The following is a 60,948-nucleotide window of genomic DNA, read 5'->3' as shown; positions in this document are numbered from 1 at the left end:
AACACGCAGTGCATTGCATCAACATCTATTTAAAAAAATCATGTTTCCATGTTTTCAAAGCCAGCAAGTCCCTTAGTGGAAAATTTGAGACAATTGATCATTTAATGGATCCTCAAATTGTGGGAGATAGGGACCCTGGGAGATTGTCTTACACATTTTTGGAGAAGACAGGTTTTGGTAAATGCTCGTGAAGTTCCCAGGCTATCTGGGACAACGTCATCAAATATGGCTGTTATATATTCATGCTGCTCACTTACATACTGTCTCTAGACTCCAGACCTGATGAGACGTCTTACAGTACATGACATCCTCAGACTACAATGAATTCCATGGACTGAGGATTGAGAGAACTTAATGTTCCCAGTCCGCTGTTTTGTTAAGTGTCCGTCAGTGGAAAGGCTGCCTGTATGTGACGCAATGTAGTCAGAAAGTGGCCAGATTGGTTGAAAGAGTTTAAGGGCTAAAAATAACAGAACACAAAAGCAGACAGTCCACCAGACCGAGGGTAATGCAATGTGTACATTTTCACTGGGCAGCAAACCCCTGTATGTATGCACCAATTTGTAAGTCGCTCTGGATAAGAGCGTCTGCTAAATGACTTAAATGTAAATGTAATGTACCAAGGACCAAAGGCTGTGCTTGAAGACACCAAGCTTCAAATGAAGCTTGTTCTGTAAGGACTGGGACACGCATGTCCCAGTCCCTACAGGTTGTCAGATGCAAAGCCAGGTAATGGGCTATTTATTTCTATACATTATTAGACAGATGAATTTAGCCATCAAAAGGTTTGTTGAATCACAAGATGAAAATAATAACTGTATGTGGCTATCTATGGACCACACCACATGGTTTCTCTCTTTATTTGTAGAATTGCATTTTAATTAATACAAAAAAACAAAAACAAAAAAGAAGCAAAAAAAATAACAGTATCAATAGGGAAGAAGGCAAGAGACACTTAAATAAGAAAAGTTCCATGTTGGGAAGGAGATGTGGGGTTGACGGGACAGGTTGGACTATGTACATGGTTTCTCACTGCAGGATTGACGGGCCCCACCAAGGGGCTCAAAGCAGCAGGTCGGAGACACTGAAACACCAGAGAGAAAGGCACTATCCAGAGAGAACAAACTAAACTAAACACACACAAAAAGCAAACACACCAGAAATCAAATGCTTAACATAAAAAGTGCTTTTGACACACCACAGACAGAGAAAAACAACATTGGTAAAGCTGATCTCTCAACTTTTAGCATAAAAGACACTTAATTTTCTCAAACTGTTTATCACGCCATCATGTGATTATCCAACTCATCTACTTGTTATGTGTGAGTCTAACAAGGAGGGGACTGTTAAAGTATGCATGTGTGTGTTTGAATATGTATGTACTATATGCATATTTTTCATACATCTCTCTATATAATTTTATATTGACACCATTACTAATTCAGCACTTCTCGGAAATCCCTTGCAGTTGTGTAGTTCAGTTCTCCGACCTTGCTTCCCTCATGTCAATGTCTATGGACTCAGTCAGCTACATTCACGGCCCAAGAGTAAAATGGCTGCAATAAATACATTGGCTTCAAAAGGTGGCTGGCCTTTTCCAGGGTTTCATAATACAACAGCTCATGCAGCATACATGGCTCTACTCGCTGCTCAGCGTTAGCTTCCTGACACGATTGGTTTTGTTAAAAATAACAGATTATTCTCTCGTTTATCAGACAAGGAAATTATTTCACGTTTTAAATAGCATGCCATTTTATCTGAGAGCCCTCAAATAATCCAGGAAAAATTATACTGACAAATATACTGACAATTCAGCAAATCCCAGAGCTACTAGGTCTTATCCAGACTAACATTTTTTTAAAACATAATTTACAAATGGAAGAAACAATACAATTTGTGATGACTGGTAAAACACATACAAATATATAATATATATTCTTAAAAAATGGATTCTCTCTATACTGTAGGTGATTTATTTATACAGCCCTGGGCTGATGTACAATGCTCACATGCCAATGATCTTGAACTTGGTAACTTGCTGCAGATAACATCCGTATTTTTAAATTATTTTTTCAATCATTTTTTAAAATATTTGTACATGTATTTTTTATTTAAAACAGCGTTAGGATTTATTGGTATTTCATTTAGGTGATTAAAACATGCAGCAAAAAAGGAAAAGTAACGCAGAATGTGAAGAAGTAGAGGAGAGGACAGACGCAGCTGTGGGAGTCTAGGTATAGAATAATTCTCATTCTTCACTTTTGGTGCACTATGCTTAGTTTCTCTGTGTTTTTTTCCCTCAAAGACAGTTCAGTTCTGACTGAAACATTCACTATAGAGGTGAACATTCTCAGTGTTAAAAGTTGGCTTTGCTCAGCTGCCACCAACAAGGTGATGCCTTCGACAGAACTACTCCTCCGTTTTTAATTCCTTGTTGCATTCTCCCTCTCTGCTCCTGATGTCTTCTTGATGGATTGAGGGGGGGTATGGGGTGGTTGTTGATGTTTATTTACATGTTCCGGTTGACTGGTGTGACATAGTTGCGGGGGAACATGCCCGTCAGCCCGTGGCATCCTCCCTTCCACCAGTTAGGGTCAGAGTTGTCCAGGACCTGGATGAAGTCTCCGCGTCGGAAGCCCAGCTCGCCATCCTCCTGGGGGTCAAAGTCAAAGAGCGCCTGTACATATGTGGGATGCTGTGGGCAGGGAGAGAGAAAGAGAGCAAAACAAATCCATGAGTCCCAGACATATTAACACAGTCTTTCAAAAGGACAAAGCCTTGGTTCTTCCCCGATTGTGTTTTCTGAATCAAACGTGACTCGTTGGTGAACTGAGCCAATGCCATGACATCCAAAGGTTAGGCCGGCAGGATGAGGGATTGAGTCAGCAAAACTCTGGGGCCAATTTGTCTCCCTCAAAGCTATTATTTTACACTAATAACCTAGTTTGTCATTGTGACCATTAAGTCTCCTACAAAGCCACACTGGTAAAGAGCCAGAGATGAAGGTTAAAGGGGATGTGTTCTCACCTGGGGGACCTGCTCAATGTCACGCAGGAAGATCTGCTGGTTGCGGGATACAGAGGTGGAGCGGTGGTAGTCCACCAGCTCGTTGAGCGAGTTGAACTTCACCACCCACAGGAAGTACTTTCCTGCCCCATCACGCAGGACTTTGAAGTGCTGAACGTCATTTCCAAACCTGTGGAGACGGGGGACAGAGGAAGAGAACTATGGGTAGCTTGCCAGCAGCAGACAGTCAACAGACACAGAACTGCTGAAACAGGACAGAGAAGAGAGATCCCAACGGCCAAAGGAAATACATGTGGACATGTTCTCTTAGCAACACATTAGGAAGACAGACTGTCTCTATAACAGTGTGAGCACAGGTCATGACCCCATGGATGGTAACGCTGCAGTCAGATAAACAAGCCTCTTCCACAGCCATCAGGGGGATTAGTCTCTACTAAGACAAACTCCTTGTTCTGTACTCAGAGGGCAATAGACGGCTGGAGTCACATAGTGATCACTTTAATTATCTTGAATTGTCTATCTACTTTACATACAGACAGACACTACAGCACCATGACAGTGAGGACTGCTGAATTTAGCCTTTTTAAGTAAAGCAGAGTGGAAACAGACATGGGGAAATCAAAGAGTTTGCGTAAGTGTTGTGCAAGCTGGAAAGACAGAGCTGAAATCCTGCTGTAAAATAACTGTCAGTGAGCTGGAGTTAATGCTCAGACACCAGGGGGCAGCACAGAACACTGGGTAAAAAATAAAGTGCTAGTGCTGTAGTGTATTTAAACACAGGAAGAGAAAGAAGAGAAACATAGCAGATGTTTGTGTCTGTTACCCAATACATTGTACGGTGCAGAGCAGTCCCTCGCCCCAACATATGTAGAGCAGGTCTTCTAAACATTTAGTGTATGTGTGTGTTCACTTACTTGACAGAGAGGGAGAAGTCCCCTGGCGCACTCTCACTCTCTCGGATGAGGAAGGCCCCGTCGTGCCTCTGTTTGTTCAACATCTCCTCTGCTTTGGCACGGGGGATCTTGCCAAAGAACCACCTGGAGGGAGGGACAGCACCGCACCACACACACACACACACACACACACACACACACACACACACACACACACACACACACACACACACACACACACACACACACACACACACACACACACACACACACACACAGTCAGGGGAGAGAACACAGCTGGACCAGCATGAAACAAACCAATAGACATCTGCTCCCTCACGATCAGGGACGACACATGGTCATCTCCCACTGTTTACAGTCCTGAGAGATTATACAGAATTTCAAATAAAGCCTCTGCCCCAGTCAACCGATTAATACTGCAGGTAGGAGAACCAGAACCGTGGGCGTTGTGTACAGTGGGGGCACAGGGGTTGAGGAGTGGGGATTCCCTGCTGTGCTGATGAAGCAGAGCCGGTCTCACTCCCAGCAAGGTCTGTGATAGCAGCCCTGACTGGGCCAATGGCAGCTGTAGCAGCAGGAGGCAAAGAGAGAGCGAGAGAAATCGCTCTCCGGTTAATTATTAACCAGAGCAGCCAGAGAGATGACATCTTGGCTCCTTTGCATGAAAGTGAAAATCAATAATAAAATTACCAAGACCTAATCCTCTTTGCATTTGTGCCCTCTATCGGCTGCCCCCGCCTACAGTTCCCTGTCTGATAAAGGTGCCGGCAGAGTAATTTAAATCAGGCACGGAAAGAGCAGCCAGGCCATGTGGAACCAGACTGGTTGCGTCTCACACACACACACACACACACACACACACACACACACACACACACACACACACACACACACACACACACACACACACACACACACACACACACACACACACACACACACACACACACACACACACAGCAGATATAAATGCCAATCTAAAGCTATTTTGACTAACTTCAGCAGGCTCCCAAATGTGTTATTACTTACACCACTTCTACTAACAGCATGATCCAAAACTTCCATATTTCATGGTCTGGACTGTGAATACATATCGGGAGATGAAACGCAGAGGCACATTAACATCTAGCGTTGGCTGAAGCTACTGAACTGCATGTGGGTAGTTGCCATATGGCCAAAACAAAAGTGAACAAATGATTTATTCAAAAATGAAAGTAAAAAAATATATAGTTACAAAAAAGTATGTCTAAACAATTCAAAATGTTCTGTGGTCACTTTTTATTTTAAATTTATATCCAATTTAATGACACATTTCATGCATTAGTGCCTTGGAATTTGTCCTCTGGTGTGACATAAGTGATACTAATATGATGGTTTAATGATTCTCAAGTACACAAGAAAATGATTTTTACTAATTAGTTACTGTTTTTAAAATCAGTAATCATATTCTGTTGAAAAACATATTTATTTGTATATTGATGATAACCAAAATGTAACGGAGAGAAACTTGGTTAAGATTGTAATTTGACAAAAACCTAGATAAAAAGCAATTACTTTACTTGTGTACTATGATAATGTTACCTGCTTCGACAATTATTTTACAGTTTGTTCAAGAAAACCCCTTTTTTATTGGTGTAACCCCATAGAACATGATGTCCCACTGATGGACAATACACAACAGGCCGTCCAATGTTACGGTGAAAAAGTAATGAATGAAACTATGAAGTTTCTGACCGCTCTAAAATGCAACTTCTAAACATCAGTAACGGATCCTAATTAAAGTATTTAAAATGTACTCATTCCAATTACAGGACCTCAAAAAAGTCCTGCACTGCTATTTTTCATCACTACCTCCCCGAGTTGGGAGTGGGTCATTTGTGAGCCTGTTGCCTTCCTTGGATGTGGAAGCCATTTCTTAGGCTCCAGGACGGAATCTAAACCGGATTCCCCGTTATCCATGATCGCCATGGTATGCACAGAAAGTACCATCGGAAATTGATAAGGCACACATTCAAATTAGATGTCAGCACCACAAATGGCACGTCACCGGTCGAGATTAGAGAGTCACTAAAAGCCTTAGAGTACCCGCATGGATTTTAGGTCTGATAAATACACACATCCCCAACAATCAGCACTCGTTGGCATGTATTAGCTATAGAACAGTTATCCAAGTAACGTTGGAGCGAGCAAAGGAACTGATTTAAATGAGTCATTGGCAGTTTCACTGTACCGGCCGTGTGTACTAAGCCTTGCATGTCTTAATCTTTGAGAGGAATATGCTACTGGCAGGATCACTCAGGTAGACCCCCCACATGCAGCGAGGTACAGGGGCACAGTTATTCTCCCAAAGCTATGGGAGCCCGAAGCACCACTTGAGAGGTGTTCTGTTGGAGGGTTTTTGGAGTATATCGCAAAATGGTGGTTTAGACAAAGACAGATCAAGGGAATGAATGGTCTAATGCAGAGAGTGATAACCAGTAGTGGGAGCACCACAGCCAGTCCCCAATATCACTAGGGCCATATTAAAGAACCAGGCTTTCCCAAGCGGCAGAGACACAGATGCCGCCAGAGCAATGGTCACCTGCAGGGATTGAGAACCAGGCGTGGTTACAAAAGGATACTGCACAAATAGGTTAGGTACCACCAGAAATCTATACGCAAAATGTAGTGTTGGTCCTACTAAGCTGAAATAAAAGATCCCAGAAATATTCCAAATGCACAAAAGGTATGTTGTGCACAAATTTGTTAACATCCCTGTTAGTGAGCATTTCTACTTTGCCAAGATAATCCATCCACCTGACAGGTGTGGCATATCAATAAGCTGATCAAACAGCATTATCATTACACAGGTGCACCTTGTGCTTGGGACAGTAAATGGCCACTCTAAAATGTGCAGGTTTGTGCCACAGATGTCTTAAGTTGAGGGAACGTGCAATAGGCATGTTGACTGCAGGAATGTCCAACAGAGCTGTTGCCAGAGAATTTCATGTTAATTTCTCTACCATAAGTCCGCCCCCAAAGTCACTTTTGAGAATTTGTCAGTACGGTGGGGGGTTCAGTATGAGTTTAGACATTTCTAACATATACTGCTCTAATTTTTTTATTTTTTATTTTTAAATATAAAATGAAATATCTCTCAAATGAAGTTTGATAACTTTACTTACATGTTTCAAGAAGACAAAAATATTTGATAGGATATGTGAAAAGTACAGATTAAGCTTAATGGGTATCGAGTGTACTATGGGTGTTCCAAATAAGACCACTTCTTAAATAATACATTTGAATTAGATTAATATAATCTCTCCCAAAATTCTAAAAATAAACTGATCATTATTATTCATCATGAAAGAAGCACTCATAACAGGGGGATGTCGTATCCACAGAGATCAACCCGAATCAACTAATCATAGGCTTCAATCAAGACATGATAAATTGAATCATGTATGTTATTGCTTGGTTAGAACACAAACCTGAACCCACACCGGCCCTCTGTGGATAAGAAGTCATACAACAAAGACACACACAGCTTTCAATTAATTATCTGAAAGATGATTCACATTTGATGTACTGAAAAACACATTTCAGTACAAGATACGAATCCTATATATCCCACCTCGCGCAGCAGAGCTGTGCACACTGAGTGAAGCGCCAAAGCCATAGACATGTCGGTCTAATTTACTTGATAGTTAACTTTGTCCTCTGTCACGTCAATTACCCATGTACTGTATCCAAAATAAGGCAGGCTAGTTGGTGTGTGTGCGCACTTGGTGCCTAGTGCCACTCCGTCACAGCTAGTCTATAAAAAGGACAAAGGGCAAACTTCTGCCCCACTAATACTGCCATGGGATCAGACCACAACTGCCCCCTACACTAAGGCTACACCAAACTATACGGGGGAAGGACTAACAGCTGACCCACAGTCATTTAGTGCAAGCAGTAGATCAAGTGCAAGAGCTGAATGCTGCTACTGACATTGGATAAGGGATTGATGATTTAGGCTAGTTTCTCTTTCAGGTGTTCAAAGCACTTAAATAGTCAATCAATTGAGAACATCACATAGACACTGTATTCATTATGCAGTATCTATTCACTCTTTTTTATGAAGATGGCATTAACTGTGATGTAACAGCATGGTACATTACTTGACAAGGGCAACTAAGACCTGTACACAGCATCACAGCCCAGCGGAACAGCAAGACCTTTCCTTTCCCGTTTGATGTGGCTATGAGTGGCAACCCGGACAATTAAAACCAAGCTCTTGATGAGGAAGTGGTGCTGAGGGGTAAATTCCACCTCACAGAGAGGGATGACTCCACTCAGGGCTTCCATTACACAGAGAGACTGAGGGCAGGGACCTGACTTGTTTCTGCTGGCCATCTCTTCCCAATGATCACAGCCACACATTATACTCACACTCTGCCCACAGCAGCTGACCTGAGCTATGCTATCTCTCTGCTCATTAACACAAACTGTGATCAGACATGTATCACTATCCAAGTCCAGGCAATAATCATCAAGAAATTGGCCCTGGAGCAGTTGCTAACAGTTTATACCTGCACTACATATCTGCTTCCACTGCAGGCCAGATTGGGGGTGGGTGTGTGTGTGTGTCTGGGGGGGGGGGCAATCCACTGTACACAGACAGACAAAGCCTAGGCATGGCATAGCTCCTTGGGACAGAGACAAACAGACCCAGGCCCCTCCATACGTCAAAATCCCACCTGATAAAACCCCAGTGGCGATGAAATAAGGGTCAATATTAAATTAAGTCTAAGAGGCCCAGAGCGCACTAATACAGAGAGCGCTAATCTGGCACGGTGTGCTCCAGAGGTAATATCCTCTAAGAATCCTCACAGTGCTTCAATGAACACAGAGGGAGAAGATTCCACTGTGGTGGCACTGGCCATTTCAGCACAGTACTAGGAGTTGTCGGGACTGTTCTGTTCAATTCAGACAGTTGTTTCATAGTTCCAAATCAATGTGATACATTGAAGCTGTGGCCCAGCGTGACCTGGCAGTCATGATGAGTCCTGTTTGCCCATACCCCGAGTCAGCAACAATAAGCTGGAGAGGTGAGTCCTCCTGAGTCATATTAGGAGTCTGGGCCAGGTGGTTCATACTTACAGATGTGCTTTCATCTCTATGTAGTTCTTGGGGATGAAGCCGTCTTTCCCGTTCAATTCTGCTTTGTACCAGTTCTGGTCACACTCTTCATTTAATACCTAGAGAAGGGAAGAGAGTTAACAATATATCACATCTAGTAAAGAGTACTTCTCAGGTCACTGGGAAGGGGGGCTGAAACGGTTTTGTATCCACTAATGGGGCACAGCCATAAAAGACATACTGAGACATGTTTGTCTGTTGTGAGTACACTCATTTACCAAGCAAGCCAGCCTCCATGACAGCAGGCCAGCTGTGGGAGAACTCTTGTCGGAGAGACATACGGTGGTTTGCAGGTTTGGGAGCACTGGTGCATGAGTGTGTCTTAAGTTTGTGTGTGTGTGGCTGTTGTTGCTGAAAGACATGCACCTGTACACTGGTGCAGTTAGTAATGTAAAGCCTCTGGCTTGTGTACTCATAGTCAGATGTAAGAAACAGTCGTCATCAATTCTCACCAGGGTTCTGACTCACAGTAATATATTGACACGTCCCACTCAAAACAAAGATATTCCAACCACCATCTGCCTTCTGGCTTCAGTACAGCCTTTTCATTTCAGAAGAAATAGGAGTCATACTAGATATAGTCTAGAATACACAGGTATTTCAATGTGATATGCTGACCACAGGCTTCAGTGTTGGTACACACTTCATGGCCTCTGCTAGGTGTTGAAAAACCTTTAAACAAACCATACTTGACCATGTGTTCAAGAGAGGAACTAGGCCTAAATCTTTTTATCTGCAAAAAAAGTGTTGAGGAAATTGAGTGTGCAACATCCTTCCTGTGCACAGAGCACTGGTCGAGAGATAGAAAGGAAAGTGAAGCAGAGTGGGTGTGCCACCACTGTCACACCAGAGGGTTCTTAAAGCCTGCAAGGCTTTTTGGGCAACCTGATCAAATTCACATTGAAATGTGTGTTATAGATCTGTCATTCACATGGAAAGCAAGTCTAAGAAGCAGTTGATCTGTTCTATATGCGCTCTCTCTATGCTTCCCGTGCTTAAGTTGCGTTTTTTGCATCTTTTACGTTCGGTTTTGTACACCAACTTCAAACAGCTGACAAAACAATATTTTTGGTTATGGAAAATATATTTTACAGCGGTTTAGATGGTACAATGACTATCTACACTATACTTGCTTGTTTTGTCGCATAAACTTTAGGCAAACTATCAGAATTTTAGCAACCAGGAAAAGCTGGAGCGATTTCGACATATTGCATCCATCTTTAAACCTAACCTGAAAAACCCAAGGGGCGGTTGCATTGCGTGCAGAAACAAACTCTGTTGATTTACATAGATGGCTGACAGGTGAGGCAGTGATGATAAACTGAGTAACTCAACTAAAGCACCTGAATCCTTCGCAGATTGTGGTTTAGTGTTTAGTGTCTGCGGGTTCACATAACTTGGTCACACAGACCACATCAGAGTGTGTGAATTGGCCTGGAGGACCTGTGAGAAGAGGAGCTACAGATAGACTACAACCTTCAGTCACTCTTCAGTCACTCAACACCTCAACCACATCCAGCAACAAGATGGCTTCTTAAGCACCCCTCAAAACACAATACAGGCTCTGATCCAAAGCTATAAAATTATCTTCCAACTGCCAGATAACAGGGTTGCTCCGGGTGAGATTGATTTCTCCCTTTTCTCACACAGACATACAGTAATTTACACAGTAGGCGTGTAGTTCCCCTAGAGGGAAAGGCAGACAAGTACTGCACAGTTTAGTTGGCAGGCTGTGTTGTACAGCGAGTAGTGCAGCAGTACAGAGGGCTTCTGACCACAGAGTACTGATCTATGCTTCAACACAGCGGTTGGGAAACATCTCGATAATGCATACACAACAATGTAAATGCAGCTAGACATGTTCTCTCAGGTATCATTTTACATTGTTCACAAAAGAAAAGCTGCAGCTAGGGTAGAGAGGAAGGACCTACTCATGTCACAACATCTAACAGTCATAACTCTATCTAACCAGAAACTACAGATATGCTTCTTTTGCCGTCTTTTAATCCCGCCCCATCCTGTAAGAGTCAAGTTTTTCAGAAGAGCTCAGTCTTGTTCTACTTCGGTGTGTAGTGTTGATCTGAAGCCCACGCAAGCAACCAGTCCCCCTGGTGGTAAAAGACACCATGGCTTAGTGGAAAGAGGCAAGCAGGAGCCAACTGAAACAGGAGTCATGTAAGACTATGTGAAGGCATCCCAGGCCATCAGTGTCAGTAGTACAGTGTCAGTGGTGAGATTGACATTAGGCCTATACACACTTTCCACCACACCCTCCTACTTCTCAAAGCCCCGATGATGGGATGATGGGGTCTGGCTATTCCCCCCCCAGCTGGTCACTGGCCTCAGTGCTCTCTGACCTCTCTGCTCCAGCTAGCCTGCAGCACACCAGCTGTCACTGTAGAACCACAGCCACTAAGGCACAAGAGACAAAATTAAAGAGGGGGGGGGAGTGAGGAGTCCATGCCTGTGGCACTATGATAATGTGAGTGAATGTGAATAGGTTGTGAGGAGCACAGGGGGGAGACAGGCACAGTGATGGGAGAGTATGCCTGTGGCAGTGTGTGTTTCTCTCTGTGTGTGTGTGTGTTTCTCTCTCTCTCTCTCTCTGTGTGCGTGCGTGCGTGCGTGCGTGCGTGCGTGCGTGTGTGTGTGTGTGTGTGTGTGTGTTCTTACAATTGGTGGGGCAATGCAGGCAGGCAGCCTCTGGGAATGGCTGATTGCACATGTGTAGACGTGGCAGACATGCATGCGGCCTGGAACTCTGAACTCACTTTCTCTACATCTTATTACAAACACAAACACTACACTCCACCTTAGTCTCATCACCTACACAGTTCACGACTTAGCTATCTACCTCAAACATAACAGCTCACAGACACTCCCTCATGTTCTCTTGCAGATATTACAACAGGCTTGGATATCGTGATTTAAGGGGTAAGGCCATTTGCCCAATCTGCCAGGGCACCAAGGCCATTAACTTCTTGGTGACTGGGGGGTAGTATTAAGTAGCTTAGATGAATAAGGTGCCCAGAGTAAACTGCTTGCTACTCAGCCATAAAAGCTAGAATATGCATATTATTAGTATATTTGGATAGAAAACACTCTGAAGTTTCTAAAACTGTTTGAATGATGATCTGAGGTTTGTAGTTTTTCAACTCATTGCCATTCCAATACACAGTGTCTGTGGGGTCATTTTAGATGTCAACAGTCTTTAGAGCTTTGTTTGATGCTTCTACTGTGAAATGGGGGCGAATGAGAGGGGATTGAGCCAGGTGTCTGGCAGATTGCCACAAGCTTGTGACGCGCGGCCATTAGCTTGCGTTCCATTGCTTTTCTACAGACAAAGGAATTCTCTGGTTGGAACATTATTGAAGATTTATGATAAAAACATAGTAAAGATTGACTCTATACTTCGTTTGACATATTTCTACGACCTGTAATATAACTTTTTGAACTTTTCGTCCAACCTTTTGGGCTGGACTTGCACAAGCGTTTGGATTTGTTCACCAAACGCCCTAACAAAAGGAGGTATTTGGACATAAATTATGAACTTAATCGAACAAATCAAACATTGTGAAACTGGGATTCCTGGGAGTGCATTCTGATGAAGATCAAATGTAAGTGAATATTTATAATGCTATTTCGGACTAATGGTGATTCCACAACATGGGCGGATATCTCTTTGGCTGTTTTGGTCTCTGAGCGCCGTACTCAGATTATTGCATGGCATGCTTTTTGCGTAAAGTTTTTTTTAAATCTGAGACAGCAGTTGCATTAAGGAGAAGGTTATCTAAAGTTCCATGTGTAATAGTTGTATCTTTTATCAATGTTTATTATGAGTATTTCTGTAAATTGATGTGGCTCTGCAAAATCACTGCATGTTTTGGAACTACTGAACATAACACGCCAATGTAAAATGAGTTTTTTTTATATAAATATGCAATTTATCGAACAAAACATACATGTATTGTGTAACATGAAGTCCTATGAGTGTCATCTTATGAAGATCATCAAAGGTTAGTGATTCATTTTATCTATATTTCTGCTTTTTGTGACTCCTTTCTTTGGCTGGAAAAATGGTTGTGTTTTTCTGTGACTTGGCGGTGACCTAACATAATCGTTTGTGGTGCTTTTGCTGTAAAGCCTTTTTGAAATCAGACACTGTGGCTGGATTAACGAGAATGATATCTTTAATGGTGAAAATACTTGTATGCTTGAGGAATTTTAACTATGAGATTTTTGACGCCCTGCACTTTCACTGGCTATTGGCGGGGTGGGACGCTACCGTCCCGAATATCCCAGAGAGTTTAACCAAAATAGTCAATTAAATTGATTTGAAAACCAAAAAACAACTATTCTCCTAAGAAAAGCATAAGTGTATGCTCTTCGCTGGCCATGGCAGAACACTGACATTCCTGTCTTGCAGGAAATCACGCATAGAACAAGCGTATGGTTGGTGGCATTGTCATGCTGAAGGGTCATGTCAGGATGAGCCTGCAGGAAGGGTACCACATGAGGGAGGAGGATGTCTTCCCTCTAACACACAGCGTTGAGATTGCCAGTAATGACAACAAGCTCAGTCAGATGATGCTGTGACACACCGCCCCAGACCATGACGGACCCTCCACCGCCAAATTGATCCCGCTCCAGAGTACAGGCCTCGGTGTAACGCTCATTCCTTCGATGATAAAACGCAAATCCGACCATCACCTCTGGTGAGACAAAACTGTGACTCATCAGTGAAGAGCACTTTTTGCCAGTCTCGTCTGGTCCAGCGACAGTGGATGTGCCCATAGACGACGTTGTTGCTGGTGTTGTCTGGTGAGGATCTGCCTTACATCAAGCCCTCAGTCCAGCCTCTCTCAGCCTATTGGAGACCGTCTGAGCACTGATGGAGGGATTGTGTACCACCTGATGGTGGGATGTACCGATCCTGTGCAGGTGTTGTTACACGTGGTCTGCCACTGTGAGGATGATCAGTTGTCCGTCCTGTCTCCCTGTAGCTCTGTCTTCGGTATCTCACAGTACAGACATTGCAATTTATTGCAATGGCCACATAAGATCACAGAATGGGACCACCAAGTGCAGAGGAGCGTAAAAATAGTCTGTCCTTGGTTTTAACACTCACTGCCGAGTTCCAAACTGCCTCTGGAAGCAACGTCTGCACAATAACTGTTCGACGGGAGCTTCATGGCCAAGCAGCCGCACACAAGCCTAAGATTACCATGCGCAGTGCCAAGCGTCAGCTGGAGTGGTGTCAAGCTCACCACCATTGGACTCTGGAGCAGTGGAAACACATTCTCTGGAGTGATGAATCACACTTCACCACCTGGCAGTCCGACAGACGTAACTGGGTTTGGGGGATGCCAGGAGAACGCCACCTGCCCGAATGCATAGTGCCAACTGTGAAGTATGGTGGAGGAGGAATAATGGTCTGAGGCTGTTTCATGGTTCAGGCTAGGCTCCTTAGTTCCAGTGAAGGGAAATCATAATGCTACAGCATACAATGACATTCTACATGATTCTGTGCTTCCAACTGTGTGGCAACAGATTGGGGAAGGCCCTTTCCTGTTCCAGCTTGACAATATCCCAGTGCACAAAGCGAGGTCCATATAGAATTGGTTTGTCGAAATCAGTGAGGAAGAACTTGACTGGCCTGCCCTGACCTCAACCCCATTGAACACCTTTAAGATGAATTGGAACGGTGACTGCGAGCCTGGCCTCATCGCCCAACCTCACTAATGCACTTGTGGATGAATGGAAGCAAGTCCCTGCAGAAATATTCCAACATCTAGTGTAAAGCCTTCCCAGAAGAGTGGAGGCTGTTACAGCAGCAAAGGGGGGACCAACTCCATATTAATGGCCATGATTTTGGAATGAGATGTTCAACGAGCAGGTGTCCACATAGTGTACAGGTCCCGTAGTGTACTTGAGGCACTGTTCGTTCACATATGAGAGAAAGGCCTGTTGCTCACCACAACATCAACAACCTTGCAATCTGAGCGGAGGCAGTGAACATTTTGAAACTATTTAACCATAAATGTTTAAAACCCAGAAGTTTCGTCATCTTATGAGGCATGTCTTACCATGTTCTGATCATAGGAATGTTAAGGGGATTCTTTTAATAACACTTCCTCATATACCAGTGAAACCAGTATTTCTCTCAGGTTCAACTTTATTTTGTTGTCCAGCAGCCAAATTCACAATCTTAGTCATATTAACCCATGCCTCTTTCCCTCTTTCTACATTTCTGAAGGATATTTTAATCTCTGTCATATTCAACTGCTCGCATTTGCGGTGCACTTTTGAAAACGTTTTTTTCCCGCTAATTGCATTTTGGAACAGTTGCACTTATATCCTATTGCCGTGTGCGCATTGCTGCGCTTATAATGTGAAGAAATAGCCTAATAGTTTATCAACATTTTAAGAGAAACGTTCTGATCTGTTGCATCAGCCTCATTGCTTTTTAAAGTTTGATGTACAGTGGTTGTATTAATTTGGGATCTGATGTAACAACTGTCCCAGAGTATTTGGAATATTTAGCTCTCACACAGAAGGACAAGCTGACCAATAGAATAGGTACATTTTTGTACTATGGGGGATAGTAGATTGACATAGGCTAGTGATTTTGCTGTTTTTTACTCATCTTGTTGGCTGACGAAAAGTAAATGTGGACAGCTCTAAGGACACGTGTCGTTGCAACTATGATGTGTCGGTCTTCACTTGTATATTTTTACAGCTCTTGGGACATAATTATTGTTTGGATAACCTTATTTACTTTTATGTATTGGTTTTTATCTTATTATTTTTTTCTTCACTCTATGCGATGCAAAGAACACCGGAAGAATTATCACTGAATTATTAATCCCATAAAGGGATGGGTTGCCTATTTGCGATTTGACACGAAAATAAAATGTCATTCACTGCAACCTACTTCGGAGCTATGACACCTGTGAGAAGGACCAGATCGTGTGTCGGGCATTGAATAATAAGAATTGAAATATCTTAGAGTGCTATGTGAGTGAGAGGTGCTTCGGAGCACCGTGATTGACAGCCAAGGGAAGGGAATTAGAATTATATTCATCCCTTTGGCCACAAGGCATGGATTATTTTAGGGGAATTACGGCCATACATGGCCGTGAATTCCGCCGGGAAATGCAAGGCCTGTTATACATATCTAAACACTCACTGCTGATTCATGCATAGCATCATTTTAAATCTGTGGACTACCAGTGCCTTAGGGGTCCGGGTAAAAGTGTGATCTAATGGTGCGAGTGACTGAAGCTCATGTTTGTGGGTGATGGTGTGAAAGAGCTACAAGGGCCACTTTACCCTTGTGACCTGCTAAATCCAAGATGGCGTAGCAGTCAGACGTCTTTGTCTTTGTCCTGTCGTGTCCCTTGTATAGATCTATTTACATTACATATCTTTTAAAAATATTTTCCTAAACCTCAACTTCTAAATACTCTCCTGCAACCTGCCTCACCCAATGTGGTGTAGATCTGGGGGGTTTTTCTAAAATATTTCTATATACTTCATATCTGGAATCAAGAGCGTCTGCTAAATGACTTAAATGTAATGTAATGTAACTGAAACTTGCCAGCCAACCAACCTACCAGTTAGCAAACCACTGCTAGCGGTCATCAGCTAACCTTTAGCTCGGAAAGCTCTCGCCAGTTAGTACCAGAGCATAACGAACCTGTTTTTCTCTCCATATTTATTTCACCTTTATTTAAACCAGGTAGGCAAGTTGAGAACAAGTTCTCATTTACAATTGCGAACAGCCAAGCTAAAACAAAGGAGTTCGACACATACAACAACACCAAGTTACACGTGGAGTAAAACAAACATACAGTCAATAATATAAGTCTATATACAGTGGGGCAAAAAAGTATTTAGTCAGCCACCAATTGTGCAAGTTCTCCCACTTAAAAAGATGAGAGGCCTGTAATCATTCATCATCAACTATGATAGACAAAAAGAGAACAAAAATCCAGAAAATGACATTGTAGGATATTTAATGAATTTATTTGCAAATTATGGTGGAAAATAAGTATTTGGTCAATAACAAAAGTTTCTCAATACTTTGTTATATACCCTATGTTGGCAATGAGAGGTCAAACGTTTTCTGTAAGTCTTCACAAGGTTTTCACACACCGTTGCTGGTATTTTGGCCCATTCCTCCATGCAGATCTCCTCTAGAGCAGTGATGTTTTGGGGCTGTTGCTGGGCAACACGGACTTTCAACTCCCTCCAAAGATTTTAGATGGGGTTGAGGTCTGGAGACTGGCTATGCCACTCCTTCGTTGCCTGGGCGGTGTGTTTGGGATCATTGTCATGCTGATGGAAGGAGGTTTTTACTCAAAATCTCACGATACATGGCCCCATTCATTCTTTCCTTTACACGGATCAGTCGTCCTGGTCCCTTTGCAGAAAAACAGCCCCAAAGCATGATGTTCCCACCCCCATGATTCACAGTAGGTATGGTGTTCTTTGGATGCAACTCAGCATCCTTTGTCCTCCAAACACGACGAGTTGAGTTTTTACCAGAAAGTTATATTTTGGTTTCATCTGACCATATGACATTCTCCCAATCTTCTTCTGGATCATCCAAATGCTCTCTAGCAAACTTCAGACGGACCTGGACATGTACTGGCTTAAGCAGGGGGACACGTCTGGAACTGCAGGATTTGAGTCCCTGGCGGCATAGTGTGTTACTGATGGTAGGCTTTGTTACTTTGGTCCCAGCTCTCTGCAGGTCATTCACTAGGTCATTTTTGCTCACCGTTCTTGTGATCATTTTGACCCCACGGGGTGAGATCTTGCGTGGAGCCCCAGATCAAGGGAGATTATCAGTGCTCTTGTATGTCTTCCATTTCCTAATAATTGCTCCCACAGTTGATTTCTTCAAACCAAGCTGCTTACCTATTGCAGATTCAGTCTTCCCAGCCTGGTGCAGGTCAACATCTTTTTTCTGGTGTCCTTTGACAGCTCTTTGGTCTTGGCCATAGTGGAGTTTGGAGTGTGACTGTTTGAGGTTGTGGACAGGTGTCTTTCATACTGATAACAAGTTCAAACAGGTGCCATTAATACAGGTAACGAGTGGAGGACAGAGGAGCCTCTTAAAGAAGAAGTTACAGGTCTGTGAGAGCCAGAAATCTTGCTTGTTTGTAGGTGACCAAATACTTATTTTCCACCATAATTTGCAAATAAATTCATTAAAAATCCTACAATGTGATTTTCTGGATTTCTTTTCCTCATTTCGTCTGTCATAGTTGAAGTGTACCGATGATAAAAATTACAGGCCTCTCATCTTTTTAAGTGGGAGAACATGCACAATTGGTGGCTGACTAAATACTTTTTTGCCCCACTGTATATTCCATGTCAGATATATATTTTCCATTTTGTTATTAAAATGGAATGGAGTAGAACAGCAAACATACACATGGCCACTGCGCCTGCTACTCCTCTCCATTTCCATATGAAATAGCCATCGGGTGCTGTTCAGGGGACGGCAGGCCCACAACAATGGCCGGAGTTGAATGGAACAGCACTTCACCTTAGTGACTGTTCCCTCTGCTCTATACAATACATATCTGTTTATTTTATGTGATGATAAAAGGCTCATACAATACAAATATTTTTTTAAATGTTTTCTTTCACAGTGATAGCAACTCTGACTTGGAGCCCCCGGTGCCAAGCTGCCCGCTCTACCTCTGACGCCTATACTCCTGCCTCCAGTGGTGTTCATATGCCACAGTTCATTACTGCAGGCATGACTATGCCTCAGGGCCAAAAGGGCACAGCATGGAGGTGTCGTGTTCTGTGTCGCATGAACTGCACCACTTGTTCAGTTTGCCTCTGCTTTACATCAGAAAGAGACTGCTATGGGACATGGCAAAGGCAGCAAAATATTGTGTAGAGGACTTCCAAAGGGTGTACTGTTTTTTTAAATATATATTTTTTTGTGTGTGTTAGAATTGTTTTTTGATATGTTGTATATACACTGCTCAAAAGAATAAAGGGAACACTAAAATAACACATCCTAAATCTGAATGAATGAAATATTCTTATTAAATACCTTTTTCTTTACATAGTTGAATGTGCTGAGAACAAAAATCACGCAAAAATTATCAATGGAAATCAAATTTATCAACCCATGGAGGTCTGGATTTGGAGTCACATTCAAAATGAAAGTGGAAAACCACACTACAGGCTGATCCAACTTTGATGTAATGTCCTTAAAACAAGTCAAAATGAGGCTCAGTAGTGTGTGTGGCCTCCACGTGCCTGTATGACCTCCCTACAACGCCTGGGCATGCTCCTGATGAGGTGGCAGATGGTCTCCTGAGGGATCTCCTCCCAGACCTGGACTAAAGCATCCGCCAACTCCTGGACAGTCTGTGGTGCAACGTGGCGTTGGTGGATGGAGCGAGACATGATGTGCTCAATTGGATTCAGGTCTGGGGAAAAGGCGGGCCAGTCCATAGCATCAATGCTTGCTCTTGCAGGAACTGCTGACACACTCCAGCCACATGAGGTCCAGCATTGTCTTGCATTAGGAGGAACCCAGGGCCAACCGCACCAGCATATGGTCTCACAAGGGGTCTGAGGATCTCATCTCGGTACCTAATGGCAGTCAGGCTACCTCTGGCGAGCACATGGAAGGCTGTGCGGCCCCCCAAAGAAATGCCACCCCACACCATGACTGATCCACCGCCAAACCGGTCATGCTGGAGGATGTTGCAGGCAGCAGAATGTTCTCCACGGCGTCTCCAGACGGTCACATGTGCTCAGTGTGAACCTGCTTTCATCTGTGAAGAGCACAGGGCGCCAGTGGCGAATTTGCCAATCTTGATGTTCTCTGGCAAATGCCAAACGTCCTGCACGGTGTTGGGCTGTAAGCACAACCCCCACGTGTGGACATCGGGCCCTCATACCACCCTCATGGAGTCTGTTTCTGACCATTTGATTTTGCAGGGCTCTGGCAGTGCTCCTCCTTGCACAAAGGCGGAGGTAGCGGTCCTGCTGCTGGGTTGTTGCCCTCCTACGGCCTCCTCCACGTCTCCTGATGTACTGGCCTGTCTCCTGGTAGCGCCTCCATGCTCTGGACACTACGCTGACAGACACAGCAAACCTTCTTGCCACATCTCGCATTGATGTGCCATCCTGAATGAGCTGCACTACCTGAGTCACTTGTATGGGTTGTAGACTCCGTCTCATGCTACCACTAGAGTGAAAGCACCGCCAGCATTCAAAAGTGACCAAAACATCAGCCAGGAAGCATAGGAACTGAGAAGTGGTCTGTGGTCACCACCTGCAGAACCACTCCTTTATTGGGGTTCTTGCTAAATGCCTATAATTTCCACCTGTTGTCTATTCCATTTGCACAACAGCATGTGAAATTTATTGTCAATCAGTGTTGCTTCCTAAGTGGACAGTTTGATTTCACAGAAGTGTGATTGACTTGGAGTTACATTGTGTTGTTTAAGTATTCCCATTATTTGTTTGAGCAGTGTATATATATATATATCAAATCAAATTTTATTTGTCACATACACATGGTAAGCAGATGTTAATGCGAGTGTAGCGAAATGCTCGTGCTTCTAGTTCCGACAATGCAGTGATAACCAACAAGTAATCTAACTAACAATTCCAAAACTACTGTCTTATACACAGTGTAAGGGGATAAAGAATATGTACATAAGGATATATGAATGAGTGATGGTACAGGGCAGCATACAGTAGATGGTATCGAGTACAGTATATACATATGAGATGAGTATGTAGACAAAGTAAACAAAGTGGCATAGTTAAAGTGGCTAGTGATACATGTATTACATAAGGATGCAGTCGATGATATAGAGTACAGTATATACGTATGCATATGAGATGAATAATGTAGGGTAAGTAACATTATATAAGGTAGCATTGTTTAAAGTGGCTAGTGATATATTTACATCATTTCCCATCAATTCCCATTATTAAAGTGGCTGGATTTGGGTCAGTGTCAATGACAGTGTGTTGGCAGCAGCCACTCAATGTTAGTGGTGGCTGTTTAACAGTCTGATGGCCTTGAAATAGAAGCTGTTTTTCAGTCTCTCGGTCCCAGCTTTGATGCACCTGTACTGACCTCGCCTTCTGGATGATAGCGGGGTGAACAGGCAGTGGCTCGGGTGGTTGATGTCCTTGATGATCTTTATGGCCTTCCTGTAACATCGGGTGGTGTAGGTGTCCTGGAGGGCAGGTAGTTTGCCCCCGGTGATGCGTTGTGCGGAGCAGTTGCCGTACCAGGCGGTGATACAGCCCGCCAGGATGCTCTCGATTGTGCATCTGTAGAAGTTTGTGAGTGCTTTTGATGACAAGCCGAATTTCTTCAGCCTCCTGAGGTTGAAGAGGCGCTGCTGCGCCTTCTTCACGACGCTGTCAGTGTGAGTGGACCAATTCAGTTTGTCTGTGATGTGTATTCCGAGGAACTTAAAATTTGCTACCCTCTCCACTACTGTTCCATCGATGTGGATAGGGGGGTGTTCCCTCTGCTGTTTCCTGAAGTCCACAATCATCTCCTTAGTTTTGTTGACGTTGAGTGTGAGGTTATTTTCCTGACACCACACTCCGAGGGCCCTCACCTCCTCTCTGTAGGCCGTCTCGTCGTTGTTGGTAATCAAGCCTACCACTGTTGTGTCGTCCGCAAACTTGATGATTGAGTTGGAGCGTGCGTGGCCACGCAGTCGTGGGTGAACAGGGAGTACAGGAGAGGGCTCAGAACGCACCCTTGTGGGGCCCCCGTGTTGAGGATCAGCGGGGAGGAGATGTTGTTGCCTACCCTCACCACCTGGGGGCGGCCCGTCAGGAAGTCCAGTACCCAGTTGCACAGGGCGGGGTCGAGACCCAGGGTCTCGAGCTTGATGACGAGCTGGGAGGGTACTATGGTGTTGAATGCCGAGCTGTAGTCGATGAACAGCATTCTCACATAGGTATTCCTCTTGTCCAGGTGGGTTAGGGCAGTGTGCAGTGTGGTTGACATTGCGTCGTCTGTGGACCTATTTGGGCGGTAAGCAAATTGGAGTGGGTCTAGGGTGTCAGGTAGGGTGGAGGTGATATGGTCCTTGACTAGTATCTCAAAGCACTTCATGATGACGGAAGTGAGTGCTACGGGGCGGTAGTCGTTTAGCTCAGTTACCTTAGCTTTCTTGGGAACAGGAACAATGGTGGCCCTCTTGAAGCATGTGGGAACAGCAGACTGGTATAGGGATTGATTGAATATGTCCGTAAACACACCGGCCAGCTGGTCTGCGCATGCTCTGAAGCCACGGCTGGGGATGCCGTCTGGGCCTGCAGCCTTGCGAGGGTTAACACGTTTAAATGTCTTACTCACCTCGGCTGCAGTGAAGGAGAGACCGCATGTTTTCGTTGCAGTCCGTGTCAGTGGCACTGTATTGTCCTCAAAGCGGGCAAAAAAAGTTATTTAGTCTGCCTGGGAGCAAGACATCCTGGTCCGTGACTAGGCTGGGTTTCTTCTTGTAGTCCGTGATTGACTGTAGACCCTGCCACATGCCTCTTGTGTCTGAGCCGTTGAATTGAGATTCTACTTTGTCTCTGTACTGACGCTTAGCTTGTTTAATAGCCTTGCGGAGGGAATAGCTGCATTGTTTATATTCGGTCATGTTACCAGACACCTTGCCCTGATTAAAAGCAGTGGTTCGGGCTTTCAGTTTCACGCGAATGCTGCCATCAATCCACAGTTTCTGGTTAGGGAATGTTTTTATCGTTGCTATGGGAACGACATCTTCAACGCACGTTCTAATGAACTCGCACACCGAATCAGCGTATATTTTTATCTGACGCAATACGAAACATGTCCCAGTCCACGTGATGGAACCAGTCTTGGAGTGTGGAGTCAGCTTGGTCGGACCAGCGTTGGACAGACCTCAGCGTGGGAGCCTCTTTTTTAAGTTTCTGTCTGTAGGCAGGGATCAACAAAATGGAGTCGTGGTCAGATTTTCCGAAAGGGGGGCGGGGCAGGGCCTTATATGCGTCGCGGAAGTTAGAGTAACAATGATCCAAGGTTTTACCACCCCTGGTTGCGCAATCGATATGCTGATAAAATTTAGGGAGTCTTGTTTTCAGATTAGCTTTGTTAAAATCCCAGCTACAATGAATGCAGCCTCCGGATAAATGGTTTCCAGTTTGCAAAGAGTTAAATAAAGTTCGTTCAGAGCCATCGATGTGTCTGCTTGGGGGGGGGATATATACGGCTGTGATTATAATCGAAGAGAATTCTCTTGGTAGATAATGCGGTCTACATTTGATTGTGAGGAATTCTAAATCAGGTGAACAGAAGGATTTGAGTTCCTGTATGTTTCTTTCATCACACCATGTCTCGTTAGTCATGAGGCATACGCCCCCGCCACTCTTCTTACCAGAAAGATGTTTGTTTCTGTCGGCGCGATGCGTGGAGAAACCCGTTGGCTGCACCGCCCTGGATAGCGTCTTCCCAGTGAGCCATGTTTCGATGAAGCAGAGGACGTTACAGTCTCTGATGTCCCTCTGGAATGCTACCCTTGCTCGGATTTCATCAACCTTGTTGTCAAGAGACTGGACATTGGCAAGAAGAATGCTAGGTAGTGGTGCGCGATGTGCCCGTGTCCTGAGTCTGACCAGAAGACCGCTACGTTTCCCTCTTTTACGAAGTCGTTTTTTTTGGGGGTCGCTGCATGCGATCCATTCCGTTGACCTGTTTGTAAGGCAGAACACAGGATCCGCGTCGCGGAAAACATATTCTTGGTCGTACTGATGGTGAGTTGACGCTGATCTTATATTCAGTAGTTCTTCTCGACTGTATGTAATGAAACCTAAGATGACCTGGGGTACTAATGTAAGAAATAACACGTAAAAAAACAAAAAACTGCATAGTTTCCTAGGAACGCGAAGCGAGGCGGCCATCTCTGTCGGCGCCGGAAGTTACACACACAACAAGACGAGGACAAAGGACGTCTGACTGCTATGCCTTCATGGGTCATAAATTGGTTGCCACTATAAAACTTTTCTTCTTGGTCTCAAGTCAACCTTTAAACACAGATGGGTATGTTGGTAGAATACCGATATCACAGGGTTTTCATTGTGAATGGGAAAATATTAGTAAAATAAGTTATTTTTGTTTTGCTTTGTTCTGGTGAATGTACAAAGTTTGCATGTTGTCTTTATATTTGGTTAATTATACATGGGAACCTGAATTCAATTTCATTTTATGACGGTACCTTGAGCTGACATTTATTCTGGGCCTTTCCCCTGGGATATTCCAGCAAGGAAGCAGCCCTGTTTAGTTTATTTTCTTTAACCTTTAATTTAACCAGGTAAATCATTGAACACATTCTCTTTTACAATAATGACCTGACCAAGATAGCGCAGTAACTGTGCAGCAAAGCAGACAAAGCAGACATTCCACACAAAAACAAAAACAGAAAAAGATAATGCTAGACCTCATGTGGCTGGAGTGTGTCAGTAGTTCCTGCAAGAGGAAGGCATTGATGCTATGGACTGGCCCGCCCGTTCCCCAGACCTGAATCCAATTGAGCACATCATGTCTCGCTTCATCCACCAACGCCACGTTGCACCACAGACTGTCCAGGAGTTGGCGGATGCTTTAGTCCAGGTCTGGGAGGAGATCCCTCAGGAGACCATCCGCCACCTCATCAGGAGCATGCCCAGGCGTTGTAGGGAGGTCATACAGGCACGTGGAGGCCACACACACTACTGAGCCTCATTTTGACTTGTTTTAAGGACATTACATCAAAGTTGGATCAGCCTGTAGTGTGGTTTTCCACTTTAATTTTGAGTGAGACTCCAAATCCAGACCTCCATGGGTTGATAAATTTGATTTCCATTGATAATTTTTGCGTGATTTTTGTTCTCAGCACATTCAACTATGTAAAGAAAAAAGTATTTAATAAGAATATTTAATTCGTTCAGATCGAGGATGTGTTATTTTAGTGTTCCCTTTATTCTTTTGAGCAGTGTATATATTTACATATTTTCTTCGCATATCTTTTATATATTTTTTTTTCCTAAAAAATTTCAACTTTAAAACACTCTTGCCTCACCAATTTTTTATTTATTTTTGAAGTATTATTCACCTCAAATCTGAAATCCACAACAGAAGTTTACTGGCTAACGTTAGTGTTCAGCTAACCACGGTTGGTGGTCATCAGCTATCCTTTAGTTCAAAAAGCTATCGGCAGTTTTGTACAACGCAACTCACACCAGAGCATATCGGACCTATTTCTCTCCACATCCCTGGATTTCTACCGCAAGCTCTGGACATTTATACCTGGATCTTACAGCTAGCTAGCTTATATCCGAGTGACTATTGCTTACGTCGGTCCCGGAGCAAACATCAATCATTCCGGCGCTAGCCAGCTGAAGAGTTCCATCAGCCACTCCTGGGCTACAATCACCTATTCGGACCCGTTTTACTGCAGGCACGGAGCCCCACCGGGCCTTCATGACTGGACTTCCGACGTTATCTGCCCGAGGGAGTTATTCAAATGGCCCCTCCATCGCGACGTTACCTGAACGTCCATCTGTGGCCTGCTAATCGTTAGCTGTCTTATCGACTGCTATCTGAATAGGTCTATCGGACAATTTTCTTGGGTCACTATAACTATATCTATTTTGCCAATAGGATTGGTCCCCTCTACCACACAGAACACCACTAATCTACTGACCGAAACGCAAGAGGTGGCTAAAAACAGAACTCCATCCTCTGCCAGCTTGCTACCGATGGCCCGGCTAGCTGTCTGAATCGCCGTGACCCTAACCAACCTCACTACTCACTGGACCCTTATGATCACTCGGCTAAGCATGCCCCTTAATGTCAATATGCATTGTCCATTGCTGTTCTGGTTAGTGTTAATTGGCTTATTTCACTGTAGCGCCTCTAGCCCTGCTCATTATACCTTATCCAAACTCTCAGTTCCACCACCCACACATGCGATGACATCACGTGGTTTCAATGATGTTTCTAGAGACAATATATCTCTCATCATCACTCCATGCCTAGGTTTACCTCCAATGTATTCACATCCTACCATACCTTGGTCTGGACATTATACCTTGAAGCTATTTTATCGCCCCCAGAAACCTCCTTTTACTCTCTGTTCCGGACGTCCTAGACGACCAATTCTCATAGCTTTTAGCTGTACCCTTATCCTACTCCTCCTCTGTTCCTCTGGTGATGTAGATGTGAATCCAAGCCCTGCAGTGCCTAGCTCCACTCCTATACCCCAGGCGCTCTCTTTTGATGACTTCTGTAACAGTAATAGCCTTGGTTTCATGCATGTTCACATTAGAAGTCTCCTCCCTAAGTTTGTTTTATTCACTGCTTTAGCACACTCTGCCAACCCAGATGTCCTAGCCGTGTCTGAATCCTGGTTTAGGAAGACCACCAAAAACTCAAAAATCTCCATTCCTAACCACAACATTTTCAGACAAGATAGAACAGCTAACGGGGTCGGTGTTGCAATCTACTGCAGAGATAGCCTGCAGTTCTGTTCTACTATCCAGGTCTGTACCCAAACAATTATAACTTCTACTTTTAAAAATTAAACTCTCTAAAAACAAGTCTCTCACAGTTGCCGCCTGCTTATAGACCACCCTCTGCCCCCAGCTGTGCTCTGGACACCATATGTGAACTGATTTCCCCCCCATCTATCTTCAGAGCTCATGCTGCTAGGTGACCTAAACTGGAACATGCTTAAAACCCCAGCCATCCTACAATCTAAGCTTAATGCCCTCAATCTCACACAAATGATCAATGAACCTTCCAGGTTCCACCCCAAAGACGTAAACTCGGGCACCATCATAGATATCATCCTAACCAACTTTCCCTCTAAATACACCTCTGCTGTTTTCAACCAAGATCTCAGCAATCACTGCCTCATTGCCTGCATCCGTAATGGGTCAGTGGTCAAGCGACCTCCACTCATCACTGTCAAACGCTCCCTGAAACACTTTGGCGAGCAGGCCTTTCTAGTCAACCTGGCCCGGGTATTCTGGTAGGATATTGACCTCATCCCGTCACCATCTTAAATAAGTATGCCCCATTCAAGAAATGTAGAACCAGGAACAGATATAGCCCTTGGTTCTCTCCAGACCTGACTGCCCTTAACCAACACAAAAACATCCTGTGGCATTCTGCATTAGCATCGAACAACCTCAGTGATATGCAACTTTTCAGGGAAGTTAGAAACCAATATACACAAGCAGTTAGAAAAGCCAAGGCTAGCTTTTTCAAGCAGAAATTTGCTTCCTGCAACACAAACTCAAAAAAGTTCTGGGACACTGTAAAGTCCATGGAGAATAAGAACACCTCCCAGCTGCCCACTGCACTGAGGATAGGAAACACTGTCAACACCAATAAATCCACTATAATTGAGAATTTCAATAAGCATGTTTCTACGGCTGGCCATGCCTTCCACCTGGCTACCCCTACCCCGGCCAAATGCACTGTACCCCGCACAGCAACTCGCCCAAGCCTTCCCCATTTCTCCTTCTCCCAAATCCAGTCAGGGTGATGTTCTGAAAGAGCTCCAAAATCTGGACCCCTACAAATCAGCCAGGCCAGATCATTTTTAGAAAGAAAGGGTCCAGATTATCTGCCAAAATTGTTGCCACCCCTATTACTAGCCTGTTCAACCTCTCTTTCGTTACGTCTGAGATTCCCAAAGATTGGAAAGCAGCTGCGCTCATCCCCATCTTCAAAGGGGGGGACACTCTTGAAACAAACTGCTACAGACCTATATCTATCCTACCCTGCCTTTCTACAGTCTTCAAAAGCCAAGTCAACAAACAGATTACCGACCATTTCGAATCCCACCATACCTTCTCCACTATGCAATCTGGTTTCAGAGCTGGTCATGGGTGCACCTCTGCCACGCTCAAGGTCCTAAACGATATCTTAACCTCTATCGAAAAGAAACAATAATGTGCAGCCGTATTCATTAAAACCAAGGTTTTCGACCCTGTCAATCACCATATCCTCATCGGCAGACTCGATAGCCTTGGTTTCTCAAATGATTGCCTCGCCTGGTTCACCAACTACTTCTCTGATAGAGTTCAGTGTGTCAGATCAGAGGGCCTGTTGTCCGGGCCTCTGGCAGTCTTTATGGGGGTGCCACAGGGTTCAATTCTTGGACAGACTCTCTTCTCTGTATACATCAATGAGGTCGCTCTTGCTGCTGGTGAGTCTCTGATCCACCTCTACGCAGACGACACCATTCTGTATACTTCTGGCCCTTCTTTGGACCCCCAGACGAGCTTCAATAGCATACAACTCTCCTTCCGTGGCCTCCAACTGCTCTTAAATACAAGTAAAACTAAATGCATGCTCTTCAACCGATCGCTGCCCGCACCTGCCCGCCTGTCCAGCATCACTACTCTGGACGGTTCTGACTTAGAATATGTGGACAACTACAAATACCTAGGTGTCTGGTTAGACTGTAAACTCTCCAGACTCACATCAAACATCTCCAATCCAAAGTTAAATCTAGAGTTGGCTTCCCCTTAGCTCGCTGATCACCATAGTAGCACCCACCTGTAGCACACGCTCCAGCAGGTATATCTCTGGTCACCCCCAAAACCAATTCTTCCTTTGGCCGCCTCGCCTGCCAGTTCTCTGCTGCCAATGACTGGAACGAACTACAAAAATCTCAAACTGGAAACACTTATCTCCCTCACTAGCTTTAACCTCTTGCTCCTACCTGACACGCAGGCGTCACATCTAGACATCTGGAAATGCAAATGCGCTACGCTAAATGCTAATAGCACTCGTTAAAACTCAAACATTCATTAAAATACACATGCAGGGTACTGAATTAAAGCTACACTCGTTGTGAATCCAGGCAACAAGTCAGATTTTTAAAATGCTTTTCGGTGAAAGCAGGAGAAGCTATTATCTGATAGCATGTAACACCCCAAAAGACCCGCAGGGGACGTAAACAAAATAATTAGCATAGTCGGCGCTACACAAAACGCACAAATAAAATATAAAACCATTACCTTTGACCATCTTCTTTGTTGGCACTCCTAGATGTCCCATAAACATCACTATTGGGTCTTTTTTTCGATTAAATCGGTCCATATATAGCCTAGATATCGATCTATGAAGACTGTGTGATCAACAAAAAAAATAACGTTTTATAACGTAACGTCATTTTTTTTAATTAAAAAAGTTGACGATAAACATTTACATTTAAGTCATTTAGCAGACGCTCTTATCCAGAGCGACTTACAATAAACTTTCACAAAACACTTCGAAATACTTTTGTAATGCAACTTTAGGTATTAGTAAATGTTAATAAGCGATCAAATTGATCACGAGGCGGTGTATATTCTATAGCTGTACGTCTGGAAATGATGTCCGGGTAAATCTCAACCAAAATATCCGGTCGGAGACCAGAAGAACTGCGCTGCCTTGTGTCTGTTTGACCAAGAAACAAATCGTAGTCAAATGACAAGACTGTTGACATCGTGTGGAAGCTGTAGGTATTGCAACCTCGGCCCCATTTAATGTGGATCACGTTTAACAATGGGTTGAAGTGGCGCATGGATATATTTTCCCATTTTCAGTGATCAGATTTTCCTGCACTTTTCGATGAAACGCACGTTCTGTTATAGTCACAGCCGTGATTTAACCAGTTTTATAAACGTCTGAGTGTTTTCTATCCACACATACTAATCATATGCATATACTATATTCCTGACAAGGCGCTGAAATGTTGCGCGATTTTTAACAGAATGTTCGAAAAAGTAGGGGGTAGGAGTAACAGGTTAAGCACCAGCTGTCAGAGCAGCTCACAGATTACTGCACCTGTACATAGCCCATCTATAAGTTACCCTAAACAACTACCTCTTCCCCTACTGTATTTAATTAGCTCCTTTGCACCCCATTATTTTTATTTGTACTTTGCACATTCTTCCACTGCAAATCTACCATTCAAGTGTTTTACTTGCTATATTGTATTTACTTCGCCACCATGGCCTTTTTTTGCCTTTACCTCCCTTATCTCACCTCATTTGCTCACATCGTATATAGACTTATTTTTCTACTGTATTATTAACTGTATGTTTGTTTTACTCCATGTGTAACTCTGTGTTGTTCCATGTGTCGAACTGCTTTGCTTTATCTTGGCCAGGTCACAATTGTAAATGATAACTTGTTCTCAATTTGACTACCTGGTTAAATAAAGGTGAAATAAAAAATAAATAAATTGCAAACTCTCTCTTTATCACATTATGTTGTTAGCTACCAGTTGCAGAGGTTTGCTCAGCCCGCGTAAAGAGATTACACTTCTCCCTGGGGCTTGAAGAGGACTGTTTACTGAGATTATGACCAAGTTGCTTTTAAAGGCTGAAAACAGTCAATCTTCCATAAGTAGTTCCATGATAACATGAAACCACAAGGCAGTTCCTTTAAATGGTAAAGCCGTAAACCTAGTTGGCTTGTTTACCTCGCTTGGCTTAGTCTGCTTAACCAGTTTTGTTACTGTATCTCTTAACTGACAATGGCTATGAAGGACAATTATCTCACATCAAATTCAACTCGAGGTCTCGTGCAAGCGGTCTGATGACACTTTAAAAAAATATATATGCTGAAAGAGCTGCGGCTGAAGTGAAAAAGATTAAAACATTTGCTTTGTAGGCAGTTTCTTTCAGACAAGGCAACACCAGAATTGTGACTGTGCGTTGCTCTATCTTTAAGTGCAGCATTATGTAAATGCAATTCTGTGGGCGCTCTGCATTCCCTCCCTCTAAAGATGTTTATTTTATTTTTTAATCTGACTGAAACACAATAGATTCAGGAGTTTCTATTAGCGAGGCTAAGGTCCAGGGGATAATCTCCTCCACAGCTGCCACTGAGCAGAGCGGCTCCCCCTCACACACACCGCTTTCTCAGACCCCTGCTAAAATCCTGGTGGCCAAGCCTGAGACTCACAATGATGAACCATATGCACCCCTTGGTCTGACTGACTACCATCCCCAAAGCAGACTTCAATGACAACCCAACACAGATGAGTAGCTAACATAAACATGTGGAGCGGGTCTTCTTCTGATGTAAGCATAGCTTACAGACCCAGCTGGTTACCTGGTGTAGCCTAGCATGAGAGGAGGAGGAGGAGGAGGAGGAGGGGTGACTGATAGCCACACGTCTGTACTGTGGACTCAATCCAGAGACCATTTCTATGAATCAAGACTGCGGATTATGCTGGAGTGTGAAATTAAGGCCAGTAGATAAAGCGTGTTCCAACTATGGGCCTCCCAGGCCTGTTGTTTCTGATAATGGACTTCTGTCATGCATTTACAATTTAAAGAAAATGGAGATAAAAACCCACATGTTCATCCATCCAGCGATTAAGCAACGGCTGGTTCATTAACTTGTCTACTCACATTCAACCATTGTTCAGCTTTTTGAGAGACGGGAACAGAAGAACTAGGGTTATCTTTATCAGTTTACCCTGTCCTCAACACACACGGACAATTGAATCGTATCAATTAGGATCATGACAGATAAAACCGCAAACAAGGCCTCTGTTCATTATCTGACAATGCTGCATGTGTGTAGTGTATGAGCGCACGAGAGACAGTAACTGTATTCAAAATCTGTGAAAGTAACGTGACAAAGCAAATAGTTTGGCGTACATGGAATGCACCCATTGGAAGGCCTGGTATGTTGACACGTGCATCGAGTCCAACAGACTGGGGAAGGTCAAGAGCACACTGACCCTCCTTCCCCACAGCAAGGGAGCAGACACTCGCTCTGAGGAGGAGTGCTGATATGCACCAGAAAGAGAAGCTTACCCTGCCGCTAATGAAGCACTCCAACAATCCTGTAATTAACACAATGCTAAGGGCCATTACCACATGGGGAGACGCCCCACAGCCGCATTCCCCTAGTCAGCTCAAACTCAACTGAGGTGAATGGACCAATACATTACATCATGAAATCACTAGGGCTTTTTAAGTACCACTTCATAAACCAAGGCACCGGGGAAAGTAAAATTTGAAAGGGTCTCAAACAGGACTTTTAGTGACGCATATGTAGAGAGCAGAGATGAGGTTAATCCAAATTTCAATTCTTGTCTGTTGGATTAGAATTTCTTCATGTCTAGAATTAAAAAAGGACTAAATCTGGCACTGTACAGTGGCCAGCTGTTGTATGGAATTAGGGCTCAGCTCTGGTCAATGCCAGCTTTACCAACTGCTCATTGGTGGAATGGACTACGCATTATTACAATGGCAGTCGGGTCTGTCTACACGATAATCTAAAGATTGTGCAACATGCTCCCTGAAACAGATAAGCAAGGGGCATTTTGGCTACCATCATCAGCAGTGGAGGGTTAGCGAACAATTCAGACAACCCCATTACTGGTTGCGCTTGACATGTTCTGAAACACTGAGATTAGCCTAGTACTGGAAATTCAGCCATAACTCCACACTACTTCTGTGTAAGGAGAAAGGGCTCCAGTAGAATGTGCCACAGTGAAGCCAGTCAGGGAGGAGAGCAGCTGTACTCACACCCCCTGCCCAATCCCCATCCCCTGAGGAGGTTTTCTGGGGAATGGGGACAGCCAGGGATGGGAAGGACCAAAAATAAACAGCAGACCAAAAGAGGTTGACACTCGCTCCTCTCTTCACAGTAGAGCAGGAAGGGTGAATTGCATTAACAGGGAGGAGAAAGGGGTGGCAGAGGAGTCCTAATTAGGTATTTGACTCACTGCTACGCTACGAAGCCCTGCTCCTCTCAGGAGGAGAGGCATGATGGACCAGTTCAGAGGAATCACACTCCTTGTGATCAGCTCAAGAAAAGTCCTCCGGGTAAATAGAAAATGGGGGCATCTCTATTTTATGGCAGCATCCAGCCCCACACGACGTGTATGAAGAAATTTAGCAGTAGCCTATATTCCATGACCAGTTTGTTCCCATGTAAACAATATAAGCAGAGAGAATAACTTTGTGTGTGACAAAAATAAAACAAAAAGGGATAACAGAATAAGAAGATTCCACAAGTCTTTATGTTGGCTAGAATCATCCTTTATCGTACATACATAAAGAACCATTAGATGTGGTTTATCTGCAGCATGGAGGAGGCAGAGTGTCAGAGAGAGAGAGAGAGAGAGAAAGAGAGAGCGAGGTCTAACAGGGTGTTTATGTCCAGTAGCTGTGATCAAGGAGCATTGGGCCACCCTAATCCCTGCTTTAGAAGGGCGCTTTAACGAGCTTCACAGGCTGCCCACGATGGATTACCATGTTAGAGTGCATGCTGCAGCCGCCTCCCTCCCCACTCTCACTAGCAAACTCGCTCTCTCCATGTCTCTCTCCTTAGCCCAGCTTAGACGTCGGCTAGCAGCAGCAGCCTGGGTCTAGTGGTCAGCAGGCGCTCATGGTGATGAGCTCAGGGCCAGCCGCTAATGGGGTAGGGGACAGGCTAATGACATCTCTCAATAACAGCACAGTGGAGAGGAGGGGAGCGGGTGAAAGGATGACATGAGAGATAAGATATGAGAGAGAGTGGGAGGTTTATGGAGAGTGACTCAGTTTGTGTCCACCCTGCAATGCAGAGGACCCTGGGGCTCCATCCAACCCACAGGTGTCTGCCTGCCTCAATGCCCTCGCCCATAAACCCAGGCGCACTCAGGGAGCCTGTGACATCATCTGGTTAGATATTTATCAGTGACTCACATACACATGCACTCATCCAGCCATCAGGCCCAGTGATGCCTGACTAAAGCAATGGCCTGCTCTAATCCCAATTCCCCCATGAGAGCCACTAGCTGACTCTGGGCAGATAGCATTTACTGCTCTAACGAGCGCAGAGCCAGCAGACACTGTGGATGATGGAGAGACTAGGAAACAGGTAGCAAAGAGCCACTATGTTGACATGAAGAGCCCGATCTTGTCCTTTGGATCCTGGGCCAGCGTGGGTGGGCGCCAGGGTGAATCAGTGTCAAGCAAGCAGGCCCACTGCCGCTTGCTTTCCACAGAGAACATAGAGAAAGATGCAAAACAGTCAAAGCTCCATTTCAGTCCATTAGCACAGTAAGGCAATATCTGCCATATCCATTTCTGTCCAGTGACAACAGGGTGCAGGTGGTGTCATGGACAGAAAGCCTTCCACTGTGTTGCTAAGGGACACCATGTTCACTGTTCAATCAGTTCCTCCTCTTAACTTCTGTCTCCTAAACATGACTCACAGCCGTGATACACTTACGCAAGTCAGCCAGGTGCAGCATTAAAACTCCACATTACTGCCATGGCTTGTGTCATAGCACGTGTTCCAAGACAACTTCTAGAAAAGTTCCCTTGCTACCTAATAGGGTCACATTAGCGCTGTTCTGACAACAGAGGGGAGGGGGAGACATAGGCTTATTTAAGCCCCACTCTCATGGGACACCACACTTAATTAGAGAAACCCCATGACTCTCACTAGCTACACTTACAGCTACTGAAACACACAACGTGGCTGGTCCCTTAACACGGCAGGGGAACTTGGAAGGTTTCTTGCCGGGAGAATGGCAAAGCAGAGACACTCAGCTGAACCAAAAACGTCACAGTGAGCACCACGGCGGGGACTTAACCATTTTTTCCACTCCTGTGGACTTAAAAACAGCCCAATAATTTAACTGTAGGGTTTTGGGAATAAAAAATAGGAAATACAATTACTGGATCAGATTTGGTTTGAGTCAACTTGTCTGCTCAGAGGATTCCTGATGTATTAATCAGGCTCTGGTCAGAACTGGATTGGAGTGAGGGGAATGATCAGCATAAGGGGAGGGCACAGCCCTGTGGTAAATCTAATGGGAGATGGGATCGATAGCTGCGCAGAGTGCTAATAAGTGATAGGGGAGAGATTAATCGGAGGCTTAACTGGCTAAAAGCTTCAGAGCTCCCCCTTTGAGAGTAAAAGCCTGGATAGTGATATGTCAGAGCCAAAAATAATAAGAATCACAGCTGAGAAAAAAGAACAAACTGCAAATTAAAAAGAGAAAGGGGTTGAAAAGAGGGGTTGTGTAAACAAAATGTAATATGGGATCATGAAGTATGAATGAAATAGACTGAACAAAAATATAAACGCAACATGCAAAAATGTCAACGATTTTACAGTTATTATAAGGAAATCAGTTCATTGAAATCAATTCATTAATCTATGGATTTCACTTAAGTGGGAATACAGATGTATTTCTGACCAACAGGTGCATCTTTAAAAAAAGTTAGGGGTATGGATCAGAAAACCATTCAGTATCTGGTCTCACATACATTTACCTTGTGTAGTGCGACATCTCCTTTGCATAGAGTTGATCAGGCTGTTGATTGTGGCCTGTGGAATGTTGTCCCACTCCTCTTCAATGGCTGTGTGAAGTTGGCCGTGCATTATCATGCTGAATCAGGAGGTGATGGCGGCAGATAAATGGCACGACAATGGGCCTCAGGATCTCATCACGGTATCTCTGTGCATTCAAATTGCCATTGATAAAATGCAATTGTGTTAGTTGTCCGTAGCTTATGCCTGCCCATACCCTAACCCCACCAGCCACCACGGAGCATTGTTAACAACATTGACATCAGTAAACCGCTTGCCCACATGACACCATACACGCTGTGTGCCATGTACAGTAGGACCGGGATTACTCCGCGAAGAGCACACTTCTCCAGCGTGCCAGTGGCCATCGAAAGTGAGAATACAACGTCGAACTGCAGTCAGGTCAAATCAATGGTGAGGACGAATAGGGTGCAGATGAGCTTCCCTAAGACGGCTTCTGACAGTTTGTGCAGAAATTTTTCAGTTGTGTAAACCCACAGTTTCAGCTGTCCGGGTGACTGGTCTCAGACGATCCCACAGGTGAAGAACTGAGGATGTGGAGGTCCTGGGCTGGCGTGGTTACACGTGGTTGTGAGGCTGGTTGGGCGTACCGCTAAATTCTCTAAAACGACATTGGAGGCTGCTTATGGTAGATAAATTAACCTTAAATTATCTGGCAACAGCTCTGGTGGACATTCCTGCAGTCAGCACCTCAATTGCACGCTCCCTCAGAACTCAGAAGCATTGTGTTGTGTGACAAAACTGCACATTGTTTAGTGGCCTTTTGTCCTCAGCACAAAGTGCACCTGTGTAATGATCATGCTGTTTAATCAGTTTCTTGATATGCCACACCCTTCAGGTGGATGGGTGATGTTGGGCAAAAGAGAAATGCTCACTAACAGGGATGTAAACAGATGTGCGCACATAATTTGAGAGAAATACATGTGTGTTTATGGAACATTTCGGGGATATTTTATTTGAGCTCATGAAACATGGGACCAACACTTTAAATGCGTTTGCATTTCTGTTGTTCAGTAAAGCTAATCCAGCTAATCTTTGGTGATGAGTAAGAGACCCACATGCTGGTGTATTCTTACATGCCGTTTTGCACTTTGTAATCCAGTGCAGCATTGTAGGTGTGGGGTGTAGTGATCGACTGTGCTGCGGAGACAGGAAGCTGCTGGGGGTGGAAGAGGCTCCAAACAGGACGTGAGAGCTAAGCTGTGGTGAGAGCTACACTGCACACACATGCATGTACCAGTGCAAACTCAATCTGCATTCCAAGGTTCCCAGCACTCTGAAGTAGGAGGGACTGTCCCACTTTACTGTGGCACATACTCCTAAAACAGCACAGTTCTGATCAGTTTGCACGGTGAAAGATTAAAAAGGTGGATAGACTAGCTGGGACGATAAACCTGAAAAGTATCGAGACCGACCATACCCATCACAGGCATTTTGCTGACACTGTTCATTACGATAAGTAGCCTACACTAGAGAAATGTAAAATTTTAAATGAAATGTTTGCTTATATGGAGGGATTGTTAATGGGACAATTGATTGGTACAACCATCAAACTAGAAGTAGTAGTAGTAGTAGTTTAAAGGATCATTTTTAAAAGGTGCACATTAAACGTTATCAACTTCAATTTATCGTTATCACATGAATTCAGGCAATGTATCATGATATATATTTTTGTCCATATCGCTCAGCTCTAATATGGACCAATTAAGTCCATCCTTTGCCATTCACAGTGCCAAATGGGAGAGTGTTTGCTTAACACCAGTCTCCAGTTCAGCAGCAGAAGAAGAGGAGTAGCGAGGGGAAGAGAGGCAGGGTTAGGCAAGTAAGTAGGGCAAGTAAGTATTTTGTGCAAATGGGATATAGGATGACACACTTACTTTAAAATAACAACAACATAGCCTAATAAAAAGATGCAGCCATTTGCCGTTAGTGAAAAGAGAGAAAATCTAGGCTGTTCAAATACACATACTAACATATTGTATACTCCATAGTTAATGAGTATACACACACTAAATACTAATAATATTAGTTCATTTTAGTATACTGTAAACCAACGGTATCCTTTCAGTTGAGCATACTAGCGCATCGCCTGTCTACCGGAAGTTGATGCTGTTGCTATGCAACCGCTTGCTAGCAGAACAAATTACTAGCTAAAAAATGTTGTATCTCAAGTGCCAGAGTGCACTCTGGGCGTTTGTAAATCCAGAGTGTATCGTTCTCGGAGCATTCAGAGCACACACTGGACGCTCTGGCTGAGGAGAAGGGTGGATCCGGGCGTTCTGACCTCACAACGGCAGTCAAGCACCCAAGCTAACTGGCTAACGTTGGCTAGCTATTTCCAGACACAAATGAGAGAACACCTCACTCTGACCATTTTACTCGCCCAAGCAGAGCTGGTTAGGCTGTTTTCATGTTATCCATAGCGTTGGTGACTAACTGTGCTGCTGGCATCAATTTAATTACGCTTTTTTTTGCCAACGTCTACTGACACCGGCCATATATTCGAGGGGTGTTGAGCGTTCATAAATTAATCCGTTATTCTGCGCTCTGGAACACTCAGACGAGAGCGCTCTGAAATCGGAGTAGATAGACAAAATTAACCATGTCCATTGGGAACGCACAACTTTACCAATTACCTAAGAATGACGAAGAATCAAGTCAATAAACATTGGGTAGTTAGTTAAATTATAGGTCTTATACTGCTTGGCAAGTTTGATGTATAAATAACCAACTAACGTTAGGTAACTAGCTAACATACCGGTACATACTGCTGTAATGCTATGCGGTTCTTAAAGCAATGAATTTGTATCAGCGCTCGTCGGACTTCAGCTGCATTCTTTCTGCCATTTTCTTCAAATCTGAAAATGTTGTGAAGCCAATTCTGAAGAATTGCATTATGGGCCATAAAAGCACAGAAATAGTGTCCCCTGCTTGTATACTTCGTATTTGGGTGAATTTAGTACAACATCTGGGAACTTTTGGCATACTAACTATATCCATACCATGACCTATAAGCATACTACATACTAAATTTAAAGTCACAAATAGTACGGTTAGTATGAGCATTCGAACACAGCTCTAGTGTTTTATTTTCGTAATCTAAAATAATTTGACATAGGACTCATAACAGAATAAATTCCTCAACTTTTCTAGCCGTGATGGGTTCATATTCCTGAATTCAATAAACTACCATGTACATCACTCATTCAATTGAGCATAAGTGAATAGATAAGCCATGTATTTCAAGTTCTGCTGTACATTATCCCATAGGCAGCGCAGTTTATTGTCTACAGACAAATTGAACAGGTGAACAACAATTTGCCATTATATTATTTTTCAGAAACTGTCATCACAGTCCTTTTCTAAATACAGCATACCTTAACTTTCTGCCAACACAGTAAATAGACCGGTAGCTTATGTAAAATATTTGACAGTATGGGTAGGCTACAGTATTGCTGTACGATAGGAGCGTGACATCATAAACCTATTTAATCTCAGAGTCTATACCAAGGCAGGACATGGAAACAATTTATTGATAAACAAAATATTTAACAAGTCGTTATTTGTATAGAAGTGTGGGATGTAGCCAACATTTAAATTGATTCCAACATACAACCAATGTTTCAAAATATGCATACAGGCAGGATAGGATGTATGTCGTTTGAAGAAAAAAAGCAGCTGCAAAATATCAAAACATTCTGCCCACACATCTACAGAAATGTGATCGTAATTGCTGCTTCTTTTACACAACTGCCGTGGCCTAATTTGAAATAGTGACAAATTAAAATAAAGTGCGTTATTGTCACCATAAAAGGTGAATGGAGGGCCTTTTCCAGGCATAGTTTTATTGCTCGTAGACGGTGCAGTTTTATGACAGGTCTGATTTATAACTGAAACATGAGTATGTAAGGCATGAGTGGGGCCCCCCCGAGTGGCTCAGTGGTCTAAAGGCGCTGCATTGCAGTGCTAGCTTTGCCACTAGAGATTCTGAGTTCGAGTCCAGGCTCTGACCGGGAGACCCATGTGGTGGTGCACAATTGGCCCAGCGTCGCCCGGGTTAGGGGGGGGTTCGGCCGTCAGGGATGTCCTTGTCCCACTGCGCATTACCGACTCCTGTGGTGTGGCGGGCCGGGGGCACAGTGCACGCTGACACGGTTGCCAGGTGTACGGTGTTTCCTACAACACATTGGTGTGGCTGGCTTCCGGGTTAAGTGGGCATTGTCTCAAGAAGCAGTGCGGCTTGGCTGGGTCGTATTTCGGAGAACGCACGGCTCTCAATCTTCGCCTCTACCAAGTTAGTCCGGGAGTTGCAGAGATGAGACAATTGGATACCACGAAATTGGGGTGGAAAAGGGGTCAAAAAAAAAAATGTATAGAATGCAGCAAGTTTATCAATCTCAATATTTTTGTACACGCGCAGATTTGTCAGAAATGGGGCACGCAGAAATTTACACAATGTTTATAAATGAGGCTCCTATGTAATACACGATACAAGAAGTTACTCAAGTCACAAACCTAAACACTACTAGGCTATTCCCCTCTGGGTTTTTTTGTAATGGTGGATGAATTGAGATGGGTGAGTAAGAAAGAGTACAGTAAGCATAGCATTAAAACAATAAAATGACTTTAAAATCAGTAACATTTTTATTTCACATGACATACACTGACTGGACGCATCTGGCTCATGTAGCCTTAGCTTCTGTTGTGCTAGAAGAGCACAGTGATGAGGTATTCGCTGCCCTGCCATATGGCATGACTGACTTGATGTTTTTCCTATGGGCAGATAAAAAAGGAGATTTACAGCTCACTGCTTCTACAAAATGGCATTGGCCGCATTATAATGGCACTCTGGTTCTCAAATAGAGGGCTGTCTTTTGCTGTACAAATAGATCTGGAAAAAGCACTGGCTGCATTCATGCTTCTCAAAGGAGAACTAGCTAAGAGCATAAATAATAGGGGGCTTCAAGTTCCATTGTCAGAGGCAGAGGCCCCATCTTTTGATTCCAATCCCATAATGGCATGAGATAATACGCCTCCTTTCCAACTGAGATGTGAAATGACAACTGTCAAGCAGATCTCGTCATAGTGAGATTAGTTTATCATTCTAAACCCTAACCCAAAGGAGGATTTTTAGAAAACCCCCAAAACGAGTTCCTTCCCCTTTTTAACACTGATGCAAAATCACATGACACACTGTGAACCTAAGCCATTCCGCACAATGTGAGGAAAAAAATTAACCAGATATTTTTAGCTACATTTTAGTGTGTGCAAAGATGATTCTATTAACACTTCTCTAATTAGGTTAATATGTAAAGAGATGCTACACATTAGCATTGAGCAGAAATATCTAACAACTTTCAAAAGTATGTTTAATAAAAACAGGAAGGTAGGAGTTACAGCTGTTGTGTACACCATTAACTGATAAGCAGAAGAAAAAAACCATTGTGCACCACCACACACACAAAGATGTCTATATGAGGTACATTTTCTTCAATTATAGTTAGCCTGATATGGACAGTATAATTCAGGCCCAGACTACTATCAAGCGCCTGAGGAAACTCTTAGTAAGCTAAACAGAGCGGGAAAAAAGGGGTAGAAAAAAGCCATTTTTGTAGGAACATTTGTTGCTGTCAGAATGTGATTGTCCACTTAGTCTGTGCGTGTAGCAAATAGGAGGCATACATTCTGGTGTATAACTCAGTGTTGCAAATTAGAGAGGAGCCCTGGCTGGTCAATCAGCTGTGTGAGTCAGAGGTAGAGGCTGGGGAACAACGCAACCTGAATGCTCAACACAATGTGAAACCAACAGGACCATACACGTCCCCACTGTGGTCAGAATCATAGGCAGGTCACACGAGTGGCTATGACCACTCACTCACACAGAAAACCCTGAAAAAGCTGTGTGGACACTCCTGATCTGCAAACTGATATTTCAATTTCAGAATTTGTTCAAATTAGGTTATGGGTTAGGGTTTGGTTAATTAAGGAAAGGTTAAGTAAAAATAAAAAAGTTATTTTGCAGGTCATCAGTGTTCTTACAGTCTCTCTCAGAAAACACATGAAGGGCAACACATTGAAAGGGTAACATCAAAAAGAACACAAACAGGCTACATATACATTCACACACAAAACGCATGCACAGACTAATTTCCACCAAACTTTTCCACAGCTCAATCATGGTAAAACACTGACTTTTTGTCAGCTCTCGTGGAAATAGAACCAGTTTAAAGTCTTACTTCCCTCTTTTCGGGCAATGGAAAGAACCACCAAGAGCACCACGTAATTAGATAATAATGGCCTTCAGAAACCATGTAAAAAATCATGACCAGCTCTACTCCAAGAAATACAAATATCATGGGCTTTACTGAAATTTAATTATTCAACAAGACATTGCATTCTAGCGAGAGAAATCAGTAACGCAAACTAATAATCCAAAGTGACTGCTGTCATATTCACACACAGAACCTACTGACTGAATACTGAGGGAAAGAGGTTTAAAGATATGTTGACTTCACACAGTCAATCTTTTGAATCTGGACTATAGAATGATTTATATTTCTGAAAAAAAAGACATTGTCATGTTTATGAAACACAACCAAAGGCTTACACAGCAGCAGCAGCACGAGGCGATTAATGCATGTTACGTTCCAATCCCACCCCTTTCATCCCATCAATGGTGGAGCTTTAGATAACTAGTTATGTAAAGGGTCTTTTCTAAAAGCAGGCGGAAATTTTCCCTCTCGCTCTCATCCAACACTTCCCACACTGCCCCTACTCGGATGGTATCGCGCCGTCCCAACCTTCGCTCTCTCTCCCCCGCTACTCTCTCCTCTTCCATCCTATCATCTCTTCCCTCTGCTCAAACCTTCTCCAACCTATCTCCTGATTCTGCCTCCTCAACCCTCCTCTCCTCCCTTTCTGCATCCTTTGACTCTCTATGTCCCCTATCTTCCAGGCCGGCTCGGTCCTCCCCTCCCGCTCCGTGGCTCGACGACTCATTGCGAGCTCACAGAACAGGGCTCCGGGCAGCCGAGCGGAAATGGAGGAAAACTCGCCTCCCTGCGGACCTGGCATCCTTTCACTCCCTCCTCTCTACATTTTCCTTCTCTGTCTCTGCTGCTAAAGCCACTTTCTACCACTCTAAATTCCAAGCATCTGCCTCTAACCCTAGGAAGCTCTTTGCCACCTTCTCCTCCCTCCTGAATCCCCCCCCCCCTCCCTCTCTGCAGATGACTTCGTCAACCATTTTGAAAAGAAGGTCGACGACATCCGATCCTCGTTTGCTAAGTCAAACGACACCGCTGGTTCTGCTCACACTGCCCTAACCCTGTGCTCTGACCTCTTTCTCCCCTCTCTCTCCAGATGAAATCTCGCGTCTTGTGACGGCCGGCCGCCCAACAACCTGCCCGCTCGACCCTATCCCCTCTCTTCTCCAGACCATTTCCGGAGACCTTCTCCCTTACCTCACCTCGCTCATCAACTCATCCCTGACCGCTGGCTACGTCCCTTCCGTCTTCAAGAGAGCGAGAGTTGCACCCCTTTTGAAAAAACCTACACTCGATCCCTCCGATGTCAACAACTACAGACCAGTATCCCTTCTTTCTTTTCTCTCCAAAACTCTTGAACGTGCCGTCCTTGGTCAGCTCTCCCGCTATCTCTCTCAGAATGACCTTCTTGATCCAAATCAGTCAGGTTTCAAGACTAGTCATTCAACTGAGACTGCTCTTTTCTGTATCACGGAGGCGCTCCGCACTGCTAAAGCTAACTCTTTCTCCTCTGCTCTCATCCTTCTAGACCTATCGGCTGCCTTCGATACTGTGAACCATCAGATCCTCCTCTCCACCCTCTCCGAGTTGGGCATCTCCGGCGCGGCCCACGCTTGGATTGCGTCCTACCTGACAGGTCGCTCTGGCGTGGCGAGAATCTGTCTCCTCACCACGCGCTCTCACCACTGGTGTCCCCCAGGGCTCTGTTCTAGGCCCTCTCCTATTCTCGCTATACACCAAGTCACTTGGCTCTGTCATAACCTCACATGGTCTCTCCTATCATTGCTATGCAGACGACACACAATTAATCTTCTCCTTTTCCCCTTCTGATGACCAGGTGGCGAATCGCATCTCTGCATGTCTGGCAGACATATCAGTGTGGATGACGGATCACCACCTCAAGCTGAACCTCGGCAAGAAGGAGCTGCTCTTCCTCCCGGGAAGGACTGCCCGTTCCATGATCTCGCCATCACGGTTGACAACTCCATTGTGTCCTCCTCCCAGAGCGCTAAGAACCTTGGCGTGATCCTGGACAACACCCTGTCGTTCTCAACTAACATCAAGGCGGTGGCCCGTTCCTGTAGGTTCATGCTCTACAACATCCGCAGAGTACGACCCTGCCTCACACAGGAAGCGGCGCAGGTCCTAATCCAGGCACTTGCCATCTCCCGTCTGGATTACTGCAACTCGCTGTTGGCTGGGCTCCTGCCTGTGCCATTAAACCCCTACAACTCATCCAGAACGCCGCAGCCCGTCTGGTGTTCAACCTTCCCAAGTTCTCTCATGTCACCCCGCTCCTCCGCTCTCTCCACTGGCTTCCAGTTGAAGCTCGCATCCGCTACAAGACCATGGTGCTTGCCTACGGAGCTGTGAGGGGAACGGCACCTCAGTACCTCCAGGCTCTGATCAGGCCCTACACCCAAACAAGGGCACTGCGTTCATCCACCTCTGGCCTGCTCGCCTCCCTACCACTGAGGAAGTACAGTTCCCGCTCAGCCCAGTCAAAACTGTTCGCTGCTCTGGCTCCCCAATGGTGGAACACACTCCCTCACGACGCCAGGACAGCGGAGTCAATCACCACCTTCCGGAGACACCTGAAACCCCACCTCTTTAAGGAATACCTAGGATAGGATAAAGTAATCCTTCTCATCTCCCCCTTAAAAGATTGAGATGCACTATTGTAAAGTGGCTGTTCCACTGGATGTAATAAGGTGAATGCACCAATTTGTAAGTCGCTCTGGATAAGAGCGTCTGCTAAATGACTTAAATGGAAATGGAAATGGAAATGAGGGTGAAATAAATTGTTGTGTGGCACCAGCTAGTCGCTAAACATCTTCACAACTGTTTGGATTAAGAATCCTATTTAAACGTTAAGAGGCCTTCAGCTGATATCGCCGTGATTGACATACAGTTTATCAATCACTGACATATACAACCCTTTCTTTCATCAGCTACACCACCAGACTGTAAACACTGACATCACAGCACAGCTTCTGGTTTGAGAGGGCCAACTCACAATCTTGTTCAGACGACAGAGACTCTTACAGTCTAGACTTCAGCCACCCAGAGACTAACAGTGACACACCGAGAGAGAGGTGACACAGAGACAACACAAGGGCTCAACAGATGCTCCTGTGTGATGGAGGGGGGATAGAAAATAGAATACAAACACCACATCACTCCATGCTGGTGCACTTAAGGCGACTTTGAATAAACAATGCCTCAACACATGCCATCCTCTCATGAGAGAGACCCCTTGTCTCGAAAACAGAGATGCTTAGGCTAGGCACTAGCAGGCAGTCCTGGAGATAGATGTTGAGAGAAGCGTGCCACAGACACTGATACTCAATCTTGGATGGTTTTTGAATGCAATACCTTGCATGCAAACTAAACTGGGTGTAATAATTCAGTAGACAGAAGAAACAGATACTAAGCTTTAAAGAGGTGAAAGTTACACATTATCATGATAAATACCTTGGAATAGATTAATTTAGATATGTAGGCGTAGGCTAGAACTTTGTCATCAATCACAAGACACTGAAGCAGTATACTCTACAGTATGTGAACCTGACAATTTGCATAAAACACAGACTTAGAAACAGAACGGCTGAGCTACCTAGTTTCCTTTCCCATTTTAAAAATATCACACTGACAGCTTTGATATGATACCCTCAAATTAAACTGACTGACGCTCTATCACATATCAAAATGTCCAGACTGAATGGAAGCAGCAGTGTCTTGGCCAGCAAGTGCCAACTATTACAGACAAAACCAACCAACGACATAAAGCACCCACCAAATTATTATAATTATTATCCATTAAAACAGGCTATTGGGAGGAGTTGAGGTTAATATTCAAACGAGGCCTAGTTAATGTGTTAATTTCCTTTCTGTGCCATTGAAACATTCAGTTGTACAATAAGTAGACTATCTGAAGTGATTGTTCTGTACACAGAAATGATCACACTGTGGTTTGAGACGGAAAATGCCCATCTTGAGCACTAGCCATGTAGCAGGCCATTTAAAATGTGACCAAATCTACCTTGCAACTAGTGACTCTCAGACCTGCTAGTTTGGGAGCAAGCCAAACCTAAAAAGGAAAAATCCCACTCTGCTCAAATAGAAAGCGGTCAACCTCAAACGGTCACAATGCTATGGAGCGGCAGCTTGCCAAAAGGCAGAACACAACCCCTGGATTTCAAAATATTTGTTTATAATCTAGGATTCATCTTTTTAAGTCTAATAATCCAGTTATGCTCGGTACTCTTTGATGATTACCTTACCTCAGGTGAACAATTGGTCTGAAGAAAAACCCATGTTAGCAAATAGTGGTTGCTTCAAGCTGCCTTCAAGGTTTAGGCATATGGCAAAGACTGAAAACACAATCTTAGGCATTACCTTATGTGCATTTGCACATGCAGTAACTCTGCAATGGCATGTGCATTGCAGTCAATGAAAGTTATTCCTCACCAATACATGCCCCCCCCCCAAAAAAAACTTGCTAAACGAAAGCAGCTGAGAATAGTCCATCACATGGAAGCTGGTGCACTCGGCTTGATTTTGGGGTTTAGCCTACATGTTAAACATGCCACTGTGTGAGGTGCCAATGGGCATTACGGGTGATGGAGAGAGAATATGGGCATGTTCTGTCCTGTCCCACAGAAGAGTAATCTGGAGGGGAGAACGTTCAGACATACATCCTGCTATCAGTAGAGTGAGGAAAGGAGAGGGGGGGGGTTAAGAGTGATAGTTTGAGAAAGGGAGACTTGTCAAGTAAACTAGTATCTATTGCTGTGAACGACTCTAAAGGCAAAACCTTTGGCAAGTCACTGCTACTGCAGAAAAACTGCTGTTCTGGGGGGTGTTACTCTAAATAGGCCGACCATCCCGTCACCGAATGTGGAGCTTGCTCGGCACTGTTCTGTTAATGACCCCTCTTTCACAGTCAGCTCACCTCCTGCTCTCATTCACATCAACGAAGGCAATTATGATTAAAGGTTAATAAATCTATTTGAATTCAAATCACTTTTTGACAGCACACCTTTTGATTTAAACAAAACCTTCCATACATATTTGCCCGTTGTAGAAGTGCACAGAAAGTTACATTTTGGACCTGAATGCAAAAACATTCAACAGATTAACGTGCTCAAAGTTAACCTATTTGGTATATCTGGCCATACTATGGAGACATCCATGTCTTCATCACTGGAAAATATAAACAGCTGAGATTGATATCACATAACACGTTGACAAACAGGGTTGTATACCTATTTTATAATTGTTATTTTTCATTTATTTTTTTACATTGTCCGTTAACCTTAAGTCAATGATCTAAAAATTTACCAATTTTCGCACCAATTTTTTTCATATTACATATGTTGCAGCTTAGATCCTATTTTACATCTGAGGTTGTGTTGTGCCGCCATCGATTGAGACAACATGCTCTTGAATACAGGGTGGGTGTAATGTATTGGCTGATAAATGTACTAAAATGCAAATAACATTTCAACTTTCAAAATGGTACCACAAAGATGGTTGAGGTCCACACAGAGAATGTTGACTTGAATGGGAAGTTAAGTTGATTTAAATTATACCGTCAATCTTCCATAGAAAACCTATTGAACTCATAGAAATATACATAATAGAATATACATGACCAATTAAGTTGACATTCAACAGTGGGTAGACAGGTGGCCATCTTTTTGGTATAAGTTAAATATCAATTGCAATGGTGTACCAGCTAAATTGCAGTGGTCTGAAGGGATAGGTCTATTCTATGAATTATATTTCTAAAATTGAAATGAACCCTGTGGGTTGGTTTGCATCTTTTCCAGTAATGAAGGATGTCTCATGGTGCGAACATGTATGGAAAATGTTGTTTAAATCAAAAGGGATGCTGTCTACGTGAATTAATTCAAATGGGATTCACCCGTAAGTGAGATGCACCAATCATTCTACTGAGGGCCCCCTGATGATTCCTAGGAATTGGATCCAAAACATGTCAGCCAAAGAACAAAGGCAGCACACAGAGAAAGGATTATGAGATGCAAGGTTCCAGGGACAGAGCAGGAGGGGCTAGCCAAAAGCACTTACTTAAAGAGATTCTTTAGGACAATGAACCCTAGACCTTCCCATGCTCTGGTAGTGCATACTCCTTTCACATTCAAACTCATGTCTCTGCAAGGTAAACAAGCTGACAATGTCCTTCTCGGTGTTGAGGATCTGATGTGATCAAGTATTAAAAATGGATTTGGAAGGGTAAAAAAAACAGACTGTCTGAATCTCCCAATAAACAAACATCCCAAGCTGGGTAGCGTGCTGTCTACTTCTAGAAGTTAACTTCTTTCAGAGTAACACTAACGATTCTGGCTGTGAAAATTGAGATCACTTTTTTTCTTCGTCTGATATGCAAATGTAATAAAGAACCCTTATATGTAGCTCTACTTTCTGAGCCCTCTCTCCCCAGAGTCCCCTGGTGAGATAAGGCCTCTTCAAAACCCCATAGCAAATCACAAACGAAGACAAAAAAAAAAAAACAGGCCAAAATTAATTCATACATTGCCAGAGACTAAAAAGCTAAGTTGACTGCAGATAGTCTGCATACAATCATTTTCATATTTATAAGTAAAGATATTCAAGAGACATGAGAGAACTCCTCAAGATCTTACTGACACATACGGAGGGCTGGATGAAGGGAAGCAGAATGGAAAGGCCCAAACAAGGCCATTTTAAAATTTCTACCACAGATATAATGACACATATTCTCATATGGCAGGACCTACTTACAAAGTTAGCACTTAGATGAAGGCTGAAATTAAACTGTTGGGGGGAGAACCTTTCATGTACATGCTTTTTAGATGCCCATGCAATCAAAATGAATTCTGTCTCTTTGCTCACACCAGTATTCCACGGGTCTTTCTCTGATCTCTGTCGATGATGGTGCCGAGGCAATGTGGCGGTCTAGCCTGTGGCTTACGCAACTCCTGCAGGAATTTTAGAGTATCGCTATGCTGCAGACTTTGCGTTCTGCCATCAAGCTGCTCGCCACCTCGCCCTCTGATTAATATTTATGCAGAGGTCGGTGCTGCTGGGGGCTTGGGGAAGGGGGTCGTATCACAGGGGCCCAGCACCACACTGGCATCTGAGGCTAGGAAGGACGAGAGTCTCTCTCTGGGTAGCCTACTCCTTGTCACCCCAGAGTTGGACCTGTCCTAAAGCTACAGAGGGTAGTGCATACAGCTCAGTACATCACTGGGGCCAAGCTACCTGCCATTCAAGGACCTAAATACTAGGCGTGTCAGAGGAAGGCCTAAAAGACTCCAGTCATCCAAGTCATAGACTGTTCTCTCTGATCCGCATGGCAAGCGGTACCGGAGCGCCAAGTTTAGGTCCAAAAGGCTCCTTAACAGCTTCTACACTCAAGCCATAAGACTGCTGAACAATTGATCAAATGGCCACCCAGACAATTTACATTGACACACCCACCCGTTTGCTTTTACACAGCTGCTACTTGCTGTTTATTATCTATGTATAGTCACTTTACCCCTACCTACATGTACATATTACCTCGACTAACCTGTACCCCTGCACATTGACCCGGTACCGGCACCCCTTGTATGTAGCCTCATTATTGTGTTACTTTTCATTTGATTTTTTACCCTTTAGTTTATTTAGTAAATATTTGATTAACTCTATTTACTAAACTGCATTGTTGCTTAAGGGCTTGTAAGTAAGCATTTCACGGTAAGGTCTACACTCGTTGTATTCGGCACATGACAAATAACATTAGATTTGAAATGAAGAGTATTGTGTTTCTGTGGTTATAGGGGTCTTGTGTAAGAGACCACTGTGCTTAACTAGCTTTAAGCATTACTTAACTTAACAATGCTTTAAAACCCATAAATTAGCTAGGCAAGAACATATTTTCTGAGTGTGACTCATGTTGAAGAGACTGGGTGGGTTTTAAAAATAAGTGGGAGATAACTACTGATACTGTTTCAACAGCAGTGTCCTCTCCAACTGCATGAGAGGCGGGTGGGTACCTGTTGCCTGTCAACACACATATCTCTGACATTTATACACAAATAGTGCATGGGGCATTCTGATGGGGTGTATGGACTGCTAATAGCCACACAAAACACCACAGAATGCCATAAATAGTTCAAAGGATTCAAAGTGTACAGAATCTTACAAACATGTATATGCTAGCAAGACAGAGGTTTAGCTCCATTTGCTACACATACACAATCATTTGAAATGGAAATCAGATAAAACATATGATAGCTGGTGTGCTTAGGCGGTAAATTTACCCCCTCTTTACCTAAAACCCATTGACATTCAGAGGGATTATGATGATTACATTTAAATCCCAGAGCACTTTCATAGACATTTTTTTCTAATATCTTGCAGTCCCATGATGATCAAGCTCTGAAAATGGACTGAGCTCTTTTCAGGGAGCCTGATAGTGAGGCTTTGAGTAAGATGGCTGTCTGAAGTGATCCATTGGCCCCAGGTTGTGTCAGATTAGAGAAGTTGCAGGATTGGCATTTCAACACAGTGAAATAAACCCATCCGCAAATCCCTTGTGTTCCCTGTGTTGAGCCCCATCACTCTACTAGGCCCAAACCTTGTATTGAACGTACTATGATGTTGGCTTATTCATTGAATAGGGTGTAGCTTTAGATACCGATACTATACTGTGTGTGAAGGGCTGAGGAAAGAAAGTGCAGAGGAACATTGCAGAAGGCAACAATTCTGACAAATAAGCTGTTGTGTTGCTGTTATTTACTAGACGTGGGACGATAAGGTCTTTGATATTTTCCATGACAAACATTTTATTGTAGCTGGTTTGCAATAGAAAAACATGTTAGTGTAATTCACATGTAATTTTTCTTGACAATTGATGGGCATATGCTCCCAGCAATTTGATGTGCCAGTAAACATATATTTGTCCATTAACTGTAGATTAACAACCTTTGACGAGGTGAATTATACAATAATTTAAAACAGATAACTATCAACTACCAAGCCTTGCAATTACTTCATTTGAAGACAAAATAAATGCACTAATCATACCTTTAGAACTTCCCCACGTTTAAAACTTAACTCGTCGTCAGCAGTGGCTTTGAAATCGTATTTGGCAATGGCCTCCATGTTACTGGTTGTTGGATACCCGTGGGTTTAGGGTACCTGATAGGGTGAATGCTGTTTTATTCCCTGTCGTTAATGTGTGGAGACCAGCAGTGTCAAAATAAAAACACAGTTCAAGTATTCCGTGATCGGTTGCTTGCTCCGAGTCGCTCCTCCCGTCTATGACCCGTTCCTTTAGGGCTGGATCCTCACATAAAGCTCACAGAAGGTATCTGCAAAAAAGGAGAAACATGCCACAAATTAATATCTAGCGTCTCTGTTTATGCATGGATGTTGTGTCGGTCAACCACTGTATGATGATGGGACTGAAATTGACAGATGTTCTTCTAAAAAGAGATGAAGGCAGACAGTTGACATCTTTCGGGTGTGCACTTGATACATTTGATGCTGATAAAAACATTTAAAAAACGGCAATGAGATGGGTGGAGTTCATTTTGCATGGCTGGTGCCCCGGGTGGACGGAGTATATTCATTTTAGACCATTCCATTGGTCCTTAAGTGAAATCTCAACCCACATGGGGCACCTGGAAATGCAAAACTAACAGTACCAATGTCAGAATTAAATCCACACTAGTGGTTGGCCAATATTTGACAATTGGCAGGCCATTGTTGGGTCAAGGAACGGGGGAGCACTAAAGTCTGTAGCTACTTGTTGTAGTGCAACATGCCTCATACGAAGTTTACTACCTCTCCAATCAGATTCGTTGTTTACTAAAAATTTCTTAGCCTGCTTGATACACACACACAACAATCAAAACCAGCACTGGAATATACAATTTCTGCATCAATTCGATACTTTCTGCTACGTAGGTTACTACTAGTTCCCAGGCTTACTTACCAATCATGCGAAGTACGTTATATTAAGTGACTAGCTAGTTAGTTGGTGAACAACATCTTTCTAGGTTATTATTTGACAATTCACGTTTATGGGAGACTTTCTGTTAACTCTCGGTATCAGTTTGTTTCTATCTGTGACACAGCTTCCACTTGTAGGAAAGTCAGTTAACTAACGTTAGGTACCCACATTATGGCCAGTGACATAGCCAATCCTACTACATTTCCGCTAAAGTGTTACAGTAGATAAATTCACTTATGTTGGTTGTACTGTGAAACACCGTTTCCAGCTGTCTTGAATTAGAGCTAGGAGCCAGTTAAAACGCTATACATGTGAAAGTGGAAGCTAACGTTAGCTAGCAACTGGCCAAAACGAAAAAGCTAGCCGGCTATTTAGCTAGCTACTTGTAACAACGAACACAAATTTAAAAAACACCAACCTATTTTGCCAACAGTTATTTGTTTAATATTTAGGTTAAATGTTTGTGTGCAGTTATGTATGTCAATTCGTAGTTTTCTGCATGGCAAGCAGATAGGCCTATTAGCTAGCTACAGTACTATAGCTATAAAAAAATATATAAAAAACGAAGAAAATACTTTCGTATGCTAATGGATACTGTAGCTGGCTGGCTAGCCTTTGCTTTGGATTCAGTAGAACGAGACAAAAACTCACCCGCCAGTTTAGCTGTGAAATGCAAACTTCTTGCGTGATCAAATGTCCTTATTGTTTATGATCCACCCTTTGCAGTTTTGTTAGTGGAGGTTAATGTACAAAATCAGTCTGTTTTTGCTTAAACCCGAACTAGCCAGCGACGGTAATTTCCGCTTCCTTCCAGATACTTCGGGTGCTGTTGCTGCTTCGGCTCCTGCCTCGCGCTGTGAGCAGGGTGTCTGACCGGCCCATAGGTCTCGCCTGCGAGCCACTGGACTGTCTATCGCGATACTTTCACCTGATAGCGAGCTGCATAAAGCTCTGTGGTTGCATTGCTCTTTTTTATTTTATTCAAGTACAGCGCAAATATATGTATCTCTGTTTGTCACATAACTTTGGTGTGCCTGATGCAGCAATAGGCAATATAGATTAAAGTGTTGTTGTACTATTTTAAACACATTTATGTTACATAGCAAGTCAGATGGTGAAAAACATAGTAAAGTGCGTCACCTAGTGGCAAATGGTGTCTACTACGGTCTGCATAAAAAAAAGAATGCTTTTCTTTAATTTTTTATTATTTCACCTTTATTTAACCAGGTAGGCTAGTTGAGAACAAGTTCTCATTTGCAACTGCGACCTGGCCAAGATAAAGCATAGCAGTGTGAACAGACAACACAGAGTTACACATGGAGTAAACAATTAACAAGTCTATATACAATGTGTGCAAAAGGCATGAGGTAGGCGAATAATTACAATTTTGCAGATTAACACTGGAGTGATAAATGATCAGATGGTCATATACAGGTAGAGATATTGGTGTGCAAAAGAGCAGAAAAGTAAATAAATAAGACAGTATGGGGATGAGGTAGGTGAAAATGGGTGGGCTATTTACCAATAGACTATGTACAGCTGCAGCGATCGGTTAGCTGCTCAGATAGCTGATGTTTGAAGTTGGTGAGGAGATAAAAGTCTCCAACTTCAGCGATTTTGCAATTCGTTCCAGTCACAGGCAGCAGAGTACTGGAACGAAAAGGCGGCCAAATGAGGTGTTGGCTTTAGGGATGATCAATGAGATACACCTGCTGGAGCGTGTGCTACGGATGGGTGTTGCCATCGTGACCAGTGAACTGAGATAAGGCGGAGCTTTACCTAGCATGGACTTGTAGATGACCTGGAGCCAGTGGGTCTGGCGACGAATATGTAGCGAGGGCCAGCCGACTAGAGCATACAAGTCGCAGTGGTGGGTGGTATAAGGTGCTTTAGTGACAAAACGGATGGCACTGTGATAGACTGCATCCAGTTTGCTGAGTAGAGTGTTGGAAGCCATTTTGTAGATGACATCGCCGAAGTCGAGGATCGGTAGGATAGTCAGTTTTACTAGGGTAAGCTTGGCGGCGTGAGTGAAGGAGGCTTTGTTGCGGAATAGAAAGCCGACTCTTGATTTGATTTTCGATTGGAGATGTTTGATATGAGTCTGGAAGGAGAGTTTGCAGTCTAGCCAGACACCTCTGTACTTATAGATGTCCACATATTCAAGGTTGGAACCATCCAGGGTGGTGATGCTAGTCGGGCATGCGGGTGCAGGCAGCGAACGGTTGAAAAGCATGCATTTGGTTTTACTAGCGTTTAAGAGCAGTTGGAGGCCACGGAAGGAGTGTTGTATGGCATTGAATCTCGTTTGGAGGTTAGATAGCACAGTGTACAATGACGGGCCGAAAGTATATAGAATGGTGTCGTCTGCGTAGAGGTGGATCAGGGAATCGCCCGCAGCAAGAGCATGGGAAAATGAATAATTGGAATACAAATAGCTACATTTGGAGGTATTGTCAATGTCCCGTTTTTTTCCATCACTGTAAACCTCATAGGCTCTCTTTCAAGAACTATTCTTGTGTGAGGGAGTGCTTTGATTAGAAACACTGCTGGTGTAAAGATAGAAGAAGAAGACCAATTGGATTTTGAGGAGAGGCTACAGAAATAGAAGCAGGAAAAGGTCAGTTTGTACAAATTCACCACTGAATTACTTTGATTGATTGATTAATTGATGTACTAGATTAATTGGAGCCTAGTTCATCACGAATAATTACAGTGCACAGCATAGACAAGGGCGCCCGTGCCTTTCTTTGGGTCTAAGATGTTTACAATTCGGGTTGTAAAGAATGTTGAGTAGTTGCAAGTGTTTCACCTGAGAAGTATTATCATTATTTTGCATTGTGTTGTCTTTTTGAGACTGTGATGAGGACAAGGATTTTCCTGAATATATTTTGATGTCATTACAACAATTCTTGCCACTATGAAATAATACATTTCACTATTCGACTGCATCTGTTTGAGCACGAAGTGGGTTTTATTGACAGTAGCCAAGCAGAGCAATAATAGTATAGCCTACTGATAACAGAATATTTATTTCTATAGTTTACTCTGATAATAATTAGGCCAACGTTATTTGCCTGTTTTCACATTATTTTTTATTCAGAGCCCATTCTTTTGTTGAGCTTAGTCTAACTTCGAAATGGACTTCGAAAATATATCGAATGACAACTGATCTCAGACGTTTCTCCCATCATACAACTCATCCGAAAGTCCAGCAGGTAGCCTGTGATTTTCCTGATTTCATGCATGAATGTTACAATGTAAAATCAATGTTAATGAATTCAATGTTATCCTCGGAATTCAGTCCTATGACTTTTACTTTACATTTGAGTGAAATTATTAAATGTGAACGCGTGGTTTAATTAAACAACAAAGCCTGTGGTGTGGTATATGCCCAAATACTACAAACCCCCATGGTGCCTTATTGCTAATATAAACTGGTTACCAACGTAATTAGAACAGTAAAAATAACTGTTCTGTCATTCCCCTGGGATACCATCTGATATACAACGCATTCAGGGCTTGAACCAACCAGGTTATAATTAGCAATGAATATCAGCACCACATGAGTTGACAGCTCCCATCTCTGAGGATTAGTTTGGAGTCTTTGATATTTGTGATGTAGCAGCCAGGAGTGATATTATACTGTTAGTAAAAATCAAGACTTACTGTATGCAAGCGAACACCTGTCTGAATGACACTGCAACATGAGACTGAATGTACTTTTCCTGTCAAACTTACATAAAATGATGTGCCCTACCACAACGTCCTAATGCCCAGCCTTTTTGGTGTAATCTGCTTCTTTGGGATTATTGGGAACTGCATTGTCATCTACACCATTGTGAAGAAGACCAAGTTCCGAGCCCAGCAGACAGTGCCGGACATCTTCATCTTCAGCTTGTCTTTAGTGGACCTCCTCTTCCTCCTGGGCATACCCTTCCTCATCCACCAGCTCCTGGGCAACGGTTCCTGGTGCTTTGGTGACATCATGTGCACGGTCATAACCGCCCTGGATTCCAACAGCCAGATAGTGAGCACCTACATCCTCACCGTCATGACTCTGGACCGCTACCTGGCCACGGTCCATCCCATCCGCTTCAACCATGTGCGCACACCCTGCGTGGCGGGGGCTGCGGTGGGGCTGGTGTGGGTGCTCTCCCGGGTCTCCATCATTCCCGTGTGGATGTATGCTGACCTTATGCCCCGAGGTGACGGCTCAGTGGGCTGTGCCCTCCTGCTGCCCAATCCAGCCACTGACACCTACTGGTTTACCTTCTACCAGTTTGTGCTGGCCTTCGCCTTGTCTCTGGTCATCATCAAATCAAAATCACATTTATTTATATAGACCTTCTTACATCAGCTGATATATTAAAGTGCTGTACAGAAACCCAGCCTAAAACCCCAAACAGCAAGCAATACAGGTGTAGAAGCACGATGGCTAGGAAAAACTCCCTAGAAAGGCCAAAACCTAGGAAGAAACCTAGAGAGGAACCAGGCTATGAGGGGTGGCCAGTCCTCTTCTAGCTGTGCTGGGTGGAGATTATAACAGAACATGACCAAGATGTTCAAATATTCATAAATGACCAGCATGGTCAAATAATAATAATCACAGTGGTTGTTGAGGGTGCAACAAGTCAGCACCTCAGGAGTAAATGTCAGTTGGCTTTTCATAGCCGATCATTAAGAGTATCTCTACTGCTCCTTCTCTCTCTAGAGAGTTGAAAACAGCAGGTCTGGGACAGGTAGCACGTCCTGTGAGCAGGTCAGTTTTCCATAGCCGCAGGCAGAACAGTTGAAACTGGAGCAGCAGCACGGCCAGGTGGACTGGGGACAGCAAGGAGTCATCATGCCAGGTAATGCTGAGGCATGGTCCTAGGGCTCAGGTCCCCCGAGAGAGAGAAAGAGAGAATTAGGGAGAGCATACTTAAATTCACACAGGACATCACATAAGACAGGAGAAGTACTCCAGATATAACAGCATATACTGCAGCATAAATACTGGAGGCTGAGACAGGAGGGGTCAGGAGACACTGTGGCCCCATCCGATGATACCCCCAGACAGTGCCAAACAGGCAGGATATTACCCCACCCACTTTGCCAAAGCACAGCCCCCACACCACTAGAGAGATATCTTCAACCACCAATTTACCATCCTGAGACAAGGCCGAGTATAGCCCACAAAGATCTCCGCCACGGCACAATCCAAGGGGGGCGCCAACCCAGACAGGAAGATCGCGTCAGAGACTCAATCCACTCAAGTGACGCACCCCTCCTAGGGACAGCATGGAAGAGCACCAGTAAGCCAGTGACTCATCCCCTGTAATAGGGTTAGAGGCAGAGAATCCCAGTGTAGAGAGGGGAACCGGCCAGGCAGAGACAGCAAGGGCGGTTCGTTGCTCCAGAGCCTTTCCGTTCACCTTCACACTCCTGGGCCAGACTACACTCAATCATATGACCCACTGAATAGATGAGTCTTCAGTAAAGACTTAAAGGTTGAGACCGAGTCTGCGTCTCTCACATGGGTAGGCAGACCATTCCATAAAAATTGAGCTCTATAGGAGAAAGCTCTGCCTCCAGCTGTTTGCTTAGAAATTCTAGGGAAAATTAGGAGGCCTGCGTCTTGTGACCGTAGCGTACGTGTAGGTATGTACGGCAGGACCAAATCGGAAAGATAGGTAGGAGCAAGCCCATGTAATGCTTTGTAGGTTAGCAGTTAAACCTTGAAATCAGCCCTTGCCTTAACAGGAAGCCAGTGTAGGGAGGCTAGAATTGGAGTAATATGATCAAATATTTTGGTTCTAGTCAGGATTCTAGCAGCTGTATTTAGCACAAACTGAAGTATATTTAGTGCTTTATCCGGGTAGCCAGAAAGTAGAGCATTGCAGTAGTCTAACCTAAAAGTAACAAAAGCATGGATTAATTTTTCTGCATCCTTTTTGGACAGAAAGTTTCTGATTTTTGCAATGTTACGTAGATGGAAAAAAGCTGTCCTTGAAACAGTCTTGATATGTTCGTCAAAAGAGAGATCAGGGTCCAGAGTAACGCTGAGGTCCTTCACAGTTTTACTTGAGACGACTGTACAACCGTCAAGATTAATTGTCAGATTCAACAGAAGATCTCTTTGTTTCTTGGGACCTAGAACAAGAATCTCTGTTTTGTCCGAGTTTAAAAGTAGAAAGTTTGCAGCCATCCACTTCCTTATGTATGAAACACAGGCTTCTCATCCACTTCCTTATGTCTGAAACACAGGCTTCTAGCGAGGGCAATTTTGGGGCTTCACCATGTTTCATTGAAATGTACAGCTGTGTGTCGTCCGCATAGCAGTGAAGTTAACATTATGTTTTCGAATAACATCCCCAAGAGGTAAAATATATAGTGAAAACAATAGTGGTCCTAAAACAGAACCTTGAGGAACACCGAAATTTACAGTTGATTTGTCAGAGGACAAACCATTCACCGAGACAAACTGATATCTTTCCGACAGATAAGATCTAAACCAGGTACAGAACTTGTCCGTGTAGACCAATTTTGGATTCCAATCTCTCCAAAAGAATGTGGTGATCGATGGTATCAAAAGCAGCACTAAGGTCTAGGAGCACGAGGACAGATGCAGAGCCTCGGTCTGACGCCATCAAAAGGTCATTTACCACCTTCACAAGTGCAGTCTCAGTGCTATGATGGGGTCTAAAACCAGACTGAAGCATTTCGTATACAATGTTTTGTCTTCAGAAAGGCAGTGAGTTGCTGCGCATCTTTTTAAAAATATTTTGAGAGGAATGGAAGATTCAATATAGGCCGATAGTTTATTATATTTTCTGGGTCAAGGTTTTACTTTTTCAAGAGAGGCTTTATTACTGCCACTTTTAGTGAGTTTGGTCCACATCCTGTGAATAGAGAGCCGTTTATTATGTTCAACATAGGAGGGCAAAGCACAGGAAGCAGCTCTTTCAGTAGTTTAGTTGGAATAGGGTCCAGTATGCAGCTTGAAGGTTTAGAGGCCATGATTATTTTCATCATTGTGTCAAGAGATATAGTACTAAAACACTTGAGTGTCCCTCTTAATCCTAGGTCCTGGCAGAGTTGTGCAGACTCAGGACAACTGAGCTTTGAAGGAATACGCAGATTTAAAGAGGAGTCCGTAATTTGCTTTCTAATGACCATGATCTTTCCTCAAAGAAGTTAATGAATTTATTACTGCTGAAGTGAAAGCCATCCTCTCTTGGAGAATGCTGCTTTTTTGTTAGCTTTGCGACAGTATCAAAAATAAATTTAGGATTGTTCTTATTTTCCTCAATTAAGTTGGAAAAATAGGATGATCGAGCAGCAGTGCTGGCTCTTGGTTAAGTGATGTGCAAGGTTAAATTGAGTTCCTCAGTTAGGTGGTTAACTGATTTTTGTCCTCTGATATCTTGGGAAGGCAGAGGGAGTCTGGAAGGGCATCAAGGAATCTTCGGGTGGTCTAAGAATTTATAGCACAACCTTTGATGCTCCTTGCTTGTGGTCTGAGCAGATTATTTGTTGCGATTGCAAACGTAATAAAATGGTGGTCCGATAGTCCATTAAGATCCATAACATTTATTCCATGGTGCAAAACTAGGTCCAGAGTATGACTGTGACAGTGAGTAGGTCCAGAGACATGTTGGACAAGAAGCATTTTGGAGTGGGTCTGTGGAGTTTTCCATGTGAATATTAAAATCACCAAAAATTACAATGTTATCTGCAATGACTACAAGGTCCGATAGGAATTCAGGGAACTCAGTGAGGAACGCTGTATATGGCCCAGGAGGCCTGTAAACAGTAGCTATACTGAAATTGAAATTTGCTATCGTAAATGTTAGCAACACTTCTGCCTTTGCGGCATTCACAGGGGATATGGTCACTGGTGTAACCAGGAGGTGAGGCCTCATTTAACACAGTAAATTCATCAGGCTTAAGCCATGTTTCAGTCATGCCAATCACATCAAGATTATGAACAGTGATTAGTTCATTGACTATAACTGCCTTTGATGTGAGGTATCACAATCTCTTTCAATAATGGAAGGAATGGAGGAGGTCTTTATTCTAGTGAGATTGCTAAGGCGAACACCGCCATGTTTAGTTTTGCCCAACCTAGGTCGAGGCACAGACACGGTCTCAATGGGGATAGCTGAGCTGACTACACTGACTGTGCTAGTGGCAGACTCCACTATTCTGGCAGGCTGGCTAACAGCCTGCTGCCTGGCCTGCACCCTATTTCATTGTGGAGCTAGAGGAGTTAGAGCCCTGTCTATGTTGGTATATAAGATGAGAGCACCCCTCCAGCTAGGATGGAGTCTGTCACTCCTCAACAGGCCAGGCTTGGTCCTGTTTGTGGGTGAGTTCCAGAAAGAGGGACAATTATCTACTAATTCTATCTTTTGGGAACCCGAGGTAAAGACAATTTCAGGTTGGATATTCGACGGATATTCGCCTGTAGTTTTCCTTACGTCCACCAACAGCAGTTAGGGACAGTCAACATAGTGACAAATCACATTTTTCACATTTCAATAGCTCTTTAACCATTACTCCAAACACTTTCAAAACGGGTTGTAGCTAACCCAATGGCATAGACACATATTACACACCCTTTAGTTTGTCAATTTTTTTAAATTTTTTATCTCACATGGTTTTACATGAATTTTTCAAAATGTATAATTTCAATAGCACCTTGGTCATGTGACCTAATGTCCGCTGACTACCCTTCTATATTGCACACTCTTGTTTGTGTACTGTAAAATCATGCGGTGTCACGTACATTTTTCATAGTTTCAAATTTGCAATAGCTCCTTGGTCATGTCAATTACACACCTAAGAAGCATACAGTGGATATACACCCATATTGCATAACCTCTAGTCAAGTATCTTCTATATTGTTGTACATTATTATTAGTTTGACAATTAGGGGGTTCAGTCCAGTGTTGTTTACCCATTTCTTTAAAATGTATCTACAATAATTGCTAGTTCTAAGTACTTAGTTTCCCTGTTTTTTTTATTTTTCCACAGTATTTAACAGGAGAGAGACAGATAATATCTCCTTTCGTCAATAATATCAACCATAAAGGAAAGGGGCAAAGTACGAGAGTCATGCTATTAATTGTCCAAAGCATGGATAGAGAGTGAGCTAGTGAGGTAGGCTGCAGTGGGTTTGCTGGTCAATACATATACTGAACATGTAAC

At 43.7% G+C, this 60,948-nt stretch overlaps 2 protein-coding genes across 2 annotated transcripts; one reads left to right on the top strand and one right to left on the bottom strand.

Annotated features, from left to right (window-relative positions):
• Window positions 1-822: 822 nt before the first annotated feature.
• Window positions 823-52,639, bottom strand: LOC118384680 (growth factor receptor-bound protein 2). Its single transcript, XM_035771412.2, has 6 exons — window positions 52,405-52,639; window positions 50,823-51,109; window positions 9,066-9,163; window positions 3,942-4,064; window positions 3,028-3,196; window positions 823-2,695 (listed from the first exon to the last, which is right to left on the bottom strand). The coding sequence occupies exons 2-6, from the start codon at window positions 50,898-50,900 to the stop codon at window positions 2,510-2,512; spliced, it is 654 nt and encodes a 217-aa protein (XP_035627305.1). The 5' UTR covers window positions 50,901-51,109; window positions 52,405-52,639; the 3' UTR covers window positions 823-2,509.
• Window positions 52,640-55,498: 2,859 nt separating this feature from the next.
• On the top strand, window positions 55,499-56,071 carry LOC127929939 (melanin-concentrating hormone receptor 1-like; the record flags this gene model as incomplete). Its single annotated transcript, XM_052518315.1, has 1 exon — window positions 55,499-56,071. A coding segment is annotated over one exon (573 nt), but the record flags the coding sequence as incomplete, so codon positions are not given.
• Between the last annotated feature and the right edge of the window lie 4,877 nt (window positions 56,072-60,948).

The sequence above is a fragment of the Oncorhynchus keta genome, chromosome 5 (assembly GCF_023373465.1).
Source record: "Oncorhynchus keta strain PuntledgeMale-10-30-2019 chromosome 5, Oket_V2, whole genome shotgun sequence".
Taxonomy (NCBI): Eukaryota; Metazoa; Chordata; class Actinopteri; order Salmoniformes; family Salmonidae; genus Oncorhynchus; species Oncorhynchus keta.
Note: the sequence above shows the minus strand (reverse complement) of the source record. Positions and strands in the feature narration are given on the sequence as shown.

Coding starts and splice junctions, on each gene's coding strand:
- LOC118384680 (XM_035771412.2), bottom strand. CDS start 50,900: ATGGAGGCCATTGCCAAATACGATTTCAAAGCCACTGCTGACGACGAG. Junction 9,164..50,822: donor AACGTGGGGAAGTTCTAAAG/GTATGATTAGTG, acceptor TCCCTTCTCTAG/GTATTAAATGAAGAGTGTGA. Junction 3,197..3,941: donor GACTTCTCCCTCTCTGTCAA/GTAAGTGAACAC, acceptor CCGTCTCCACAG/GTTTGGAAATGACGTTCAGC.